Source organism: Canis aureus, chromosome 11 (genome assembly GCF_053574225.1).
Source record: "Canis aureus isolate CA01 chromosome 11, VMU_Caureus_v.1.0, whole genome shotgun sequence".
NCBI lineage: Eukaryota > Metazoa > Chordata > Mammalia > Carnivora > Canidae > Canis > Canis aureus.
Window position 1 is genome coordinate 28,385,015 of NC_135621.1, and position 55,823 is coordinate 28,440,837.

Here is a 55,823-nt window from a genome sequence, read left to right on the forward strand (position 1 = left end):
CCTGCTCTCCACTCCAACTCCTCCTTCCACACCTGACCACGTAAATAATGCACTATGGTGGGTCCTCCTTCCAAAATTCCTCTGGTCTGGTTTTCCAGGTGATGTAGTTTTGGAATGTTGGTGTATTGGTGGGATCCAGAGCTGACGGCCAAGAGAGAATTCTTGAGATTTCTTTGGTGCAAAAAAAGGTGTTTTTTTTTTATTAAAGCATGGGGACAGGACCTGTGGGCAGGAAGAGCTGCACTGGGGTCATGAGGAATGGCCCATTATGTACTCTCAGGTTAGGAGGGGGTTGGGGAGACTGTGAGTCTCTAAGGAATTTGGAAGCAAGGTTTCCAGGACCTGGAGGGAGCTAGCTATAGTTAGGAAAGAGTCATTTACTACTGTCTAGTAAACCCTTAGTCATGAGACTTTTCAGGCTTATATCAGGAGGCCACATGCTTGGGGGATGATTGTGAATGTGTGTCTTAGGGGGTAGAGAGAAAGGAAGCTTCCAAAGGAATTTTTTTAAAAGATTTTATTTATTTATTCATAAATAAATAGAATCTTTTATTAGATTTTATTTTTTTAATTATTAATATTTATTTTATTAGATAGAGACACAGAGAGAAAGGCAGAGACATAGGCAGGGGGAGAAGCAGGCTTCCTGCGGGGACCCTGATGTGAGACTCGATCCTGAGATTCTGGGATCAGGCCCTGAGCCGAAGGCAGACACTCAACCACTGAGCCCCCCAGACATCCCTCCAAAGGGATTTTTACAGGACCCTGAAGGTTGGACTCATGTCAAGCTAAGATGGCCTTTTGCCTGTAGCAAAGAGTTAATACCAAGGCAGCCAAGCCCCTGGAGGAAGGTCACCCTGCGTGTCCCAAGTACTTGTCAGTGGACTGCAAAGGAAATTTAGGTTTTTTTTCTTTTTCTTTTTCTTTTTTTTTTTAGGTTTTTTTTCTATATTCCTTTTGCCTTCGTTCTCTCCATCAGTGAGGCAAGGAAATCTGCTATGGACAGAACTCCTCCTCAAAAGACAGCATGCCGGGAAACCAGGTTGTGATGTGGATCCTGTTTTCCCCAGGACAGCGCTATGGTTCACATTGGGGTTTGCAGTCAATCCCAGACAAGTCAGAGGAGCAGAGATACCACCACTACTGACCTTGATCACCAGTAAAACAGCCAGAGAGAGCTCCAGGCCCTACCACCAGAGCCCAGGATAAGAAGAGCTGTCTGGCAGGGACCCAAGGCACTGGGTGTGTTGAAGTGCACACATGGCCCAGAATATCAGATCACACTGTGCCACTGCACCATGACCTTTCCAAACCCAGACCCCAGGCAGTGGAAGAAAACACAGCCATGCGGTGCAGTGGCCCCCATTCTGGGAGCCAGGAGGGCCAGTCACAGAAGGTCAGAGAGACCCCTCATCATAAAGTCTGCAGTGAGGCTTTCTGTCAGGCGGATGGCTTCCATTGGTCTCTCAGGTGGCTTCACAGTGGCTGCCCGGCCACTGCTTTGCAGATCGCAGCTCGGGAAGATGGCATTAAGGATGCTGAAAAATGTTTTGAAGGGTATCCCACCATCTGCACGCCCACCTTCCTTTTCACCTTCTCCCTTCTGGCTGGGAACCCAGGCAGGTGCACCTTGGCTGCCAAAGGAGAGCACAGAGACCACCTGGCACTGGGCTCTTTGCCTTTCTGGATTTTTCCTGGCGCAAGCATTGTGCCATGTGGCTGTGCCGTCTTCATATTGATCATCTTAATGGATGCGTCACAGTCCTTTGAATACACTCTTGTTCCCAAATGTTCGCCAGGAAGCTTGTGTCCAATGGAGGGCTGTTACACGAAGCTCTGCAACAAACCGTCATTTATGGAGTTAAAAACCATTTATTGAATTTCTTCAAGAGGCACAATGAAGTCTATAAGGGGGAGGGGAATGAATTGCTTTATTATAGCCAAGAGAGGGAAGAAAACGGGAGAGCTGGAGCCAGGGGAACAGAATCTATGTAACCTGGGCTGATGGGCACACAGGTTTCACTGGGCTCTTCTCTCCCTTTTCTGTGTATGTTTGAGATCTTTCATAATATAAAATTAAAAATGCAAACATGAGGGGTGCCTGAGTGGCTCAGTCAGTTGAGCCTCTGCCTTCCGCTCAGGTCATGATCTTGGGGTCCTGGAATCGAGCCCCATGTCGGAGTCCCCAGCAGGGAGTCTGGTTCTCCCTCTGTCTCTCCTGCTTGTGCACACATGTGCATGTTCTCTCGCTCACTCAAATAAATGAAATCTTAAAAATAAATAAATACGGACGCCTGGGTGGCTTAGCCGTTGGCATCTGCCTTTGGCTCAGGGTGTGATCCTGGAGTCCAGGGATCGAGTCCCACATCAGGCTCCCCACAGGGAGCCTGCTTCTCCCTCTGCCTGTGTTTCTGCCTCTGTGTGTGTGTGTCTCTCATGAATAAATGCATTAAATATTTTTTTAAAATGCGGACATGGTCTCTGTCCTCAGCTCACAGTCCTGTGGGGAAATAGATGAGGGCTGGGCTCTAGCAGAACTGTGCGACAAGTGCCAGGATGGGGCTAGGGGACCCAGAAGAGGGCTGCTTACCTCTGACTTAGGAAATCAGGGAGGACTTCCAGGAAGAAGTGACCACCAATGCCTGATAGATGTGAAGGACGTGGTTACATGACACCAAAGGGAAGGGTATTCCAGGTAGAAGTCCTTTTGGGAGCAAAGAGGCAGTAGAGATAGGAAGTGCGCCAGAAAAAGCCTGGCGTGACGGTCTACCTGGCCTGAGTGTAGGTGAGGTTGAGCCGAAGCTGGAGCAGGGAGCGGGGGCCAGCCCAGCGGCAGTGTGTGAACCTCAGTAGGAGTCTGGGTGCCCCCCAGGGTGCCAGGCAGCTGGAGGAGGGTGCAGTCAGGTCTGGATTTGAGGACCATGGCTCCTCCGACTCCAGGATGCAGGACGGATTGTGAATGATGGAGACTGGAGCACCCTCAGTTTGCAGCGTTTTGCTTCTCCTGAATTACCTCTCTGAGATCGTTTCCAGAATGCTCACCCCCCAAAATTGTGCCCTCGATTTTTGGGCTACTTTTGGTTTATCTCTTCCAAGAGGCTGTGACCTCTTTGAAAGCAGAGGCAGGTCTTACTCATCTCTGCAGCCCCAGCGTTTAGCGCACAGCAGGCACTGACTAAATGCCTGTGAACGAGTGAACTTCCATTGAGCATTTACCAAATGCCAGGCAGTACTTTCCAGACTTTACACAGATTGCTTTGTATGTAGGGTCTTCGTGACCACCCCTCATGGGATGTGTTAGTCTTACCCCCGGGGTTCATTGGGGTCTTCGAAGAAGCAGACAGCATGAGGGGACTAGAGAAGGAAGGGGGAGCCAGGTAGGCAGGTCTGACCCCCAGGGGAGGGTTGGATAAGAAGATTCTCAGACAGCAGGGAATGTGCTCCTAGGAAAGTGTTTGGGCAGCTGGAAAGTGGTCCAGCTAAAGCCACTGGTTAAGGGAGTCCTGCTCCCCATGGGAAGTGGGCTGCCCAGCTCCCCTCCACTCAGACCCTGGCTGGGGGCAGCCTGTTCTACAACCTTGCCAGAAACACCAGAGCAGATCCAGAAGGGCAGCAGCTGGAGCCTGTGTCAAGGGCGAGCACAGTTCCCATTTTACAGGCCTGAAAACCGAGGCCTGAGTGGAAAGGCCATTTGCCCACGGTAGCACAGATAGGAAGCAGTTGGGCTCCCTCACTACAGGGGCCGTTTTTGAGACCCCCCACTCTGTAACAGGGTTGTTACGTGTTGGACTGTGTCCCCAAATTCACATTTGGGGGTCCTCACCCCCAGGGCCTCAGAACATGACCTTATTGGGAAATAGGGTCACTGCAGGTGTGATTAGGAATGCCAAAGATGGCCAGCAGCCTGCCAGAGCGGGGAGACGGCCTGGGGCAGGTCCTCCCTCACACCCTCAGGAGGAACCGACCCTGCTCACACCTTAATCTTGGGCCTGTGGCCTCCCGGATGAGAGACGACACGTTTCTGCTGTTTCAGCCCCGGCTTGTGGTACTTTGTTCAGCAGTGCTACCACCCAGATGACCTCACACAGTGTGAACATCCTTAGTGGCAGCTAGCCATGCAGAGACGTGTGAGATGGATTCCTGGGATGTCCTCACCTCCACCCCAGCAGCACGAACAAGGATGGGATCCTTCCCAGACTTGCTTCCCGCTCCCAGCCTTGGTGCTGTGCTCCCGGCTGATTCTCTGTCTTACGAAAATCCATTCTAGCTGACCTCCCGTGCCTCAGGCCCCTGGTGGTTTTCGGTGCAGGGCACTGCTCTGGCCAGCCATCCCCGGGCCCAGGTGTGGCCACCCCCTCCCGTACCTGCCCCTCAGTTCTGCTGGTGAGGGTCCCTGGCTTCCAAGCCATCCAAGGGAAGCAGGTTCTTTGGAGGCCAGCCGGATGCCATCTGCCAGGCAGGCTGTTTCCCCCACTTGGCAGCTCCTCGAGGATCTTTCCTTCCAGGCACTCCAGACCTCACCCTCGGTTCCTCTGGGACCCTCTGCCCACCCTAGGCTTCAGGAGTCCAAGGAAAGGGGAGTTTGCCGGAAGATGGTCAAGAGCTGACAAAGAAGGCCAAAGATGTCTTTCCTGCTAGCTGTATGCCACTCCATCCATGCATTCTGCAGATGCTTCTTACCTACTACCTACTATGGTCTGACCATTACAGAGGGTGGTATATGCAAGGTGATTGAGCACACCATCTCTGGACACAGAGGGACCCAGTTCAAGTTCCAGCTCAGCCACTTACTGTGTGGCCTTAGATGAGTTGCTTAACCTCTCTGAGCTTCCTTTGCCTCATTGGTTAATTGGAAGTAATTTTACCAGCACCTTTGCAGGATTTCTTTTTCTTTTCTTTTCTTTTTTTTTTTTTTTTTTTTTAATCTTTAAGATTCTATTTATTGGGCATCCCGGGTGGCTCAGCAGTTTAGTGCTGCCTTCAGTCCAGGGTGCAATCCTGGAGACCCGGGATCAAGTCCCACGTCAGGCTCCCTGCATGGAGCCTGCTTCTCCCTCTGCCTGTGTCTCTGCCTCTCTCTCTCTCTCTCTCATGAATAAATAAATAAAAATCTTTATTAAAAAATTCTATTTATTGATTTGAGAGAGAGAACACACAAGTGATGGAGAGAGGCAGAAGAAGAGGGAGAAGCAGACTCCTGCTGAGCAAGGAGCCTGACTTGGGGCTCCATCCCAGGGCCCCCAAGAACATGACCTGAGCCAATAGAAGACACTTAACTTGCCTTTGCAGGATTGCGAGGAAGACAGAATTGCTGTAAGTAAAAGGTTTAGCATGCATGGCCTTATTGCTGCTATAGGAGTTTGAAAGGTGAACAAGGTGGAGTCCTTGCCCTTAAGCATTTGCACACTTGAGAAAGATAAGTGTGAATCAATCCTGAACATCATAGGTTCAGCACAGAAGGACTGACACACTGGATGAGGTGGGGAGGATGGGGAAGAAAGAGAATAGAGAGGCAGAAATCCACAGAAGGCTTCTTGGAGGAGGTAACAACCTTGGGCAATTTATCTAACTTCTCTAAGCATCTGATCAATTGTTTATTTTAATAAGTAACTGTAAGGCAAAACTAGAGTAACCAAAAGCAGGTCAGTGGTTCCCAGAGGTGGGGAGAGGAGGCAAAAGGGCCCAGCAGAATTTTTTTTTAAATTTAAAATTTTTTTGGTGTTGGGAATGTTCTATGACTTGATGATGGTGGTGGTTACACAACTGTATATTTTTGTCAAAACTCATGAAATTGTACACTTAAAAGCGGTGAGTTTTACTGTGTGTAAATTATACTTCAAGAAAACTGATTAAGAAAATAAAAAACAATTTTAATGTGGTTTTATATCTTATAAAAAGAATACATATTTAATGCAGGAAATAAAAACAAGAGCAGAGAAAAAGTATTAAATCACCCAAATCCCAAGACCACTCAGATATAACTACTATTAACAATTTCATAAATATCCGCTGAGACTTTTGTATATATATTAATGCCTGTATATTTCATGCTTTTTTAAATAAAAATTAGATAACACCATACATTTTATATCCTGCTTTTTCCACTGAATATTATAATTTGAATGTTTTATTTCATTTTTCTTCTACAATAAAGTTTTATTTCCCTTGTGGTATCCTGTTGTCAAGATACAGACAAGTTTAATTAACCAGTTCCCCTTGTGTGATAACTGTCTGTTCTTTCCCGTTTCTCAGGATTATACTCAAGATTGCATCATGTGTTGCCGTAGACCAGAATTTCTTTTTTTTTTTTTATACATAGAGATTAAACAGCACACTTTTTTTTTTTTTTTTTTTTTTTTATGATAGTCACAGAGAGAGAGAGAGGCAGAGACACAGGCAGAGGGAGAAGCAGGCTCCATGCAGGGAGCCCCATGTGGGACTCGATCATGGGTCTCCAGGATCACACCCCAGGCCGCAGGCGGCGCCAAACCGCTGCGCCACCAGGGCTGCCCTAGACCAGAATTTCTTAACCTTCTCTGTGTAAGCATGCCTCTGGCTGCCTGGAGAAGCCCCCTCTTAAAATACTATTTAAAAATGCATAGAAGGGTGCCTGGGTGGCTCAGCTGGTTAAGCCTCTCTGCCTTCAGCTCAGGTCATGATCTTGGGGTCCTGGAATTGAGCCCCACCTCGGGCTCCCAGTTCAGGGAGGAGCCTGCTTCTCCCTCTCCCTCTGCCCCTACTTCCCCACTCATGCTCTCTCTCTCTTAAATAAATAAGAAAAATCTTATTTATTTTCATTAATTATTTTTAATTAATGAAATGAAATAAAATTTATTAATATTTTATTGATTATTATTAATTTATTTTTTATTATTTATTTTTTAAAAGATTTCATTTATTTATTCATGAGTGACACAGAGAGAAGCAGAGACACAGGCAGAGGGAGAAGCAGGCTCCTTGCAAGGAGCCCAGTGTGGGACCCGATCCCAGACCCCAGGATCATGCCTTGAGCCAAAGACAGATGCTGAACCTCTGAGCCACCCACACATCCCAGAAAATCTTTTTTAAAAATGCAAAGAATAACCTACCATGTTTACAAAGGAAACCAATTATATCAAAACATATTTATCAACATATATTTTTTAATTGTGCTACAGTGACCCAAAGATGTGAGACATGTGGCACAGAGCTACCCAAGCAGAGCTGGAAGCCCACAGCGGGAAGCAAAGCAGCCCTGGTCCTACCAAGCTGCAATCAGCTGCAGCCCACAATACTGACGGATGTGTGATCATTGCTTTAACCTACTGAGTTTGGGAATCATACCTTGCACACCTAGGTTACCTGATATAATGAGGGAAAGTAGCCTTCCTATAGAAAGCATCACCTAAGCTTATAGTGAAACCTGGAGCAGAAATGGGAAATAAGCATATGAAAAGATGCTCCATATCCTGTGTCATTAGAGAATTGCAAATTGAACAACGATGAGATACCACTACATGCTTATTAGAAGAGCTAAAATCCCGGGGAAGCTGGATGGCTCAGTCAGTTGAGCGTCTGCCTTCAGCTCAGGTCAGGATCCCGGGGTCCTGGAATAGGGCTCCCTTCAGAGCTTCTCCCTCTCTGGCTCCCCCTGCTTGTGTTCTCTCTCTGTCAAATAAACAAAATGTTTAAAAAAAGGAAAAAGAAGACCTAAAATCCAAAACACTGACAACACCAAATACCGATGAGGATGTTGGGCATCAAGAATTTTCCTTCATTGCTGCTGGAGATACAAGATGGCACAGACACTTTGCAAGTTTGGTGGCTTACAAAGCTAAACATAGTCTTACCGTATGGTCCAGCAGTTGTTCCCTCCTTAGTATTTATCCAAACGAGTTGAAAATGACATCCACACAAAAACCTGCACACAGATATTTATGGAAGCTTTATTTATAATTGCCCAAACTTAAGCAACTGAGATGTGCTCCGACAGGTAAGTGGATAGACAACTGTGGTACGTGCAGACAACGGACTATTATCACAGGTAAAAAGAAATGAGCTATCAAGCCATTTACGTAGGAAACATAAATGCATTACTGCTAAGTAATCAGTCGAAAAGGCTACACACTGTGATTCCAACTATACGACACTCTGGAAAAGGCAAAACTAGAGACAGTAAAACAAATCAGTGGTTCCAGGGGTTCAGGAAGGCAAAGGGAGGGATGAATAGGTGAAGCCCAGGGACTGTGTAGCACAGAATACATTCTCTGTATGATACACTAATGATGGGTGCAAGACACTGTCAAAACCCATACAATGCACAACATAAAGCATGCACCCTCATGTTAATTGATGTGGGAAACAAAGGCAAAAGAAAACTTAAGTTTCCTTACTCCCTACATCCCACTGACAAGACCTTGAAACAGGCAGAGTGACCTTCCTCTAAGAACTCAGCTGCCTTGATGTTAATACTTAGCTAAGGGCAAAAGGCAATTCTAGCCTGACCCCCAGGATCCTGTGAGTCTACCTTTAATATAAAAATTCCTGGGCAGCCCTGGTGGCCCAGTGGTTTAGTGCCACCTTCAGCCCAGGGTGTGATCCTGGGGGCCCAGTATCGAGTCCCTCGTTGGGCTCCCTGTGTGGAGTCTGCTTCCCCCTCTGCCTGTGTCTCTGCCTCTCTCTCTCTCTCTCTCTCTCTCTCTCTCTCTCTCTTTCTCTCTGTGTCTCTCATGAATAAATAAATAAAATCTTAAAAAAAAATTCCTTTGAAACTTCCTTTATCTCTAAACCCCCCCAAGATATGTGTTGGCAATCATCCTGTAAGCATATGACCCACCGACAGACATCTGAAGGGTCTCATGACTAAGGGTTTATCAGACAGTGAAATGACCTTATCCCAACAATAGCTAGCTCCCTCAAGGTCCTGGAAACCTTGCTTCCAAAATTCCTTAGAGACTTACACTCTCCCTAACCCCGGTCCAACTTGAAAGTATATAATGGGCCACTTCTCATTACCCAGTGTAACTCTTTCTGCCCATGGGTCCTGTCCCTGTGCTTTAATAAAATCACCTTTAGGGGTCCCTGGGTGGCTCAGTTGAGCATCTGACTTCAGCTCAGGTCATGATGTCAGGGTCCTGGGGTGGAGCCCCACGTCTGGCTCCCTGCTCAGCAGGGAGCCTGCTTTTCCCTCTCCCTCTGCCACTCCCCCTGCTTGTTCTCTCTCTCTCAAATAAATAAATAACATCTTAAAAAAAAAAAAACACACACACATTTTTGCACCAAAGATGTCTCAGGTATTCTTACTGGTCTGTGGGCTCTGAACCCCAACATCTTCCTTACATCATTAACTATGGTTTTTAGTCAACAATAACGTGTTGCTTCATCAACGGTAAGCAATTAACGCAGGATGTTAATAGTAGAGTCCACTCTGGACTCATATACAGGAAGTATATGGGAACTCTAGTTCCTGCTCCATTTTTATGTAAACCTAAAACTGCTCTAGAAAATAAAGTCCATTATGAAGTACCCAAAAAAATGAGCTATAGAGGTATACTTCTTATTATTAAAGACTTCATACCTTTGAACGCAATTCTGCTGGCAGCAAAGCCACAGGTACTGCTGGTTCTACCATGGGCTGCTGCCTGCATGTGTAAGTGAAGGAAGGGCTCCATCTCACCTAGAGGTCTCTGAAAATAAAGGTGCGATGGTTTTGTTCCCCATCCATCTTCACAGATTCCTGTGTACAGTAAGCTTCCTTTGACCTGAGGGTAAAGTCCTAGAAGCGGTTTCGTTGGGTCAAAGTATGTTCACATGTAAGCTTTGGCTGACAGTTGGAGATGCAATTTCCAGTCACCCAGCATTTAAAGGGCCTGTTCTCCTGCCTCCTCCCAGGGGTCCTCAAATTCTTTATCTCCAGAGCCACTCTGCTTTCTTTCTTTCTTTCTTTCTTTCTTTCTTTCTTTCTTTCTTTCTTTCTTTCTTTCTTTCTCTATTTATTTAAAGATTTTATTTATTTACTCATGAGAGACACAGAGAGAGGCAGAGGGAGAAGCAAGCTCCATGCAGGGAGCCCGACGTGGGATCACAGCCTGGGCTGAAGGCAGCGCTAAATTCCTGAGCCACCCGGGCTGCCCATTTATTTATTTTTTTAAAATTTTATTTATTTATTTGAGAGAGAGACAAAGCCCAAGCAGGGGGAGGGGCAGAGGGAGAAGCAGGCCCTCTGCTGAGCAGGGAGCTCCATGCAGGACTCAATCCCAGGACTCCAGGATCATGACTTGAGCTGAAGGCAGACACTTTACCGACCTAGCCACCCCGGTGTCCCTACTCTGCTCTTTAACACTCAAATGGAAACAACCTGAGGGGCTGTTCAAGAAACCAAGCTTTCACAGGTTTGACTCCCCAGCAACTTCCAAGTGATGCTCTGACCTGGCTGTTGCTTGTCACCTCCGCCACCTCCCTTACTCTGGATCACTGCCCTGCTCCCCAGAAATGGGTTGCCTCCTGCCATCTGGTGACATCTGCAGTCTTCGGCTCCCAGGGTGGCTACCCTGGGCTCAGCACCCTCCCAGAACTCCCGAAAACACAGCTACCACCAGCCTGATGACCCTTACTGCAGGTTTGGGGACAGAAGGCTGATTTAAACTAGAGGTTGCTGCTGCCAAAGTCTGCTTTCTCGGATTCTCCACTGGGGCCACCCTGGCTCTTTTCTTCACTCTCCTCCATCTCGGTACAGGAACTGGTTGACCTCAAGCGTGGAAGCCCTTGGCTGAGTCCCTGTGGCCCGGAGCATAGACCTCCACAGCGCCCCCTTCCACTCTAGGGGGAGGAGAAACCCAGCTTCAGCTTCTGCTCCTGCAACTCTGATACTGGGAATATTCATTCTCTTTGGGGTCAACCCCTACCCTCATCACGTGGCCTGGTGTGGCCAGACCAGCACAACATATGGCTGCATACCCTGAGGTTAGGCTGGTCATATACCACCTGCAGTTGGACAGCCCAGACCAGTGATTCAGGAAAGGTCTGACCTGCTTGCTCAGCCATCCTCCTGTTTGCAGATGGTCAGCGAGCATGTGCGTTCACACACACACACACACACACACAATTTCCCTCCCTTGCACAGAGTGGAAAATCCAGTTTTAAAAAAAATTCTTTAACTGACAGACCCAGTTTATATAACCAAACAGAATGTTCAACGTCTTCCTCTGAAGCAGCTGGCTCAGAGCTTCCCAAAGAGCAGCAGCAGGTCTTACTTCACAGCTACCTGACCAAGAGAGTCCATAGAGGTGATCTTTCCAGAACAATCTAGGACAAAGGGGAGGTGTTCTCTGTAAACAAAGGTGTTCTCTCCTGCCTTAGAATGTAAAATCTGTTCATATCCTTTTTGAAAAGTTTAATCTCTACACCCAACAGGGGGCTCGAACTCACGATCCCAAGATCAAAAGTCGCATGCTCCACCAACTGAGCCAGCAGGGCACCCCTGTTTATAACATTTATTGATTTTTAAAGATTGATTGATTGATTGATTAATTGATTTTAGCGGAGCAGGGGCAGAGGGAAAGAATCTCAAGCTGACTCCCTGCCTTAGGCTTGATCCTATGACCCTGAGCTCACGACCTGAGCGAAATCAAATGTAAGACGTTTAACCAACTGAGCCACGCAGGCACCCCATAACCTTTAAAATGGCAAGTTCTGGTGGTGTAGTTTTTTGAATGTTGTGTTGATGAGGTTGGCAGGGTCCGGAGCAGATGGCCAAGAAAGAACTCTTCAGATGTCTTGGGTGTAAAATGATGGTTTTATTAAAGCATGTGGACAGGACCCGTGGGCAGGAAGAGCGACTGTGGCTGCTGCCTGCTGCTCCCTGCTGCCCCGGGATTGTGAGGAGCAGGTGATTATCCACCTTGGGGCTGAGAGAAGTAAAGATAAGGGACGTTCCTAGAGGATTTACATATGCTAAAGAAGATTCAGGATCCTGGAGGAACGTTACAATCTGCCTATCTCAAGTATTTGCCAATGGGCTGCAGGTTATGAGGACATTTAATTTTAACTACATTTCTTTTTTTTTTTTTTTAAGATTTTATTTATTCATGAGAGACACACAGAGAGAGGCAGAGACACAGGCAGAGGGAGAAGTAGGCTCCCTGCGGGGAGCCCCATATGGGACTCCATCCCAGGACCCCAGCATCACGCCCTGTGCTGAAGGCAGATGCTCAACCACTGAGCCACCCAGATGCCCCTCTACATTTCCTCTTTGTTTCTCACGTCACTAGCATCAGCAGTTTTAAGATGCATTGCATTCTCCCATGGCATCCCGTGATAGAATAATCTTATTAAAGTGAATATTTGATAATTTGGTAAATTAAACATGGCACCTCAATTCAATTTAAATTGTGTTTCTATGATTACTCAGAAAATTGAACTTTTTTGGATACATATATTTATTTCTTTTTTCCCCCCAAGATTTTATTTATTTATTTCAGAGAGAGAGAGAGAGAGAGAGATAGCACACAAGCAGGGGGAGCAGCAGACAGAGGGAGAGGGAGAAGCAGGCTCCCCAAGGAGCAGGGAGCCTGATGTGGGGCTCTATCTCAGGACTCTGGGATCATGACCTGAGCTGAAGGCAGACACTTAACCCACTGAGCCACCCAGGTGCCCCCATATATTTCTTAATATGTGAATTGTCTGTTTAGATATATCTGTCTATATTAACATGTTGGAAATACTTTCCCCAGTTTTCCATTTTCATTTTAACTTTATTCTTTGACGTACTAAACATTTACATTTTGACTATCCAGCTCCCTCAATATATTCCTTTATGGTCTCTGTCTTCTGTGTTATGCTGAGAAAGATCTACCTGACCCCAAACTGAAGTAAATATTCACTTAACTACTGGTCATATTCATTCCATTTGGAGTTTCATGCCATACACATCGCCAATTTCCTATGAAAGCCTTTCATTGATTAATCTCTTCTTTCCCCCCACTGCTTTGAAATGATGCCTTTGTTAAGTTTTGAAAACCTTATGCACCAGTTTCTTTGTTTTGGAAATCCCTACCTTCCAGGAATGTTGCAATGATGAAATGAAGTAAGCTTTTCGAAGTCTTTAGCATGGGAACACAGAATCCAGTACAAACATGTTGGTTCTCTTCCCTCCTCCAGACCATTACTCCCTCCTCCTGCCATATGCTTCTACTGTTTGACCTTGGGATTCTGGGAACAGTTCCAGCCACACAGAAGGTGCTTACTCAGGCCTTACTGTTTGGCCCCCAAATATCTTTTTGGCCTCTTATCACCTGAGCTGAGGTGACCTTGCTCAGGAGGGCTGGATGGGTGAGCTGCCAGGGGAAGGTGGTAGGTGGCTGAGGATGTTGGGGGGTGGGGAGGAAGGGCAGTCAGGGGAGACTTCACAGGAAAAGGTGACCTTGGAGCTGGATCTAGGAGGGGAGAAGAATTGGGTAGGCAGAGAAGAGAGGAGAGGCATCCTAGGCCAAGGGAACAGCATGATCAAAGTGGGGGAGTGGGAGGGAGTGATGGTGGAAGTCAAGAGTGGCAGGAGGCTGAGGGACAAGTCAGGGAGTGGTATCCGTGCCCGGCAAAGGGTAGAGATTAATTTAAGTGGAAGAGTCCTGTGATCACATTTGTGTTTTAGGAAGATTAGCCCAGACCAGATGGCAGGCGGGGAGACCAGCTCTAGGGGGCTGTTGAAATAACCCAGATGTTGGGATGGTGGCCACGGGGATGAAGGGAAGTGGGCAGTTTTCAAAAACATCCAATTGGATAAAAAGAGAAGGCCTGGCAGTGGTTTGGAAGTGGAAGAGAGGGGTGTTAAGGAGGACCCTCAGGTTCCTGTCTCGGGCAGCTGTGTTGATGGTGGAGGATTTACTGAGACAGGAGCGCTCGAGGGAGAGCATATTTGGGCCCGGGTTGGGTAGGACCAGAGGATCAATGGGAAGGAGACACAGAAAAATTCAAACTGTGCAAAACTCAGTGTAATCTTTTTTTAAAAACAAAACAAAACAAAACAAAACTCAGTGTAATCTTGTAGGCATTCCAGGCACCTGTCATAGAAGGGCAGAACCAAGGAGATGGCAAAGGAGATGGTGGGAAGTGGATGGTCTGAAAAATATTTAGGAAGTCGGGTCAACAGGATCTGACAGATGCATTGACTTTTTTAGAGAGGGACAGACCCTGGATATTACCTCCAGGGAGGGGACCCAGGGTCTGAAAGTGCCTGTCCCTGAGATGGGGATCATGAGGAAAGGAGGAGGTTTGGTGGGAAGATGAGTTCATTAACTCAACAATTCTCAATTAAGCATATACTCTATGCCAGGCATTTGGTATCTAGGATAAAGTGATGGCAAAATCTCTACTCTAGTGAGATGTAAATTCAGTGAAGAGAGTGAGGCAAGAAAGAAACAAGTAAACATATATCAAGTGGTAAAAAGTGTTATGGAGGAAAGTAAAACAGAGATGGGGTCTGCAATTTTTAAAAAATATTTTAATTTTATTTTTAAGTAAGCTCCACACCCAACATGGGGCTGGAATTCATGACCCCAAAAGCAAGTCACATGCTCTACCGATGGAGCCAGCCAGAAGCTCCTGGTCCACAATTTTTTAAAGACATGACCAGGAATGGTCTGACTGACAAAATGACATGTGGGCAGAGACTTGGAGGGGGAAGAGCATTCCAGGCAGAGGAAACCACATATGCAAAGGCCCTGAGGCAGGAACATGCTAGATATGTTCTAGGGACAGTGATGAGGACAGTGTGCTGGAGCAAGGAGGAAGAGTGTGGTAGAGCAAGGGGGGAGTAGTAGAAGATGGGATAGGAGGGGTAGCAGAGGCAGTTCCTGTGGGGCCTTGTAGGCCACTGTAAAGACTGGTTTTTATGCTAAGAAAACAAGGAAGGCTTTCTGGAGAGTTTTGAGTAGACGAGGACCCTGAATGGCTTGTATTTTAAAGGCTTAGTGAATAAGAATTCCTTCTTGGAATTGGAATTGGGTCTTTAGATCCCAATTCCACCACTTTCTACCTGGGTGATCTTGGACGAGTTAATTTTTCTGTGCCTCAGTTTCATAATCTATAAAATGGGGATAACAACCAATCACTTTGTGTGGTTATTGTGAGGATTAAATAAAGTTAGTATCAAGAAAGCACTCAGAACGGTGTCTGGCCCATTCTAAGCACCGTAGACTGGGAGCAGTAATTATGATAATTATCATCAAGGCTGCTGTGTTGAGAACAGACTGGAGGGGGCCAGGGTGCAAGCAGGGACACCATCTGGGCAGCTCCTGCAGTGGTCCAGTGGCCCAGGAGAATGGTGAGGTCCCAGTGGAAGTGGAGAGAAGTGGTCAGAATGAGGAAGAGTTATTAGTAGCATCGGCCAGTGGGTCAGACGTAAGATATGAGCGAGAGGGGAACCACAGTGTTCCAAGAATTTTTGCCCTGAGCACATGGAATCTGAAGTTGCCATTTACTGAGCTGGGGAGAAACATCAGGAGTCTGGCTTTCCACATGATAAGCAGGAGGATATCTCAGTGTATAGGCAGGCAGTTGGACATACAGGTGGCCCACGCTGGGGGTGTACGCTTGGGAATGATCAGCATTCAGTGGATATTTCAAGCCATGGGACCAGATGGGCTTAGCAAGGAAGTGAGTGTGGATGGAGAAGAAGGCCAAGGGTGAGCCTGGGAGTCTGCCACATTGACAGCAAGGGCTCGACCGATGCCACCACCCAGCTGATGTCATTTTTGAAAAGCCTTCAGAGTTTTGAAAAAGCCAGAGGAAAAGGTTTTTGGTGTTTTTGGAGGGCTTGCAAATGTTTGAAGTAGCATTTCTAGGACACATAATCGGGACAAGCGTGGGAAGACACCAGAGATGGGTCAGCACAGAGGAGGATGGAAGGGTGACCAGAGTCGAAGCCTTTGCAGATCCAACAACATTCTGAGCTGGGGCGGTTTTTTCATAAAACTGACTTTAGGCTTATGTGAATTACCAATACAACCATATACTGGTATAAAAATAATTCAACAAAAGGCAATGGCTTAGAACATGGGTTCTTTTTTTTTTTATTTATTTATGATAGTCACAGAGAGAGAGCGAAAGGCAGAGACATAGGCAGAGGGAGAAGCAGGCTCCATACACCGGGAGCCCGACATGGGACTCGATCCCGGGTCTCCAGGATCCCGCCCTGGGCCAAAGGCAGGCGCCAAACCGCTGCGCCACCCAGGGATCCCAGAACATGGGTTCTTAAAAAAGATTTACTTATTGATTTTAGAGAGTGCAAGTGGGGAGGGGTAGGAAGGAGGCAGAAGGAAAGAGAGAGAGAGAGAGAATCTTAAGCAGACTCACTGCTAAGCGTGGAGCCTAATGCAGGCCTCAATCCCATGACCCTGAGCTCCATCCCACAACTCTGAGATCATGACCGGAGCCAAAATCAAGAGTCAGATGCTTAACTGACTGAGCCACCCAGGCATCCCAAGAACATGGATTTTAAAGGTGAGTACACTATATTTCTTTAGGCTCTGCCCAGTGTAACCCTGGCCGTGCCCCTTCTCTGGCGCAGCTCATCTGTACAAAGGACTCAGCTTCATGTCTCTATCACAGGTGTTGAAAGAAGTAAAATAAAAGTGCTAACAATGTGCTTAGCATAGCTCTGACCCTACAAAGACACACCCACCCACATGCTATTCTTTCTCCACTACCACTGGCACCAACACTTCTGACACCACACGTGGGTTTCTTCTCACATTGACCCATTCTCTGACACCAGCTGGTGTCCTGCAGTTCAGTTCAGTTCTTTTTTTCTTTTTTAAGATTTTGTTCATTCAGGAGAGACACACAGAGAGAGGCAGAGACACAGGCAGAGAGAGAAAAGCAGGCTCCAGGCAGGGAGCCCGACATGGGACTCGATCTGGGGTCTCCTGGATCATGCCATCATGCCCTGGGCCGAAGGTAGGCACCAAACTGCTGAGCCACCCAGGTGTCCCCAGTTCAGTCCTGACATTATCTACCTAGAGTTAGTGTCAGATCCCATAAGTTAAGGGCTCAGTCTCAAGACTGCCCTCACTTCAGATGTTAATGGAAAGTCCCAGCCTCTCCTACTTCTGATCTGCTGGCTATATAAATCAGGGTTCCCATGACTCCCTCCTGAGTAAGTCAATAATTTGCTAGAATGGCTCACATGACTCAGGAAAATGCTTTGTTTTCTATTACCTATTTATTCAGGAACAGCCAGATGAAAAAGATGAATCCAGCAAGGTTTGGGGAGGGGGTAGGGAGGTAGGGAGCAGAGCAGAGCTTCCATGTTCTCTCTGGCTGCATCACCTTCCCAGCACCTTGAAAGGATCGCCAATCTAGAAGCTCTCTGAATCCCTTTGGTCAGGATTTTTATGGAGGCTCCATTATGGAGGCATGCTTGATTAAATCAATTGGCCCCTGGTGATTGAATTTAATCTCCACCCTCTCTCCTCTACCTAAAGGTCAGGGGGTGGGGCTGAAACTTCCAACCTTCCAATCACTTGGCTGCTCCCCCAACCCACCCCACCCCATCCTTAGGGGTTTTCCAAAAGTTACCTCATTAATATACACCCAGGTCTGACTGAAAGGGACTTATGAACAATAGAAGGTGTACTTCTTAACCCTATCATTCAGAAATTTCAAGGATTTTAACAGCTGTAGGTCAGGAACTAGAACTGGATGAAGATCAGATTTATTATAATTATAGCCAATATGACAGGCCCACAGTTAAGTTCACTTTCTCATTGACAAGGAGACTAAAATAACAAACGATTCAGAATAGAATGAAGGGGCACTGGAGCGGGGACAGGGCTGAACTCCTAGGCGGGTGACCTGTGCATTTCTAGAGGCCTCCCAGCTCAGAATGGACCGAGTTCTTGGTTTAACGCTCTGCTCCCACCATCTTGAAATTCATAATAATTTTCTCCTTGAACCTGTGCTTTGTAAAGGAAGTCCAATGGGACAGTGAAGCATGTGTGTGAACAGAGAAGATACACCAGGTGGCAGGGAGCAGGCCCTGGCCAGAAAGTATGGCGATGGTGGGTAGCATGGGGCCGAGCAGTTGGCCTGGCCACCCAGTGTGCACCCACATGGCTGGCCAGTCTGGGATCTGTGCCCAGATTGGCAGCCGCAGAATATGGCTGCAGTCCACCAAAGCCATGGTCAGAGAAGGGACCCCCCCCACCCCCCCATGGAAGAGCTCATCCAGTAGATCTACACAAATGTAAGCTCTGCAGCCTAAGTCTGGGACAGGAACTGCCAGCGCTCGGGCAGGACACTGTCAGTAAATAACTACAAAACCAAAGCCTACACATGGACATTGCAATAAAGCATATCAAGGAGTTGTCAGTTCTTCAGAGTTTAGAATCCCTGTTTTTTTTTTTTTTTAAGATTTTATTTGTTTATTCATGATAGACCTAGAGAGACAGAGAGAGGCAGAGACACAGGCAGAGGGAAAAGCAGGCTCTATACCGGGAGCCTGATGTGGGACTCGATCCCGGGACTCCAGGATGGTGCCCTGGGCCAAAGGCAGGCGCTAAACCACTGAGCCACCCAGGGATCCCCAGAATCCCTGATTTTGAAAACCTCTGCAACTTTGCAAAGCAAGTATTCAGAGGCTTAGGACTAGAACTCAAAGTTAAAGGTCACATTTTATAGAAAATAATTCTATTTTCTTGCTTTTTAAACAAAATTTATTTATTTATTTGAGAGAGAGTGAGAGAAAGATCAGGAGCAGAAGGGAAGGGGGCTGAGGGAGAAGCATACTCCCTGCTGAGCAGGGAGCCAGTTGTAGGACTCATCCTAGTACACTGGGATCATGACCTGAGCCGAAGGCAGATGTTTAACTGAATGAGCCACCTAGGTGCCTGAAAATAATTCTATTTTTATTTTATTTTATTTTATTTTATTTTTATTTATTTTTTATTTTTTTGTTTTTTGTTTTGAATAATAATTCTATTTTCATGTGAAGTTTGATTATTAATTGAGAAAGGCAATTTTAAAAGTAATTTTTCTTGTCATCAAAGATAGGGCAATAGGTGCTTAAACAGATTATTAAAATTATACACAAATTATGAAGTCGCTTTCAGTGCCCCCTGCCCAGAGGAGACCATGAATGCAGGCCTCCATTATTAGAAATTGTACATTTGAGTTTCCCACATTTCCTAAGTGCAATGTGTGAGCCTCATCCTGCAAGAACCACCTTGGTGATCATTTAGTATCTCCTCTGCTAGGTAAGTATCACTTTCAGTTTCTTTCTTTCTTTTTTTTCTTTTTAAGATTTTATTTATTTATTTGAGAGAAAGAGAGAGAGGGAGAAGCGTGCTCCTTGCTGAGCAGGGAACCCGACGACATGGGACTCGATCCCAGGAACCTGGAATCATGCATGACCTGAGTTGAAGGCAGATGCTTAACTCGCTGAGCCCCCCAGACACCCCTCACTTTCAGTTTCTTGTACAACTTCATAAGATACAACGGTGCCTCGTGGCTCAGGTCATGATCCCAGCATCCTGGGATGGAGTCCCACATAGGGTCCCTGCTCAGCTGGGAGTCTGCTTCTCCTTTGGTCCCTCACCCTGCTGTGCCCTCTCTCTTGTTCTCAAATAAATAAATAAAATCTTTTTTCTTTTTAAGATTTTATTTGTTTATTCATAAGAGAAAGAGAGAGAGAGGCAGAGACACAGGCAGAGGGAGAAGCAGGCTCCATGCAGGGAGCCCGACGTGGGACTCGATCCCGAATCGCCAGGATCAGGCCCTGGGCGGAAGGCGGCGCTAAACCGCTGAGCCACCCCGGCTGCCCCAATAAATAAAATCTTAAAAGAAAAAAACAACCTCACAAGATACAGAAAATGTGAGAGGAAATATTAAAATGTCACTGTATAAACTTACTATAAAATTAATTCAGGCATATGTGAAATTGATTTTTCAAAGACTTAAATCTTTTGACAAATTGTTACATAAGAATCATCAGCTCGGGGATCCCTGGGTGGCGCAGCGGTTTGGCGCCTGCCTTTGGCCCAGGGCGCGATCCTGGAGACCCGGGATCGAATCCCACGTCGGGCTCCTGGTGCATGGAGCCTGCTTCTCCCTCTGCCTATGTCTCTGCCTCCCTCTCTCTCTGTGTGACTATCATAAATAAATAAAATAAAAAATCATCAGCTCTAAATGTACTAATTATAACAAAATATATTTCTTTGCAACTTTAAGTTTACGATGTTACTCCTGTAACCCCTATTTCATTTGAAAAGGAATCAAATATTTTGAAAGGAAAAAAATTATTTTAGTACTCTGACAGAACTTTTTCTTTTTTCTTTATTGCTGTCTGTGAGTAGGCTTCACATCCAGTGTGGAGTTTAACTCAGGGGTTGAACTGAGGATCCTGAGATTAAGACCTGAGCTGAGATAAAGAGTTGGATGTTTTGCTGACTGAGCCACTCAGGGGCCCCTTTTTTCTGCTTTTTGAATAAGAGGACCCAAAAATTATGTAGGGGCTCTGATTCTGAAAACTAGTATTTCTTTGAGAGGATTTTCATATTTCCCCAAATTATTCTGACTCTGTTAAAACACTTTCAGGCTGATTTCTGTCAAGTCCAAGAAATGGTCCTCGTATCATCATGTTTTAAAAACCCACATCGGGATCCCTGGTTGGCGCAGCGGTTTAGCGCCTGCCTTTGGCCCAGGGCACGATCCTGGAGACCCGGAATCGAATCCCACGTCGGGCTCCCGGTGCATGGAGCCTGCTTCTCCCTCTGCCTATGTCTCTGCCTCTCTCTCTCTCTCTCTCTGTGACTATCATAAAAAAAAAAAAAAAAAAAAAAACACATCACAGGGTGCCTGGGTGGCTCGGTGATTGAGCGTATGCCTTCGGCTCAGGGCATGATCCTGGGGTCCTGGAATTGAGTCCTGCCTCAGGCTCCTTGCAGGGAGCCTACTTCTCCCTCTGCCTATGTCTCTGTCTCTCATGAATAAATTTTTTAAAATCTTAAAAATAAATCAATCAAACCCACATCACAGCATGGAGGGCTGGTCATCTTTGAGGGCGCACACCTTCCACTGTGATGTCCTCATCCCACTCTGGGAGTCATCTTCTCCAGCTCAGGCTCATTCTACTGAGTAGTCCCCACTTCCTAACCACCACTCCCCACGGCAGATCCGAGTCCTTTGGATTCAGATTTTAGTTTTTTAAGTCCTTTGGCAGGTAAGGTATGTGACAAGTACTTTGGTAACTTCAAAGTGGAGGAAATAGGTGAATGATGATGACACAAACAGAAAATGCAAATGCAGGGCGGTGTGACTGTTAAGTAATAATAGTGATGAGGCGATAAGTCTTGTTAACAGTGATTGCACATGCGCTCAGCTGTCTGGTCGGCTCGCAATTGCACTGGTCTTCTTGGAGACTGGCGGGGAAGGGGAACGTCGGGGAAGGGCTGTTACGGGTGAGGCAGCCTCCCAGCGGCAGCCGAGCTCCTCGCTGCAAGCAGTTGCAGCCCCCGGGCCTCCTTAAAGCAAGAGGAGGGAGGCGGAAGCCAGGAGGACTGCAACTCCAGCTCTGCACTTTCTCCCGGAATCTCGGCTCTTCCGGGGTCTCCTCCAGGCTCCTCCCACTTCCGATGGACCAATCCTTTCGCTCCATCGTGGAGGGAAGCAATCTGATTGGCTTAGTCACGGAGGTGGGTGGGGCCTTTAAGCGCCGCCTCGGCACCCGGGGCCTGTGCCGCATGCCAATGAAGGGGCGTCCCGTAGATCGGATGCTCACCCCTGTCCAGTCGGAGGCCCCGCGGCGGGGACTAAGGCGGGACTTGCCGCTGGCCAGGGCGAGGGGGCGTGGCCTCGCCGTGACTGACAGGCCGATACGGAGGCCGGGGCTCCTGGGCTCCTCCGCAACCCACGCCACGCAGGCTCCCGCGCTTCTGCTGGGGAGTGGACCTCACACCCCGCTGCGCCCTCCTTACTCAAGCCGTCGCTTACCCATCTGCTCTTGCCTTAAACACATCTAGATTCCCTCCGTTCTCCCTGTGCCCATGGGACCTTCCTGTCTGAACAACGGGCAGCAGCTTCTTGGTTGCCATCTGACCCCAGGAGTGGGTCTTTTTCAAACACACACCAGGAGGTCATGTGCCCTCCAGTGGGTTCCACATCGCTGGGTCGGAACCACACCTCCTACGGCAGCCTCGAGGCCCTGCGTGGCAGAGCCCTGAGTCCCCGTGGCCTGTCCCCCCTCCTCTCCTGCCTCCCGCCTTCCACAAGGTCTTCCCGGGCCAGACACCCCCGCATTTCAGCTCCTCTCTTCGGATGGCTCCACAGCCCAGGCCCGTGCCACTGAACACCTGCTCATTGGAGAGAGCTCAGGTGAAGGGCCACCTGCTCAGAGGGTCTGTATCTGAGCCCAGGTCAAAACGGCACCTTCTGACGTTCTCAGCACTTTTCGCAACTGATGTTTTTGTTTGCATGTTGGTTTAATGTCCACGCGGCTGCTGGAAAATCATGTCTGTGAGGACAAGGGCTGTCTACCTTACTCAATGCTGACTCCTAGGGCTCAGTGCAGTGTCTGGATAAACATTGTGCCAGTTTAGGGCCACTACCTGTAAATAGTGTCCTGCAGGGACGCCTGGGTGGCTCGCTGTTGAGCATCTGCCTTCCGCTCGGCGTGATCCCCGTCCTGGGATGAAGGCCCGCTTTGGGCTCCTTGCGAGGGATCTGTGTCTCTCTCTGCCTGTGTCTCTGTCTCTCATGAATAAAAAAAAAAAAATCTTAAAAAAAAAAAAGTGTCCTGCAAACATATGCATACGTCTGGATGGTGGCTTGGGTGCCTCTGGGGATTGAGAGAAGGACTGGGATAGTGAATGGTGACAGGGTATGTGTGTACATCTGTATGCCTGTGTGCACACACTTAAAGGTGGGGGGGGGGATCCCAGTGGCTTCAACTGTAGTGATTTTACTTGTATTGAACAATAATGAACAAATAAAGCATGTGACAGATCAGGGGAGAGAGGGAATGGGCCACCCCAGGCCACACGCATGAACAAAAACATTGCAACACTCCGCAATCACCTGGTGGGTTTGTCTTCACTTTATTACTATGTCACCAGAAGTCACCACCTTCACTTGGTTCACCACAAATGGACAGATGTCATAAAGGAGGGTGCCGCGGGGCCACTGGATTCACTCTTGAGACTTAACCAGGTGGTGAGGGAGTCCAGAGTAGGGGCCCAGGATGGGGACCGCCATTCACTGCACGCACGCACACACACATAGATAGAATTATGGAGCCTTATATTATACATCTTATATATAGAAAATATATATATTTATACTATACACAGGCAGTTACGCTGCGGGAGGGTGGGGACACCCAGACAAGGGCTGTGGGCACCAGGGGATGGGGAGAGTCACACCAAGGGTTCAGCTCTGGGAGATGGCCGGATCAGCCCCTCCTCCCACAAACTCTTGGGAGGGGTGCTTCCCCTTCCTGCTCCTTAGAGAATCAAAGGGGTGTTGGGCCAAGGTTGGGGGGCCCTCCAGGGCTAACAAGTGGGGGCTCTTGGTTACATGGGGAAGCCTGGGACCCCCAAGTCTTTGAAGATCAAAAACCACCAGGGAAGGTTGGAGTAGGGGAGCGGATGCCAGTCCCTGGGGAATTAGTCATCGATTGTCACACCGCCAGGTACCAGAGGTCACATCCAGGCAGACAGCCTGTGACTGTGTAGGATGAGTGTTAACTCAGAGGCAGGAGACCTAGATCCCCAACCTCTAACTTGGTGCACGACTGTGGACAAGCGACTGTCTTCCCGGCCGACTCTACCATCTCTAAGGGTCCTTGCCGTCTGAACTTGTGTGGAACCCAGTTTTCCTGGGCCCTCGCTTGTGCTTGGTGGAAGGAGGGAGCCCAAACTCGGCAAGGTCAGGCCATGGGGGAGGGGGGGATTCTCCAAAAAAAGCCTTGGAAGCATGGGAGAGGCAGAGGGAGGCAGCAGGTAGAGAAAAGAGGACACCACTGGCCCGTGAGCACAGGCTCTAAGTCTGGGGCCCCTGGGGGGCTGTCCTCAGCCAGTGGAAGCAGGACATCCCTACTGGCCTCCCGGAAGGGGCGTCAGGAGCCCTGGGTCTCAGCCGAATCCCGCCCTCCCACATCTCACACTCTCCATTTCTCACTCCATCACTGGCTGGCCCCTGCCAACACCCTGCCTGATGGTGGGATCATGTCTGGGCTGTACCCCAGGTCGAGTGAGTAACGCAAAGTGAGAAGATTCTGTGCCCCTCACTCCTGGCAGGGGTCCTATAAAGTCTCCGGGTCTCGGGTGGCAGGGAGAGTCTATAAGAAACACCCAGGGGTTGGGGGAAGCGTAAGTGGTACCCTGCCCCCCAGCTCAGTTTCACGAGCAGCTGGTCCATTCCCAGGGAGAACCGATGGGCAGCACCCTGGGGTCTCCTGGTGATCATCAGCAGGGGAGGTATCTGGTGGGGAGTGGGTGAGGGGAAGGACTGCTCTCAGCGTCCTGTGTGGGCACAGAACTCATTTTGCCAGCAGCACACCCACAACTGCCCACACTCTTCCCTGCTTCCAAAACCTGGTCTGGTACAGGTTCCATCCCATCTCCACCTGGGCCACCGGGGGGGGGGGGGGTGCGGGGGGCACCAGACACCACAGAGCCCCTTCCCCAGATGTGGAAAACTGAAGTCAACAACAACCAGCTGTTGCTCAGCTGTCTGGGGTTCTCTCCTGCTGCGGCTGCCCCTCGGGAGGCCTGGAACAGGCATAAATTCAGATCCATGCTCCACTGCTAGCTCCTTAACACTCACTTCCTGAGCCTCAGTTTCCCCTTCTGTTAAGGGGAGGGATGCTACTTCTCTACCTAGGAAATTCTTTCTCCTTCCCTCACTGCTGTGCTGACTGCTACCCATCCTCCTGGCCTCTCCCAGGGGCGCCTCATCCTCTGCCCTCTGGTGGACCCTGGGTACAGTGGCTGGCATGGGGCTCATCTCCGGATGGCCAGCGAGCATGTCTCCAGAGTCCCTGGCACAGGATAGCTGCTGAGTCAACAGGCAAGTGAGTATCCCTTGCCTCGGAGGGTTCTCAGGAGCGGGGCACGGGGCGCTGGTGGTGGGAACATCCAGCACGGTGCCAAGCCGCGACCCCCTGGGGCTGGACAGTGGACGCGGGGCCCCGTGTCTCCCCACACCTCTCTAAGGTCTCCCCATCCCTTGAGGCTCAGGAAAGAGCCCACCTGAGCAAGAGTCCCTCCCTGCCCCCAACCGTCCTTGTGCCTTTGGAGACACCTGCTATTGTCTCCACTGCAGCCTACCACGAGCCAGGGGCTCTCAGCGTTCATCCTGGGAGCAGTCTGTCTCATGGCAGCGGGTTGAAGGCTGGCCTTGCTGGCTCCAGAGCCCCTGCCCTCTCTGCTCATCAGGCCTCTTGGAAGGCCGGTGGAAGGCCCCTCTGCGTCCTTGGCTGTTCCAGCCCCTGAGCCCCCTGGCTACCCCTGACTGGGGGGAAGATGACACAGTGTCCCGGATCAGTTCTGTTTCCTGGGAGGTCACAAGAACAGGGCAGGGAATTGGGCCACCTGCTGGGTGGCTGGAGCCAAGAAACCCAGGCAGTGAGCCCAGCTCTGTCACTTTGTCGCTCTCTGTTCTGGGCCTCCCCGTCCACCCAGCCCTGGGCAAGGACGATGGTCAGTCCTTTGGGAGGCCAGAAAGAGGGTGCTGAGCTCCCGGTGGGGCACGCACAGCCCGGAGCAAGACATGGGGAGACGAGCGAGTGAGGCAAGCCCCTTTGGCCTCCCACCCTGGAGGGGTTGAGGGAGAGGCTGAGGGGATGTGGGGAGGGGGCCTGGAGGCAGGGCTGTCCCACCATGGGGAGCAGCTGAGCAGAACAGGCCCCTGGCTTGCAGCAGAATCAGGGTATCTCATGGGCTGAGGTCCCCAAGCCCTCCCAGAGTGACAGAAGCACTGACAGTGGAGCCCTGGGCTCGGGATGGGGAGGGCAGGGAGGACAGGGGCCAGCAGGTGCTCTGCAGTCAGTCTTGGCCCCAACTCTATTACTGGCTGCCTGAGTGACCCTGGGCAAGGGGCCTTGACCTCTCTGGGCCTTGGTGTCCTCAACCATAAAATGGAGACAACCCCAGCACTCATGTGTACCTGTACCTGTTCACACCTACCCTGGAGCCAAACCTTCCCAGCATCGTCCCGGTCTATCTTTCACACCAGTTCCCACCTCTGGTACCAGTGGGGCTCCTCTGTACCTCGCCTTCCCCATCCTGGGACCATCTGTCTCTCACCACTGGTGTCAAGCACATACCTGACACACAGTAGGCACTCGATGAATGCTCCATGACACAATCGATGAATACAAACACCCCCAGCCCCTGCTGGACAGACTTGCACACACATGTAGATGCACCCCCAACACCTTACTGCCCCACCCCGTACTGAGCTGCCCTTGACCCCAGTGGAACAACCCAGAGGCTGCTGAAGAACTGGGCAGGGCAGCCTGGGAGGGAGCAGGGTCTGGGTGTGGGCAGGGGGAAAGGGGGGGCTGGCGGGGGGTGGCTGGGACTGGGACAGGGACAGGCGAGGGGTAAGTGGTCACTGCAGCTCAGTAGCCCTGCGACTGGTAGCCCTGGGGCTCGGTGTCAAAGGCGTTGGCCGGCTGCTGGTAGGTACCGCCCATGCCAGCAGGGTCTGGCCCGGCGCTGGGCTCCACGTAGGGGGCGTAAGGCATGCTGGAGTCCTGGCTGGGGTCCATGTAGTCCTGGGAGAAGAGGGCCGAGTCGGCGCCAATCTGGTACCGCTGGAAAGCCAGCACAGCCTGGCCCGCCTGGGGATGGGGGCCGGCGGAGACAAGGACAGACGGGAGGGGATGGTTAGAGGAGAGACAAGAAGAGCGGGTTAGTGGCAGTTAGTTCACAGGACACAGGCAATAGCGGTTAAATATCCTCGAAGCACCGAAGATGAAACCCAGCGGGACCCAGGGCCAGTCTGTCCTGCAGCCAGCCCTCCACACACCTGGAGCCACCCTGTCCATCCAGCCAGAAGGACCTTCAGAAGTCACCTGCCCCATGTCCCCCATCCCCAGCGGTCACTATGCATCACCAAAAGTTCTTCGCTGTGGAGTGTAGCCCAAAGGCCACCACATCCTCCTCAAACTGTGTTCTCAGGGCTGTTATGCGGCACGGGGAAAAAAAATTTTTGGTGGGACAGAGAACAGTTGGTATCTCCTCAAAGCCGGCCTCTCTCGCAGCTGGGTGTAACCACGTAACTAAGTTCTGGCCAACAAATCGCCCCCAGTCCTTCGTCCTACCCTTTGGCCTGACGCCTGGAACGCAGATGTGGCAGCTAGAGCTCTAGCTGCCACCAGGGACCACGAAGTCCATGAGCCGAACTGTAGGGACAGAAGAGGCCCGGGTCACTGTAAAGACTTCTGGAGCCACTCGGCCAGTCCTGGGCTGTCTTCTCACACCTGGGCTTCATTTACACCACTGCTACTTACAATTTCATTCGCTGCTGAACTTAATTCTAACTGAAACACTTGGTCAAACAAGTTTGGGAGTAAAATAAGTTTTAAGACCATAGGACTTGTCAGAGCCTTGATTCATGTATGCTGGGATCCCCAAGGGAAAACTATGGCAAGCAGCATTTGCCAACCTTATCTGACCTGTAGGGGAAAGACTGGTCTACAGCGTATGTACGTAGGTGAGAAATTCTTTTTGAGGAACAGCTACTACATTGTTATTATGGATGATGATGACCACACCAAGCTAGGGAATAGATTTTAAAGCATAGTTTTTAGGTTTACATTGAAAGCCTTCTCCAAAGATCTTTTCAGCGGGTAATCCGAGATGGAAAGATGCTAATGCTCCACATACCCACTCTTGGGACGGGAGGACTGAGGCTCAGTTAAGGGAGGCCTCACGGCAGACTTAGTGCCAGAACCCAGACCTGAACACAGAGGTCCTGCCTCTTTCCAGGCCACAGCCCTCCTCATCTCCTTCCCTTTCATCAGACCCCTGAGAAGGCAATAAACCAACGAGGAACCCAAAAAGGCCATCTGGTGAGAGGCAGGAGAAGTGGGCTTGGCATTTTAATTCTAGAAAGTTCCAGAAGCCCAGTGACTAGGCACTGGCTTTTGATTTGTGTCGTTGGTAAAAGCTCTGAGCTCAGGCAGCCCTTCCTGAATGGCGGCCGTGTAAAGCAGTGCAGGAGCCCGAGAAAGGCAGACCAGGCGTAAAGGGATCCAGCTGAGGAAATCAGGCTTCCCTTGGCTAGTCAGTGCAAGGGCCACAAGAACCTGGTAGGGGCTGGGGGGCAGGGGACCCTGCTGGACAGGGGTGCAAAGGGGAGGCTGGGAGTTCTGCTCAGAGCCCAGGGACCTGGTGGTCCGCCTGGCGTCGCTTCTTCAGAGCAGGACATACTCCCCCATGCAGCAAGCCGTCTGCACTGGTATGCCTCTAGTGTTAGGAAGCTCACTCTCTTTGTAGGTCGCCCTGGGGGCCTGTTGCTCTCATACCGCCTCGACTCCTGCAGAGAGTGGAGGAATAGGAGCTTCCTGCCCAGGCAGCTGGAGGCTGTGTAGAGTTGGGAGGCCAGAGTCTTTTGGAAGAACAAAGACTCACCGTATGAGAATTGCCCCCCGAGTAGGGATTATGGGAGTGTGTCTGACTCCTGGGAATAAATGAATGCATGAAAGAACTACATTTATTGAGCATCTCTGTGCCAAGCCCTGTGCCAGCCTTTGTTTCATCCACGCAATAGCCCTGAGAGGTTGGTCCATCAGGTAGTGGACTGTGCTCAGGGATGTGGGGTTTGCCTAGGGTCACACAGCATATGAGAGCAGAGCCAGGTGAGGAAGCCTCTGACGTCCTCGGCCAGGCCTCCCTTAGCAGCCAGCCTCCATGGGGACCGTAAGGTCAACCTTCACGCTGCAGCAAGGGACTCACACTGTGTCTGCAGTCAGCACCCTGGCAGCCCAGAGATGAGCCACCTCCAACCCTCCAATAGCCCCCGGCAGTCTGTTTGGGGGGAAATTTTGTTGGTCTTCCCCTCTCTGGCCTGTGGGCTCCTAGGGCCAAGGACCCCGTCTGATTCATCACTAGGCACAAAACAGCTCAATAAATGTTTACTGAATGAATGGACAGGTGAAACATAAAGGAGGCAAGAGATGAGTAAGTGGCGACTCAGAACTGGCTTCGCAGGCCAGCCTTCCCCTGCGCTGCACGCCCTGATCCTGGCTGCTCCAGGCAGCAGGCCGCCCCCACACTCTGCCACTGGGCATGATACAGGGCGGCCCTGCCTGTGGAAGCCGGGCAGGCCTATGGCTGTGCCGAGGCGGGAAACAGTGTGCTGTACTCCTCCTGGAAGGTAAGGTCCTTGAATCTCCGTACGGCCAGGGCTGCGGTCAGGCTCTGCCAGGAGAGAGCAGGGGTGAGGCCAGTGGGGAAGGGCTGGGGAGAGGCAGATGTGCCAGAGGGGAGGCTGGCTTCAGTGGCCAGTGGGCTCCTGTCAGGCGGGCTTTGGGACCTGCCCCTGGAAGTCCTGATGTCCAATCACCCACTCTTCCTGTGTGAACCCACCCCCACCTCAGGGCTCACACCTCCAAACCTGTCCCTGCAGGGCTGGGTGGGCTGGGTGGTCCCCACACAAGGGGACCATCTCACCTGGTCTGAGATGCCCTGGGGTCACTGGATTCCCCCAGCCCAGCCTTGAGGACACGGGGGGTGGGGGGGTGGGGGGTTGCTGATGTGACCACAGCTGGTGAGCTGGGGCCTGAACCACAGGTGCTTTCCAGATTCTAGCTCCTAATATTGCATGGGGTAGGGGGGCCCAAGAGAAAATGGATTTTCAGGGGCCCTCACAAAAAGCAGGAAGTTGGGCAGCCCGGGTGGTTCAGTGGTTTAGCACCATCTTCAGCCCGGGGCGTGATCCTGGAGACCTGGGATAGAGTCCCACATGGAGCTCCCTGCAAGGAGCCTGCTTCTCCCTCTGCCTGTGTCTCTGCCTCTCTCTGTCTCTCTCTCATGAATAAATAAATAAAATCTTTAACAAACAAACAAAAAAGAGCATGAAGTCACTGCAGGGCAAGCCCTGGAGGGCAGGGGGACAGGGAGGGCTGGCTGTAGCTCGCTTTGCAGGATGGGCCCCAGGGGCTCCTCGCTACAGGTGGTACCCAGGACTGCCGGAAGGCCAGCAAGGAAGGGGCTGCGCAGTGGGGGGAGAAGCCTTGGGATGGGAGCCTGGAGCCAAGGTGACCCCAGATATCTGCAGGAGGGAGATGATAAGAGAATACATCAAGGCGGCCTGGAACCAGTGGGGAAGGGGCCCAGCCTGGTCCGGAGCCTGCAGAGGGGAAGAGGTGCCATCTGGCCAGTTGGGCCCAGAGACATTCTTTGACCCACACAGTATTTTTTTTTTTTAACTTGAATAAATTACTGATACATAAAGATCAGATTTCACACAGAAATTCAGACTTCTGGCTTCTCTGGAAAACAGGAGACCTGGCCTGTGTGGATCCCCATTTCTGCTTTGGAACAGGGGTCGAGGGTGCCCTTTGTTGGGGTAGGTACCTGCCACCTGGTCCACTCATCATTCCTCATATGCTGCCCACCTGCCCCGTGGGCATCTGGGTTTGTGACACCCTCCCTCCCCAAATTCAATCTCCTGATTTTACAGATGGGAAGATGGAGGCCACCCCACGATGTGGCCCAGGTTTCCTGACGCCTAGGCCTGGGCTCCTTCCCAGCCTCGGAACTGCAAAGCCATATCTTCCCGTCTGGGTCCCTGCTTGTGTCTGTAACAGGTTATAGTAAACGCCCACGATCCAACTGCCAGAGTGGTTGGGAGGGACGTTTGTGATCACTGGAGGGGTGCTCTGTGCCAAAGTGCGGGTCTACTGGCCCTAGGTGACTGTCCTTGCTGGCACTGGCAAGAGCCTCCTTCCTCAGGAAGCAGCTCATGTGAGTGTCGAGGAGAGAAACAGGGGGCCGTATGGGCCCCAGGAAGCAGAATGGAGTCCCCAGCTCAGCTACCAGGCCACCAGCTCGGGACCCTGGCTGGGGTGGGCGAGTGCGGGTGTATGGTGGGGTGGGCCGTGTACTCACCCATGTGAAGATGGAGAAGAAGGAGAAGGTGATGGCGGCTCGGGCCGCATCTGTCCCTTCATTCATCGGGTTGTCCTTGGGCTTGGACACCTGCCACTGGTTGGCCAGGAAGCAGAAGCCCACAAACCAGAGGAAGGCCCAGAAGGCTGGGGTGTCCACCGGGGCCAGGCAGAAGGGGCCAGGTGTGAGAGAGGGTGAGTGGGGAGGAACAGGGAGAGGTTCGGGAGCACGTCTCCCATGCTCCCCAAACCCCAAAGGGAGAGGCAAGGGCAGGGATGTGGCAGAGAGGGGAGCAGAGGGAAGGTGGGTCAGACGCAGAGTGGGAGAGACGGCACAGAAAGGGGTCGGCCGTGCAGACAGCAAGGCCAGGAGCAGCCCCGGGGAGAGCCAGAGGCGGTAAGGGGAGGGAAGGCAGGAGAAACAGAGAAAAAAAGTCAGTCAGCTTGGGCGGGCATTTCTGTCATCTCAGCCAAACACAGATTTCCCAGCTGAATCCCTGCCTGGGGACCGCAGACCACCCTGCAGCATTCTGGGAGGAGCACAGATCTGAGGCCCCAGCCCACCCACCCACTGCAGCCTCCCAGAGAAGTGGGTAGAAGGAGGCTGCGGGGGCGGGGGTGGGGGGGCGGTCTGAGCACTGCCTTCTGTGCCTGCAGCCTCCCAAAGCCCAAAGCCCGAGGTTACGGAGGGACCTCTAGAGCCGAGGCCTGGGGAGTTTAGCAGGGGGAGGTTCGTGGCAATGAGATCTTCTGTGGGCACCCAGAGTCTCCCCAGAGCTGCTCAGATAACGTGTGTGCCAAAGGGCTGGGGTGTCTAGGGCCCAACATCTCCCACATGGGCACTGCTGGGGAACCCAGCGGCTCCGTGGAATACACTTTGAGAACCATTCGTGTCATTCTAGCTTTCCAGTCTCAGGGACTGGCCTCACTGCTTACAGTCAGCCAGGCTCATCCTGAGAGTCTCAGGCCCGGTACTGGGGGTGTGTGTGGGGTCTCAGCCAGAGACGTGAGACCCGAGACCTCCCTGCCCCTCAACCAAAGCACCCAGTGATCAGACTCTCAGAACTCGCAGGGAAAGAGGTCGGGTCATCTCTGCCAAAGGCTGTTTCCGGAGGACAGGGGCAGCAGGTCATGTCAGGTCCCCACCCTCCCTGGGCCTGGACAGCGCAAGGCCAGCAGCCCTGCGTCACTTGTCGCATGGTTCCCCTGAGGTGGCCCAGAGAGGCCTCTGAAGGGCAGGAAGCCTTGTCCACTCCCTGCTGGGGAGCCGAGGGCTGTTCCAGGGACTCGGGCCCACCCCCGCTCCCCCCACTCCCTGCTGCCAGCCACGTGACCCCTGCTGGTCCCCTCACCCACCTGCGCCTCCTCATCTGGAAAGCAGGAGAAGGCAGGTGGGAGGACGGCCCGCGGCAGGCTCTGCGGAGCCAGGGGGCGCCCACTGGGGCGGGGGACTCACCTGAGACCCCAATGTCAGACAGGACGGCCTTCTTGCGGTCCTTGACGCTGCTGATCTGCGGGAAGTACACGTCCAGGGCCAGGTAGAGCAGGCAGGTGAGGAAGGCGAGCACACCCACGGTCACACCGTAGCTGCAGGCGCTGGGGTTGCGGTTGTAGATGCAGAACGTCTCGCCTCCCGAGTTGCTGTTGAGGTAGCCCTCGTTCACGATGGAGCCGAACACCACGATGGAGAACACCTGTCAGGGTGGGGACAGGCCAGGCCGGGCGTGAGGTCCAGGCGGGCCTCGAGCCAGCGCTGGGCTTGGAGAAGGGTATACGGTTGGGCAGCCTGCTGCCTGCCCCGACCCTTGCCCCAGTGAGCCCTCTTCACCCCACATGGCCACAGGGCTGCAGTTAAGCATGCATTTCAGCGGGAAGGCTCAGAGAAGGCAGGCGACTCGCTTAGGGTGGCACAGCACAGGAGGGGACGATCACCTCCTTCCTCAGCCTTGGGCACTAAGGACCCTCTGACCACAGGTCCGGCCCTACTGCTCCCCCACCCAGCTCCTGAGAGGTCTTCCTGCACCCTGACACCAAAATTCCTCCGGGACTGGACCTGGCCTCCTGAGTGGTGTCATGCCCTTCTGGGAGATGGACCTGCCCAGCCCCAGCTTGTGCTCCCCACCCCTCTGTGGAGCCCCAGATCCTGTCCCTGGGTCCAACTCTTCCCTGTTGCCCAGGCCCTGCAAATGGAAGGTGTGATAAATGAACAAGTATCACTAGGGATGCCTGGGTTGGTTGGGCATCTGACTCTTGATTTCAGTTCTGGTCATGAGCTCAGGGTTGGGAGACTGAGCCTCACACTGGGCTCCCGGGGGCTCAGCCTAGAGTCTGCTTCAGATTTTCTTCCTCTGCCCCTTCCCTTGCTCATGTAATCTCACGTGCACGCACGCACACTCTCATGCATGTGCATTCTCTAAATAAATAAATAAATAAATAAATAAATAAATAAATAAATCTTAAAAAAAAAAAAAAGTAAGGGCGCCTGGGTGTCTCAGTTGGTTAAGCCTCGGACTCTTGATTTTGGCTTGGGTCATGATCTCTGGGTCCTGGGATTAAGCCCTGTGGCCAGCTCTGTGCTCAGCAGAGAGTATGCATGGAGTTTTCTCCCTCTGCCCCTCCCACCACTCATTCTCGTTCTATCTCAAATAAATACACTAATTTTTTAAAAAAGTAACACCAGTCACAATCCTGCCAATTACAAAGCGACGTGCACTATCCCACTGCGGTGCAGGTGGGACCTCAGTTAACTCAACAACCCTCTGTGACAGGTCTATTGCAGCTGGGTAGGCAGCCAGCCAAGATGGCTCCGGCTCCCAGACTTCACCACCCGGTACTCACACCCTTGTGCAACCTCCTTCCCCTTGAGTGTGAGCTGGGCCTTGTGATTCACTCCTAACCAACAGAATATTGCAAACAAGTGATGGATAACATCTCTGTGAGGAGATTACAAATACTTTGGCTTCCACCTTGCTTACCCTATCTTGCCACTCCCTGGTTGCTCACTCTAATGGAGGAAGTGGCCATGTTTTGAGCCGCCCTATGGAGAGGCATGGAACATGGCATGGAACTGAGGGAGGCCTCCAGCCAATAGTCAGCAGGGAATGGAGCCCCTCAGCCCATAAGGGATTGAGTCCTGCCAGCACCACATAAGTGAAGTTGAAAACGGATCCATGCTCAGCCTTCAGATAAGACCACAGCTCTGGCTGACAGCACCCTGTAACTCATGAGGGACCCTGTGGCAGTGACTGAGCAGGTGCTGACATCAGAAACTAGGAAATGGCAAGTGTCTGTTGTTTTAAGCCACTTCATTTTGGGATGTTTCAATATACAGCAACAGTTAACTAATCCATCAGTATCATCGACATTTGGCAGATAAGACAGTTAAGGTGCAAGTATTGATTAATGTTACTAGAGTCATAAAAACTGGTAAGTTTTTGGAGTCCAGGGCACAGATCCTAAATTTCAGGTTTTGGGTGCCTAGGTAGCTCAGTCGGTTAAGCCTCTGACTTTGGCTCAGTTCATGATCTCAAGGTCCTGGGATCGAGCTCCATGTTGGGCTCCCTTCTCAGTGGGGAGTCTACTTGTCTCTTTCCCTCTACACCTCCCCCTGCTGTGTGTGCTGATCATAAGAGAGAGAGAGAGAGAGTGCACAAGCAGGGTGGAGGGGCAGAGGGAGAAGCAGACTCCCCACTGAACGGGGAGCCTGACATGGGGCCAAATCCCAGGACCCCAGGATCATGACCTGACCCAAAGGCAAATGTTTAACCAGATGCGCCACCCAGGTGCCCCTAAACAAATAAAATCTTAAAAAAAAAAAAAGTTCATGCTTTCTCCTCCTACCTTTTGCCTCCCCTGAAACTGAGGGTGACGAGGCCCAGACTCAACAAGTGGAGCCTTGGGTGTGTCCTGGGGATTTTTATGGTCTGTTTTCACTTCTTTGTATTTTCCAATTTTGCTAAAGTAAGAAACTACCATTTCAGGCCCATTTTCATCCTCAGCTAATGTTCACGATAGGCAGTAACTCTGTGGCAGGTGTGGGGAAAAAATATGAGAAGCATTATTATTTTTTGAATCTCATCCTCCCAAGATGTCTTTATTTCTTTTTTCTTTTCAGATGTCTATATTTCATGTGGGTTTTGTAACATACTGGAGCTGCTGGTATAGTAGTGACGTATATAAAACAAAAACGTCTACATTTAACACAAGGGTTGATTCAAATGTTTTTTCCTAAAGTAGAGCATGACCAAAAGTTTGGAGACCACTGGTTCACGACACTGTATGTTAAGAAGAAGTCTAACAAAAATTCAGCACCCACGCTGTCTCACGGCCACCACTGCCCGCGCCAACCCAGCCCCTCCTCGTTCCCCTGGGTGCCGCTTAGCCCCCCGTGGGTCTCTCGGCTTTCAATGTAACCCTCCAAAGAAGAATTCTAACCCAAATGTTCATTGATAGATGAATGGAGAAACAAGTTGTGGTATATCCACATAATAGAATAGTTTTCAGTCATTAAAAAACAAACAAACAACAAAACACATGCATGCTACAACTGGATGAACCTTAAAACAGGTGAAAAAAAAGAGGCGAAAGGAGTCAAACACACAAGGTAGATGTGACATGACTTCTTTTAAGTACTGTGACCTTAATCGGCAAAACAGAGACAAAAAGCAGACCAGAGGTTTCCAGGGCTGCAGGAGGGGAGAATGGGGAGTGATTACTTAATGAGCATGGGGTGTCTTTTATTGGGTGATGAAAAGTTCTGAAACTAGACAGGGGATAGTTGCACAACACAAATGCCACTGAGCTGTGCACTCTCAAATGCGTGAATTTTTCTGCGATTAAAAAAAAAAGGTTAAGATTGTGGGGCTGTGTCCTAGTTCAATCACGAGCATGCAGGTGGGCCACGGTGGCCCGAGCCACACTTCTGCCAATCCAGACCTGAGTGTGTACGCACAGCCACAGTCCAGCCCCATGCAGGCATGCTCGCTCTCAGCGTGGCTCCGTCACAGGCTCTGTGTCCTCACAGTCACCCCAGCAAGTGCGGAGGGCAAGTCGTGCAGCTGGGAGTTGCTGGCTGTAGGAAAACCGATTCTCGGAAACAGTAGGTGGCACTGTTGTCAGCTGTACAGGCTGAACTTGAACCCCAGCTGCCTGCTCTTGGGCCTGTGCTCTTTCCCACCTGACCTGCTGACGCTCAGCCTTAGAACATGGGCCCTGAAGGGAGGGTAGTCTTTCCAGCCACCTGAGGGACCCTGACTTCACAGCTATTGTCTACGGGATTCCTGGGCTCCTGACAATCTGGACGAGCAAGGCAGATGCTGGACACCAGGAAAGGAAGGCAGGCTCTGATGCCCAGTTGCCCGACCTGTGCACAGCACAACTCCCAGACTGCCACTCACGCAGCCCCTTGGACCTGTGCACCAACAGAAGTCCAAGGTTCCTACCAGGAACCTGCTAGGTCAGAAATCTGAGAACCAGCTCCAGGTGTCACCGGACATCCCCAATCCAGCAGAATGGAAAAGCCTCTTGATCAGAGGGCATTCCAGACACTGGAGGAGTCACACAGGGTTGCTGGAGTCAAATCCTAGGCCTGCTGCTTATGCTGTGAGGCCTCATGCAAGTGACAACCTCTCTGAGCCTCAGATTGGTCCTCTGCAAAAATTAACCTTCCCTGCAGGGCCACTGGAAGAACCACAAGCAAGTACCCTGAGCAGCACAAGGGTTAACTCCTTTCTCAGGAGGCCTCAGGAAAGAAGGAAGAGCACCAGGGAGACCCTCTGAGCAGCACTTTCTGACAGATTTGCTCCATCAGGGTGGGAACAAGCATGGACCCCTCTGCAGTCCAGAGGAGGTGGGAGGGGAGGAAGCAGGCGGGCGGAAGTCAGGGCTTTGGGGACAGCAGAGGAGGAACCATTAAGACATGGCCCTCTTGGGAGAGAGAGAAGCAGGGAGTCCCTGGAGAGGCCAGGAGGCTCGTGCTGGAGATAGTGTGTCCCCAGGAGGGTGAGGAACAAGATCGCAACATCCTCCAAGGAATCGGAGGGGCAGGTGTGTGCCAAGGTCAGCACAGAGAGAGGATGCTCCGTGCCAGCTCTGGTTCTCCTCCCCATCCCATGGTTCGGGCACACAGGGCACTCTGTGGTCAGGCACTCCTCGCGGGTCAGTCACCTTGGGCAAGTGACTCGCCTTCTCAGTCCCCTCATCCATAAGGCACGGCAACCAGAGCACCTAAACCACTGGCGTGCTGTGAGGAATGGATGAGGTCACACGTGTGTGGGCCTGCATGCATCAGGGAGTCAGCGTCCCCAAACGCCAGCCTGACACTGAACAAGCAGAACAGATAATGAAGCACCAGCAGTGGTGATGCAGGGAGGGAGGAGGCAGTGGTCAGGGAAGGGAGGCGAAGCAGCAGTTTTTGAGCACAGATGAGAAGCAGCCAGCCTTGCCAAGATGAGGGGAAGCGTGTTTTGGGCAGAACAGAAAAGGCCAAGGCTGAAGGTGGGAGGAAGAGCCCGGCTGGAGCCGGTGACCAAGGAGTGGGGTTGGAGAGGTGCATGACCGGGGAGGGAGGGAGAGTATGTGGGGGGGTGGCGGGGTGGGCAAGGCCAGGTAGACCACAGTGGGCCACAGACACAGTCCGAGCTTCCAGGGCTGGACGTCAAGGCCCTGGGTGTACGGCCCCCCTGCCTCTCCTGGCCTCACCTCCCTCCAACTGCCCACCAGTCAGTGCTCCCCCACCCCACGCCCAGGCCTCCCTTGCACCCCCCCCACCCCTGGCACCATTCCCTCTCTGAACCTGGTTTCTACCTGCAGAGGTTATGTTCTGTGGAGGTGGAGGCAGCTGTCACCCAGGTCCGCAGGGCCTGACCCCCAAGGCCTCCAGGGGCAGGGTGAGTTCAGGAGCCACTTTGGGCCTAAGAGCAGGTGGGTGACTTGATAGGACTTAGGTTTGGGTATGATGGAGAAAAGTGTGTAGGGCCAGGGTGAAAGCCGGGAGACCCCCTGGGGGCTAAGCGGCGCCCAAGGGAGTGAGGAGGGGATGAGCTGGCATGGGCAGTGGTGGCCGTGGCCGTGGGACAGGGTGGATACTGAATTTGTGTGGAAGGTAAAGCCACCAGCATCTACTGACGGGTCTGCCGTGGAAGATGAGGAAGGGCAAAGTGGGGCCGGGGGCCGGGACAGAGGAGCACCTGCCACATTCCCTGCAGGCTGCAGGGCTGGGCCAGGGCAGGGGAGCCTCACCTGGCCCGGGCCTGAGAGTCTACACAAGGAGAAGCGTTGCCAAGGACACACAACTGGTCCCTGTGGTCCCCTGACTCCCTCCAGGCTCCTGAAGGCCCAGCTTAACTTGGCCATTTAGCTGCTGTCCCTCCACCCATGTGGGAAGGAGCGCCCCGAGCAGGGATGGGCCTCCAGTTTCTGTTCCCTGGAGCCCTATCCACAGTGGGAGGGCGGGGGGCTCTCTCAGGATCTGTGGGGTGACCAAAATGCAAACCCCTAACTCCATGAGGCTCAATGTCTGGGGGCCTGCCCAGGGCCGCAGGTGGTCAGGGTGGCTGCAGACTCAGACCCAAGTCTCTCTGGGCCCTGAGCCAGTGCTTCCAGGGCTCTCAGTGCTCCCAGTCAGGCAGCCTCCAGGGGGACTCGCTAAGGCTGCATCTGCAGCAGGGAGCACTTGGAGCCTCCGCAGAAGGAGATTATGCGGCTGTGGCCCAACTCCTTGGGCCTAGGGGATCTGCCAGAGGGATGGGACACAGGTCAGTGGCGGCAGAACCAGCGCCCTAGACACAGGACAGGGTAGCCTAAGGGCGGGGGGCGGGGTCCCGGAGAGGCCGCTGGTCTTGGGAAGGCCCAGGAAAAACAACCTCTTTTCTTGGAACTAAAGAAAATGCTAGAAAAAAAGAATTTTTTTAAGGCACAAATGTAAACGGGCCAAGGCTGTTTTTTTGCTGCCTTTATAATCCAATCCTGGGTCTTTTTAAAAATGGATTCCAGATGGCCGTTGGAACAGAGCTATGTCAAACTCAAAAAAACAAATCAGGGGTGCCTCAGGATCTCAGGATCTTGGGGGTACTGGATTCAGACAGACAGAAACAGAGACCCCAGAAGTGCCAGACCCCACCCTGGCCTCACCTCTCCCCCTCCCCGACCTGGCTTGGCCATCCCAGGTGGCCAGGACTTGCACAGTCGCAGGCCGTTTGATAATTCTGCACCTGCTGTTCCCACCTCGCAGGACGCCCTTCCCTACATTTTTCATCTTTCAAATAGGATGGAACTCCTTCTCACCCTTCAAAACTCTCCTCCACCCCGATCCTGCACACACTCCTGCTTGGGACTCACTTCTGGGTCTGTCTCCTCCAGGGGACCCTGAGCTAACCCACAGCCTCTGCAGGGGATCTGCATCGACTGGGAGTGCCTGACAAAAATCATGTCACCTAATCCTCACCAAAACCTCTAAGGAAGGGCGCCTGGGCGGCTCAGTCGGTTAAGTGGCTGACTCTTGACTTCAGCTCAGGTCATGATCTCACAGTCTTGGGATCGAGCCCTGTGTCAGGCTCCATGCTGGGAGTGGAGGCTATTTAAGATTCTCTCTTGTTCTCCCTCTGCCCCTTTCCCCCTCCAATAAAAATAAAGTATCTTTAAAACCTTTAAGGAGGGGCACCTGGGTGGTTCAGTGGTTGAGCATCTGCCTGTGGCTCAGGGTGTGATCTCGGGGTCCTGGGATCAAGTCCCGCATCGGGCTCCCAGTGGGGAGCCTGCTTCTCCTTCTGCCTATGTCTCTGCCTCTCTCTGTGTCTTTCAAGAATAAAAAAAAAAAATTAAAAAAAAAAAAACCTCTAAGGAAAAAATAAATCTAAGAGCATCCCCACAAGTCAGGCTCACTTAGCCCATTTCACAGAGAAGGAAGCTGAGGCTCAGACAGCCCTGGACTCCAGCCGGCCCATACAGGCTGGCACATAGCAGGTAAGCAGGGTGCCAGGCTCTAGCCCAGGCCTACCCCCCTCCAGACCTATTCCAGAATCCCTACCTTCAGCTGCCTCCCCAGGAGTGAATTCCACATCCCAAACTCCAGGACAAGCTAAGTCCCAGGACAGACACCTGCCATGCCACTGCCCCACCACTCAGGAGAGGCTGGGCCCACCGGACTCCACATGCGCTCCCAGAGCTGGCAGGCTGTGTCTGCGCCCCTGCTGGGCATCAGGCTGACCCGGCTCCATGGGGAGCTGTGCCAGCCGGCATGAGGGCCAGAGCTCACTGCTGTTTGCTGGGTGCTCCCCAGAGGCTGGCTCTAAACATCATTAGGCACATGCTGGGTTCCCCCCAGCTAAACTGTAGAGAGGGGAGCCCTTGGGTCTTGCCAGTTCCTTGCACTGTCCATCTCACCCCTACCGGGACATGTTCCCACTGGGCAGCTGGAGGAGCCCCCAGGCCCTGCCGCACCCTGCAGGCAGCCAGCTGACCTGCTCAGTAGCCCTGTACTCCATGGTCTCGGCTGCTGCCCACCTCCAGGCTGCGACACTGCCTGACCCAGGACAGCCTCCTCTCGGGCCTCCTTGCCTCCTCCCGTGGCAGCCAGCGGGTGCTCAGCCATCCCAACTCCTACCAGTCCCTCCCAAGGCTGAGGTAAAGTCCAGCCCCCTGGAGGGCTCTGAGGTCCCCCTATGTGGGCTGCTGGTCTCACATCAGACCTCTCCAGCCCCAGTGACCTCCAGCGCCCCTCATCCATCCACACACTGGCTCCCACTCAGGAGCTCGAAGTCCAAACTGGGCTTATCCTCTAAATGCCATCCAATATGGCGCTGGGCCTCTGGCTTCATCCTGCCCCCAAATAACTCAAATTACCCCATGTTCCCCACACTGGCTCAGGCCACTACTGCCTCTTGTCGTGATGACAACAGCTACCCAGTCTCTTTATGTCCACTGCCACCCCCGCACCATCCCCTTTACAGCAGCTGGAGAGATCCCTTTAAACATGTCACTCCCCTGGTCTGTCCCCCCCCCACCCCCCACGGTGAATCCCCCGCCTCACTGCAACCCCAGGGCTCCTGCCTTCCTCAAACTCCTTTTATTTATTTATTTATTTATTTATGATAGTCACACACACAGAGAGAGAGAGAGAGAGAGAGAGAGAGGCAGAGACACAGGCAGAGGGAGAAGCAGGCTCCATGCACCGGGAGCCCGACGTGGGATTCGATCCAGGGTCTCCCGGATCGCACCCTGGGCCAAAGGCAGGCGCCAAACCACTGCGCCACCCAGGGATCCCCCTCAGACTCCTTTTTCACCACTCTCCTTTAGCTCTCTCCCAAGCTCATTCCTGCCTCAGGGCCTTTGCACTTGGCTGTTCCCCCTACCTGGAATACCCAGAGGTCCCCAGATCTCCCAGGTTGGCTCCTGCTGGTTCCTTCTCAACATCCAAATCTCAGGGCAAGACAACTACTCAGAGAAGCCCCCCGGACCTGACTTCCAGACCCACAATATTCTCCAATACTCCGCCTTGTTTTCTTGAGAACACCATTACACGCAGGTGTCCCTACTTTACTGGTTCATTTTTGGGTGAACATCTCCATCCTTGGACCTAGAGGGAGGGTCAGGAAAGGCTCAAGGGGAGCAAAGAGCAAACCTGAGGTGGGCAGAGGCACAGACAGCATGGGAATCAGGAGAAAGGAGTATTCCCTCCTCAACATCCGCAGGTTGGGCCTCGGCGGGCCTCGGCTTGCACACCTCTGACCATGCGGAGCTCACTCTCTAAGAAGGGGGCGCTGCTGGGTCCTCTCCCTCACCTGGAGCTGAACCTGCCTCCCCGCTAGTGTCCCTACCAAAGTCCTCGATCCTGCCTCCTGGGCCCCAGGGAAAGGCTGCGAGGAAAGAAGTAGCTGTGCTTTTGAGGGATGAGTCAGGCTGCCAAGGCCCCCCCCTTCAGGGGACTGGGGCCCTGCGTTACGTAGGGTCATGTGAGGAAAATGGCTGGAGCCAACGCAGGGGCACATGACAGGCACCGGGCAGCCACTCTGTTTCCTGAAGAGCCTCCTGTGGAGCCGCAGGGCTGAGGTGGGGTCAGGCGGGGGCACTCCCGGGGTCCCTCCTCTCCTCTCCTCCCCTCCCGGGCACCCTGTTCTGAAGCCTCGGATGTGACCTGCAGGGGATTAGGCCGTAATCTCCCTGCAAGCCATCCTTCAGGGCTCGGCCGCGGGGGTGGGGAGGGGGCTCTGCTGGGCAGGGGCCTGAGCAAGCGGACCGTTGGCCCCGAGGTACTGACTCGCTGCTGATCCGAGGGCTCCCCTCTGTCCCCACTGGCCCTGGCTCCACTGTCCTGTGGCTGTGGAAGTGCAGGGGGCAGGGGGAGACCAAGACCCAGAGCAGAGCTGCTTGACGGGCCTGGGCCTGGGCTGCTGCTCGGTGGCAGGAGTACCCGTGTGGCCCCTCCCACAACCTGCCACGGCCACATCCTTCCTCACCCAGGCCCTGTCACCTCTGAACTTTCTGAGGTGGGGGGGGCAGTGCCACCCGTGGAGAAGCACCGTGAACACTGACCACGCGCCATCTGGGCCCTTCCTGGGCAGGACTCCGCTTATGCCCCAACGGCCCCATGAGGCACGCATTGCTCTCCCCATTTTGCAGATGGGGAAACCAAGGCTCTATGCGGTCTCTGCCTGACAGTATTTCTTTCCCTTGGCGGAATGTCTTCCGGCGGATAATCTGGTCCCAGGCCCTGCCTCAGTTTCTCGAGAAAAAGAAAAGACACAAAGAGGGAAATGCCTTCTGCTTTGAGAGTCTTTTCGGCAGCTCACAAGGGGCACAAAGGAAGCAGGGAGGAGACAGCAAGCCTGGGGGGAGGGTGGAGGTGAGGGGTGGGAGTGGAATCCTGAAAGGCTTCAAGGAGGAGGTGATACCTGAGTTGGGCCTTGAAGGCTGGGTGGGAAACCGTAAATAGGGACGGTGGGTGGAAAGAGGAAGGCAGAGCGGTGCAGTTTCCCACCTCGTTTCCCCACATATGGAGCCCTGACAGGATGCCGCGCACCACCTAGCACTAGGACACAGTGACGTAATGGACGCAGACTCTGCCCCCCCAGAGCTTACCCCACGGGGGTGGCCACCTCTTCTCTGCTCTGGCGCACCTCTCGGCCTTTCCCACGACGCTCCTTCTGCCTGGAACTCCTCCTCCCCCTTCTCCACCTGGCTGGCCCCATTCTTCTTATCTCAACTGTCTGTCACCTCCCAGGTCTGACCTGAGTGGGTGTCCCCTCACTCTGGCCGTGCGCTCCTTTCTGTATTTTTTTTTTTTTTTTTTTTTTACCGGTTTCACCACCACATTTCCCTCCACCATGAGGCGAGGCCTCGGCAAAGGGCAGGCCCCCAGCACACCCCAGTGGGTGCCTCAAACAGAACACGACAGCGTGTCTGTGTCCTGTGGCTGCTGGGTCCGAGGGGAGGACAGATAAACCCCTCACTGCCGGCCAGGTCGGGCTCAGAGAGCTGGTAATGACAAGCGACAGTGGATTTGGCAAGGAGGAGGTCACAGATGGTGGAGAGGAGGGAGAGGAAGCCTGAGCGGGGTGCAGGTGAGAAACTGAGGGAGAATCCTTGGAGACTGTGACCAGACAGGTCATCTAAAGGCCCCCAGGGGTGAGGAGAGCGTCGGGCATCCAGAAGCCTAAGGGCAAGAGCCAGAGCGGCTGGAGGAGGGGGAGGGGGGCGCTGGTGGCCGCAGTGAGGCCTGCAGGGTCACAAATGGGAGAGAGCCCAGGGGAGGGTGAGTGCCCCACGCAGGAGGCTGGAGCGGGGTGCGGGTGGGTGAGACTGCGGGGGAGCCCAGCTGGAGGGGGACAGGGAGGATGGGGCGAGGGCACAGCCCAAGGGTCCCAGGCCCAGGGCTGTTGGGATCGAGAATGAGAGAGAGCCAGTGAGGTGGCCACTTGAGCGCATGTAGCTGCTGGAAAGGTGGGCTGGGCCTCCTGCACCTGGGGCCTCCTGTGCACCTGGCTACACCTGGCTACACCTGGCGAGAGGGGCTCAGGCCAGGAGGAGAGGACTGCGGGAGGAGGCGAGGCCAGGGTGGGAGCAGGATCACAGAGTGGGCGCTACAATCACCAGGAATGAAGGCAGTGGCAGTGGTAGAGAGCGTGATGTTGAGGTGTAGGCGCCTTCAAGGAATTGGGGAGTGACCTGGGGCTGGCCCAAGATGAGGGGATCTAGTGTGGGCACGAGAGTCAGAGCTGAATGGTCTGGAAGCAGCCTTGGGAGCCAAGAGGACCCTGTCCCACCTCCAGGCTCAACAGAGGGAAGGCATGAGAGAAAGAAGAGCCCCCTTAAGAAAGCTGGCAGGGGAGCAGGATTGTGGGGGGTGGGTGACAGCAATTTACAATTAGGGGCGTTCAGCGTGGGGCTAAAGACTTGGGGACACAGGCCACATCTTTTTGCCCCCTGGACCGTGAGCTGAGAGCCCCGGCTTGTTGGGGTTTCTGGATGACTGTGTTCTAAATAGTTCGGGCCTGGCAGCCAAGGGCGGTGGGAGCCAAACAGCCACCCTTTCCCCCCAGTCCCCTTCACTCCTTGGCTAGGAGGGCTGAGCATGATTCCATCCTGGAGAGGAAGTGTCCTTCAGAAACACAGGAGTATGAGCCGCCGTGCCAGGATCCAACCGACGCTCTGCTCCCATATATGGACCTGGGGCCCAGGCCCCCCTGCTGCAGGGGCCCTGAAAGCACTGTGGGGGTGTGGTTCACTATATCACTTTTCCAAAGACTGACCAGTACAAAAGTCCTCAACCTGGAGTCCATTAGGAGTGAGAGTGGGATTTCTTTGAGGATAAAGGTTGGGAAGCACCAGCCCAATCTGAGTATCCTTTTCCCGTCTGACAGGTGAGGCCCGGACCCCATGGCACCTTGCTCAGGTCATACCACCCATCCAGGTCAGAGGGGTTGCGGAATGTGGCTTCAGGCGTCCAGCCCGTGGGCACTTCCCAATGGCTTGTCCTGCCTTTCCTCCTACCGGACAGCTGGCTCTCCTGGTCTGGATGCCAAGTGTGGCTCCCTTGCCAGCTCTGCCATCTGCCCTTCCTTCCCTCCTGGTTCTTCCTCCTCTCCGCCCCTCCACCCCCAGCCTTTGTTCTTTCTCCCCAGGCTGGGGCTTGCCTCCTGGCTTCCCCGTAAACAGGTGGACAGGCACAGGGGTCCCCGTAGGAGCAGGTCACGGGGCACTGCCCCCGTGTGGCTGGGGACTACCCGAAGTGGGAAGCTGCAGGCTGTGATCCCAGCTACTCCAGTTAACCTCTCTGGGCCTCAGCTTCTCACCTACAGTGAGGTAACAGGGCAGCCTGGGTGGCTCAGCAGTTTAGCGCTGCCTTCGGCCCACGGCCTGATCCTGGAGACCTGGGATCGAGTCCCATGTCGGGCTCCCTGCATGAAGCCTGCTTCTCCCTCTGTGTCTCTCTGTCTCTCAGATAAAAATCTTAAAAAAAATAAAGTGAGGTAACAAAATCCGCCCGACCAGGATGACACAGACCTGGGAGGAGCAGATGTGCAGCAGGCCCTTTCAACTTCCATCTTTGCAAAGCTTCCAGTCAGCCCCAAATCTAAGCATTTTAATCGCAGGTCAGAGATGAGAGGAGGAGAGGCCAGGATTATCCAAGGCCCTGCTCAGGTGATCCTGCTCCCCACACCAAACCCCAGGCTCCCCCAGGCTGCCACACTCCTGCACTGTGCATGAAGAAGTGCCTAAGATCCAAGGCAGGATCCCATCAATCAACTCCTCCTGAAGACCTCAGCCACCAGCCAGGGCCTCCTGAAGACCTTGCCACTGACTCTGTCCTAGACCTGAGAGAGATGGACCAGCCAAAGGTCAGCCACAGGCAGATGAAAAGATAAAGAAGATTCCAAGCCTGTTAGTGATAAACGCCAAAGGAGCATGTGATCTACCTCCACGGACGTGGCTCCACGTTAGTGACGGGCCATGCCAGATGCTGGGAGGACAGGCTATATGAGGCCGCGCATTTCCTGCCAGGACACCTGCCCCCCACCCCCGAACCCTGTCAAGCCACACCTCCACCTGACAGTCACCGTGGCTGCCCATGGCCCTCAGATAAAGTCCAGTGTGTGCATCTGCCATCCAAGGCCTTTTGTGAGCCACCTCCTGCCTTACACTCTTGAGCACACTCACAGAGTGTGATGTCACTCTCACTCACGCACCAGGGACCCCCAAGAGCTCACCATCATTTCTAAAGCCCAACCAGACCTCACGCCTCCAGATATTTGCACATGCTGTTCTCTCCACCTGGAATGCCCCTCCCCACTTCTTTATCAGAACCAACTCAGAAGTCACCTCCCCCTGGAAGGTGACTCAGGGCATGACTCCATGCCCCCCTGGCAGAGGCAGCTATTTCTACTGGATTTTCTTCTTGTAGTGTCTCAAGCCTCCCAAAGAGTGTGTGTCACCGGACCAAGAGCGTCTCTGATGGGACATGCAGGCTGATACCAGGCACGGACTTGGCATTTGCAGAATGAATGACTGAATGCCGGCGCTGGCCAGAGGCTCTCTCTCCACTCTGGACCCCTTTCACCCAGCCCACAGCTCCGGACTTTTGATGCAGGATGGCTACAGTACAGTGATCTGGATGGGAGAGGGGACGAGGGGTCTCATCTCGAAGCTGCTTTGTTCCCAAAGCAAGCTCAGGTTTTACACTCAGCGTTCCCTGGGATGGTTGAGGGTGCTGATAAAGATGAGACCCACCCACCCCCACCTTGGGGCCACAGTGACCTAGACAGTAAGCCACGGGGAGTACACTGAATGTGGACCCCACAGACCTCCAGCCTGTGCCTCATTCTGTTACCTTACCCACCCTACTCACAGAATCCTGGGGTGCTACAGCCAAGGCCCTTCAGAAATCACCCCTGAAAACGCCAAAAACTCAAACATTTTAGCATTCTGTTTTGCTCAAATTGAACATTATAACAGCAACAACCCTCTCCTCTACCAGCGCCAATATTCCTTTGCCACAGGTCAGATTGACGACCCTCTAGAAGAGTGCAAAGTCCACAGACAAGGTGGTCCTTTACATGAAACCAGTTAGCTCCCTGCCGGAGCTCCATGCACCCTCGTGGCTCCAGAACAAAGGTGCCCACCGATGGGCTGCAGTCCTGGCATGCCTCTGACCAGGCTCAGCCTCCTCACTGAGCCGGGGGAACCAAGGCAAGGGGTGGTCACAGCCGGGGCGTGGGGAAGCCCAGAGGCAGCCTGCTCCTGGCCCCCAGCCAGCATCACCCGGGTCAGAGGCAGCAGCTCCGAGCTCACCCCAGACACTGCCCCAACTTGGCCATTCCCTCCTGGCTCCAGGCAGGAAAGGTCCCAGTCAGTTGAGCCAGAGGGCTCGCCAGCTCCCTCCCCACGTAACCAACCAAAGCGCTCAATTCCTGCTGTGAATAACCACCCTACCAGGTCTGGGGGTCAGTGGGCAGGGAAGGAGCAGAGAGGGGCAGAGGAAGCCAAGAGGAGGTGCCGGGGGACCTGCTTCTGCCCCGGTGGCTCAGGTTCCAGGGACGATCCAGGTTTGGAGAGGCCCCGAAGCTTTACAGGATGGGGGTCCCTCTTTTAGAAATGAGATCTGTCTTTCACAAATTCCATGAAATCACAAGCCCACGTGTGCGTGTGGCTAGGGCCACTCCAGGAGAAAGAAACACAGGAGTTGTTCTGGACAGAGTGACCAGTCATCCAGGTTTGTATGAGACGAAAGGGCTCTTAGGACACAGGACTTTGGGTGCTAAAGCTGAGACAGTTCCAGCAAACCGGGATGAACTGGTCACCCCAGCCCTGGAGCTCAGACTTTGTTAGCTTGAAGGTGAAGCCTGATGCCTCCCTGACCCCAAGGTGGGGTGCCCAGGGAGCACCAGAGCAAAGGATGGGTCATCAAGTGCATCTTCCACATGCTCATCAGCGTGTTAAAACATGTTAAAACATGTTAGCTCACTACATATTTTTGAAAAAGACTCGAAGGAAGCACTGCGCCTCCCTAAGTGGTGGGATCACACGTGGTTTCTTTTTCCTGAATGTTTTTATTGTGTTAAAAATCATGACATAAAATGTACCATTTTAGTCATTTTTAGCTGTACGGTGGTATAAGCACGGTACGTTTATGTTGTTGTGCGACCATCAGAAGTGATGTTTATATTTTCCAAAAGTCATCACGCATTACTTTTGTGACCAGAAAAAAAAAAACTATGTTTTGAAGGTGTCAATCAGCCTGTATCAGCAGATTTAGTAAAGCTTCATCAAGCTTTCCTCACACAAAGGTAAAGTCAGCAGAGCTAGAAGGCTGTGGGGGGATTTGGGTGTTAGATGGTGGTTGGCCCGGATGACCTTTATCCTTTCCAATCCTGGATTTCAGGATTGGGAGCAATCGATGTGCTTTTTGGAGACTCCAAGATTTGGGTTCGAACCCTCTGTCTGTCGCCTCCATGCTTGTAACCTCAGGACCCTCTGAGCCTGCTTCTTCAAGGGATGCAGTGGGGGACCTAGCTAGGTAACCGTGTGTGCACCCCTGCACATGGTGGGTACTCCAGCAGTTAGTTTCCTTCCTTCTGCTTGGGATGTCTCCCCACACCCTGACATGCACATGCAGAAACCCTGCTCATGCTTCAAGGCCCAATTTGATTATCACCTCCACGATGCCTCTCTGATTCCTGCAGCAGGGAGACCCCTAGGCTGGTTCTCATGGCCTGGGGAGACCCCTAGGCTGGCTCTCATGCCTGAGGGAGGCAGGGGGGGGGCGGGGGGTGAACCTGGCTCCCTTCCCAGTGGGACTATAGGATCCCTGAGCACTAACGGCTGGATCTGAGTCATGCCGCCTTCCCTAGGGGCCCAGTGGACTTGAAGCTTTACTAAATGAAGCCATCACAGGCAGAAGCGACCCAAGCAGGCAAACTGCCCACACCTCCTCACAAAGCCAGTGGCTTCATCCTCCTGGGCCAGTGGCCCAGGGGCTGGCAAAGGGAAGCAGAGCACAGAGCTGGCCCACCTAACCAGACAGGTGCCCCCCAGAGTTCCAGCTCTACCAAGGGCCAGTCGGGGTCTCTGGGGAGCTGGAGACTGGCACAGGTGAATGAATTCAGTGCCACAAAACCTTATGGATGTGCCTGGGGTAGCAGCCCGCTGCCAGGCCCTGTGGTGCCACTGGGGCTTCCCCCCTCAATGAGCTCCCCATCTGATGGGTACGTGAGAAGAAAGGGGTTTACATGAGGCCATGCTTCTTGTAGCACCAGGAGGAGGTTTTAACGTTTTCAAAGGACAGTTAGCTTCCATTCTCTCTGGGAGGCCAGAGATAAACACCCAAGCTGTCCCACCCATCAGACCCTAATATTACCCTGAAAACCCAGGAAATGAGGGACCTTGAGCACCCTGAGGCTAAGCTGGCCTCAGGTGTAGCCCCTTGGGGTTGCTGACAGTGACCCTGCCCAGTGTCCCCAGTCCAAACCCTTCTGGTGTGGGCCCACAGGAACAGGCCCCAGGCCTGCAGAGCCCAGACCCTCTAGTGAGGGTGTCTGGGTAATGGCTAGGAAACCCGAGGGAGCCCCAGGCACCCCCTCCCGCAGCAGGCCTTCTTCCCCTGGGTGCTGTCCAGACCATCTGAACCCCTCCCTCTCTGCTGGCAGTCCTGTCCCAGCTTCCTCCCCCACAACCCCAATTCTGAGCAGGGACCCCGTACTGCTGGGGGAATTCTGACCCCCACCAGGCCTCTCTGCTCTTCCCTGTGGGTAGAGGACCTCTCCCCTATCTTCCCCCCACAAGCATCCAGGTGTACTTGGGGGGGGGCGCGGTCATGGCTTGGGGGTAAATATCAGAGCCCAAGGTAGCTCCTCCCACCTCTCAACAAATCGGGAAACTGAGGCATGAGAGAGGAGCTGCCTCTCCCCACCTCGGGACGTAACTCTTCTTCCCGCAGGAACGTTTCTCGGGTGGTTCCCGGCCCAAGGTCACGCAGCTCCCGGGTGGAAGCCAGGTGTCCGGCCCCCGCCGCATCGCTCCGTACCTTCCGGGCTAAGCCACCAAACCGGGTTTCCGGCCGTCTCCTCCTCGCGCGTCCACGGCGGGCGCGGCGTGCCCCGGTGAGGATCCACGCCCCGATCCACCCGCCCCCCCAAGGGCCACCTGGACCCCGGGCTCAGTCCCCACGGCCGCCGACCCGCCCGGCGGCACCGCGCAACCCGAGCCGCCAGCTGCAGAGCCGCGGCCTGGAGGTCACCGCGATGGGGGGCCGCTCGCGAACCCGGGCGCCGAGCCCGCCCCCGCCCCCGCCCCCGCCCCGGCCCCGGCCCCGGCCCCGGCCCCGGCAGGAGGGCGCGGCGGCCGCCCGCACCCCGTCCGCAAGGCTGCCGCACCTTGGCCTGGGGTCCGCCCGGGCGCGCCACACGCCACCGCCCGCGCGGCCGGGCCACCGCCGTCCTTACCCAAGACACGACGCGCAGGATGGTGTGCGGCTGGCGGACCAGGGTGTGGGGGTCGAAGGCGCCCCCGGCCTTGCCCGCTCCGTACGCACCCCCTTCCATCGTGGCTGCACCCGCGCGGTGCCCCCCGCTCGGCGCGCCGCCGGCCCTGCGCGTGCGCGGCGCCCCCGCCCCCTCCCCGCCTCGCGCGGCCGGCGTCGCCCAGGGCCCCCGCCAGGGGGCGTCGTGCGCGGGGGGCGCGGGGCCGCGGGCGGGGGGCGCGCGCTGGTTCGCGGGGGCGCGCGTGCTGGGGCCGGGCGGGGGGCGCGCTCGTCGCTAGCGCCGCGACCTCCGCGGAGCCGGGGGCGGGGTGGGGAGGGGCGCGCCCCAAATAGCGGCGTCCCAGCCCCTCGGTGCGTACCGCTGGGTGCCCCCCAGCGTAGCAGCGGGGGCCTCGTTTGTCTTCCCGCGCAGCATGCAGATTTCTCGACTGAATGAATGACCGAGAATGAATAACCCCCCAAAGCGCAGCCCCCACCTCCCCAGGACCTTTCCACCTGGCTTTTAGGCTGACATCACACGGGCGCCTGTGTCTGCGCACCCCCATCCCCAGCCTGGAGGGCCCGAGACACCTGGCACAGAGGCGGAGGCTGAGGAAGGGCAGCAGATTTTTTATTGGACGTATGGACCCCCCCCCATCCTTTTCCTTAATTCACTAATTATGTATTTATTTGTTCATTGTTTTCTTCTGCTCTTCGGTGGGTTCTGTCTCGTTCCCTGTTGGAGCCAATGGTCTGGCACACAGTAGGTTCTCAAGAAGTAGACCCTAGTCCCCAGAACCACATCACAATTTGGGCTAGGCCTCCAGGGGTCATGGGAGCAGACCGGCTAGAGGAGGGCTGGTTACACCCTCTGGGTCTGGCTCTTCCCATGACCTGTAGTCCTAACCGCCTCTCTCGGTGGTCCAGGGACCTTCCTTGGTTCCAGGATCGGGTTGGAGAAGGATGTGTTTTGCTGCTGTCTTGTCATTCTCTGATGAAAGGACATAGGTCTGTGCAGAGGAAGTGTGTGGTGGGTGTGAGGCACTTCTTCCAAGTATCACCTAGGCAAACGTCCATCTTAGGCTCTGTGTACTGAGGGTCAGTTCTGGGCCAGGCCCTGTGCTCCCATTTGATACAGCAACCTCATGACGTAGCTGCTATGATTGTATAAAACTTCTAGAAGAAAACATGAGAGAAATTTGTGTGATTTGGGGTTGGGCAAAGAGTTCTTAGGTATAATGTGGAGCATGATCCATAAGAGAAAACAATTAATCAATTGAGCTTCATCAAAATTTAGAACTGCTTGGGGGATCCCTGGGTGGCTCAGTGGTTTAGCGCCTGCCTTCAGCCCAGGGGGTGTGATCCTGGAGTCCCAGGATCGAGTCCCGCATCTTGCTCCCTGGATGGGGCCTGCTCCTACCTCTGCCTGTGTGTCTGCGCCTCTCTCTCTGTCTCTCATGAATAAATAAATAAAATATTTTTTAAAAAAATTAAGAACTGCTCTTCAAAAGTCACTGTTACAAAAATGAATGAAGGCAAACTACGATCTGGAAGAAAATTTTTACAAAGCATACATCTGATAAATAATTTAAATCCCAAAGGCCCTTGGGTGGCACAGTTGGTTAAGCATCCAACTCTTGTTTTGGGCTCAGGTCATGACCTCCTCAGGGTCCTGAGATCAAGTTCAGCATTGGGCTTCCAGCTCCGGAAGGAGTTGGCTAAAGTTTTCCCCTCCCTCTGCCCTTCCCTGTGCTTGTGCTCTCTCACTCCCTAAAATAAATAAATAAATCTTAAAAAAAAAAAAAAAAAGATTTTGCTCCCAAATATATAAAGAACTCTACAAAGTCAACAATAAGAAAAATCTGCTTTTTAGAAAATGGGTGAAAGACTTGAATAGATACATTTCACCAAAAAAGATATACAAAGGGCAACTAAGCACATGAAAAGATGCCCATCATCATGAATTAGGGAAATGTAAATTGAAATCAGGATAAGGTACTTCCACATACCTATTAAAATGGTTAAAATTTTTAATTTGACACTATCAAGGGCTAAAGAGGATTTGGAACAACTGGAACTCTTGTACCTTGCTGGTGAAAATACGAAATGGTATAGCCACTTAGGAGAACAGGTTATCAGCTTCTTCTATAGGTAGCTTATACATTTACCATGTGACCCTGTAACCCCCCCTCCTAGGTATTTACCCTAGAGAAATTTAAAGTTATGTTCACACAGAAAAACCCTGCATAAGAATGCTTATAGCGGCTTTATCTGTAATAGCTAAAATTTGGAAACAACTCAAATGTCCCTCAACTGGAGAATGTATAAACAAATTGCGGAACACTGCATGCGGTGGGATCCTACCCAGGAATAAAAAGGAATGAACAATTGATATGCTCAATGACATGTGTTATATTAAGTAAAAGAGGCCAAGCTCAAAAGGCTACAGACCGTATGGTTCCTTTTATGTGCCCTTTTTGCAAAAGCAAAACTATAGGAACAGAAAACAGATCAATGGTTGCTAGGGACTAGAAGTGTGGCTGGAGGGCATGTTTGAGGATTTACTAGTTAGGAGCATGGGAAAATTGGGGGATGATGGAATCATTTTATATCTTGTTTGTGATGATGGTTATACATATGATTGACAATATATGTTTGTCCATAAAAAAGGGCGACTTTCACTGTATATGATTTATACACATTTTTTAAGTGGGGAATAAATCTGGGTGTGATGGGTGGAATCACTAAGTAATATTCATTCACTTATTCAGTAAATCTTTTATTTTTTAATTTTTTAAAAAGATTTTATTTATGGAGAAAGTGCATACGTGGTCAAGGGAGAGGCCAGGGGAGAGGGAGAAGCAGACTCTCCGCTGAGCAGGGAGCCCCTTGTAGGGCTCCATCTGGGACTCTGGGATCATGACCAGAGCCAAAGGCAGATGCTCAACAGGCTGAGCCACCCAGGCACCTCTCAACAAATCTTTATTTGAAGCCCACCTTCAAAGCACACCTAAGGCTTTGTGCTAGGCATGGGAGCATAAGGAGTGAAAAATTTAGAGACTGTTTCTAACCCTTCCAGCATTAAGATCTGATGACACCAATGGATTTAAATCTCAGAAAGGGTGGTATTTAGGAACCTGAGCTGCAGACGGAGATATTCTTGGGTGGAAGTCCTGGTTCCGTCTGATAGTCATTGAGTCACCTTGGGCAAATGGCTTTAGCCCTCTGGGCCTGTTTCCTAATATGAAAAATGGAAATAAGCATAGTACTTTTTTTTTTTAAGATTTTACTTATTTATTCATGAGAGACACAGTGAGAGAGGCAGAGGGAGAAGCAGGCTCCTTGCAGGGAGCCTAACATAGGACTTGATCCCTGGACCCCGGGATCACTCTCTGAGCTAAAGGCAGACAGCTCAACCACTGAGCCACCCAGGCATCCCGAATAGTACTTTATTATAAGTAAACCTGAGGGGGCGCCTGGGTGGCTCAGCCAGTTAAGCTCCCTGCTCAGCAGGGAGTCTGCTTATCCCTCTCCCTCTGTTTTTCCCCCTCTGTTCATGCTCTCCTTCCTTCCCTCTCTCTCTCTCAAATAAGTAAATAAGATCTTAAAAAAAAAAAAAAAACCTGAGGATTATTGTCAGGATTAAATGAGAGAATGCACAAAATGTGCTTAGAATTGTGCTTGATACAAAGAAGGAGCTTAGTAAACATTGTTGGCCTTCCTGACCCCATTGGTTTTCTAGGGAGGTATGTACAGCAGGTTGTGTAGGCATTTTCTTAGAAGCACAAAGTTATAAAAGATGGGTAGGTGTCCAGGGTCCCCCATGAAGCTGCACTTAACACCTAGCATTGCAAAACAAACAAACAAAAACAAAACAAAACACATCAAAAACCACCTAGCAGGTTATAGACACACCCTCCTCTCCTACCATTTGTGTTTATGTGTTCCCTGTTAATGGAAGGCCCACAGGAGGAAGCCAGACTGTTCTTTGCAGGTCAAGATTTTGCAACCCTAGAGCTGCACAGTAATTTGAGTCCTCAGTCCAGGCTGAGCCGGGCTTGCCTTTGCTCCTTCTCTCCTGCCCCCTTGAGGCTGCTTTGGTATGGGAGGTGTTAGGTCTGTTTCCTGTGACGGCATGGAGTTGTCTGGGCAGAGAGATCCAATGCATTCATCGGATCTGAGTGTATGAATCCCAGCAGAATTATAATCTTAAAAATTTGCTACTGTGATCTTTCTGGAGGCTTAGCAGCATGCTTCAACTGTCTAAAGAAAGTACACAGCAATCTCATTCTTTTCTCAAGGAAGGGATGAAGGAGGTGCCCACAGGTCTAGTTAGCTCTGAGCCTATGTACTGAATTCATCTAGCTGTTCATTCAACACACATGTGACACCACTCTGTGTCAGGTCTCTAAAACCCCTTGGGATCCAATAGCACGTGTTCTTTCACCTAAAGGATCTCACTGCCGAGGAGCAAAAATAAATTAGGGTGGCAGATGAACTAGGGCCACAAATTCTTTGACCCTCCTCTCATAGGTAGTAGGTGCCTATGTCTCCTCCCCTTGCATATGGGCAGGCCTGTGATGGTTCATCAATAGAATGATATTCTGGCATTTTTGTGGGCCAGGCCTTAAAAAAAGAGCACTTTCCCCATCTCCTGGAACACAGCCCTAAGCTGTCACATTAAGAAGTCTGATATGAAAAAAAAAAAAAAAAAAAAAAAGAAGTCTGATATGTTGAGACCACCAAGATCTCATGTACCTACATAGGGTGAGAGTCCCAGCTGAGCCCGTCCTTCTAGTCATTGTCCCCACTGTCCCAAACCCTCTAGACTGACTCAGGTACCAACTGAATACCACCACATGACCTCACTTGGTGCCACATGGGAAAAAAGAATCACTCAGCTGAGCCCTGCCCAAATTCCTGAAGCAAAGTTTCACGACATAATAATAACATGGCTGTTGTTTGGGGTTGCCAAGTTTTGGGCTAATTTGCTGTACAGCAGTAGATAACGACCATAAAAAGCCAAGAAAAACTGCTGCACCATACATAGAGCAATGGTTAACAAAGCATAAGAAGGTAAAATTAAATAGGCCAATCCCCAGGCTCAAAGATAAACAACCCCATGCAGTAAAAATACAAAATGGGGACAGGGCCAAAGCCAAGGGCACGTGGACTCTAGATCCAAGTAGCTACTGAAGTTTTGGCTTTTGTAGGGTAATAGAATCTAAAATGCTCTGCAAGAGACAGAACCTGAGCCAGGCTCCTGCGTGAAGCCAGCAACCA

At 52.4% G+C, this 55,823-nt stretch overlaps 1 protein-coding gene and 1 long non-coding RNA gene across 6 annotated transcripts; both read right to left on the reverse strand.

Annotated features, from left to right (window-relative positions):
• Positions 1-5,849: 5,849 nt before the first annotated feature.
• LOC144323001 (uncharacterized) lies at positions 5,850-9,254 on the reverse strand. The gene is made up of 2 exons (XR_013388553.1): positions 7,830-9,254; positions 5,850-7,647 (listed from the first exon to the last, which is right to left on the reverse strand). It is a non-coding gene; the product is annotated as an uncharacterized LOC144323001 (long non-coding RNA).
• A 13,796-nt stretch (positions 9,255-23,050) lies between these two features.
• Positions 23,051-50,683, reverse strand: SYNGR1 (synaptogyrin 1). 5 transcript variants are annotated; one of them, XM_077914470.1, is made up of 5 exons: positions 50,524-50,664; positions 34,931-35,113; positions 32,547-32,784; positions 31,092-31,237; positions 23,051-26,815 (listed from the first exon to the last, which is right to left on the reverse strand). In XM_077914470.1, the coding sequence occupies exons 2-5, from the start codon at positions 35,063-35,065 to the stop codon at positions 26,594-26,596; spliced, it is 741 nt and encodes a 246-aa protein (XP_077770596.1). In that variant the 5' UTR covers positions 35,066-35,113; positions 50,524-50,664; the 3' UTR covers positions 23,051-26,593. The 5 variants fall into 5 exon arrangements, with proteins under 5 accessions (XP_077770596.1, XP_077770595.1, XP_077770597.1 ...); XM_077914469.1 differs by lacking the exon at positions 34,931-35,113 and having other exon boundaries at positions 50,455-50,683; XM_077914471.1 differs by lacking the exon at positions 34,931-35,113 and having other exon boundaries at positions 50,524-50,681.
• Positions 50,684-55,823: the final 5,140 nt, after the last annotated feature.

Bases quoted from the DNA above. Each gene is read 5' to 3' on its own strand.
- SYNGR1 (XM_077914469.1), bottom strand. From the start codon at position 50,622: ATGGAAGGGGGTGCGTACGGAGCGGGCAAGGCCGGGGGCGCCTTCGAC. The intron at 31,238-32,546 runs GTGAGTCCCCCG...TGGACACCCCAG, and splicing joins GTCTGACATTGGGGTCTCAG to CCTTCTGGGCCTTCCTCTGG. The intron at 26,816-31,091 runs GTGAGTACACGG...CCCCATCCCCAG, and splicing joins TCTTCTCCATCTTCACATGG to GCGGGCCAGGCTGTGCTGGC.